Here is a 72,089-nt window from a genome sequence, read left to right as displayed (position 1 = left end):
ATAAACCCAGTATCTGAGTCTTGAGTGCTGGCAGTGAGAATATTTTAGTGTCAGGCTTAAAGAACCCTCAGATGGAGTGGGAACAGCAGTGGGAATTAGATGGTTTTTCTGGTTTGTAATTCAATGGTCTCTAGCGATCCTTTTGAATGGCCCATTGAAGAAGGAATTGTCAGTATAAATTGGGGAAAGAGGAAAAAAAAAGGTACAACCATCCTTTTTATTTTAAAAGAAGTTTGAGGTCTTCCACAAGTTCATAGGAATAAGAAGTCATGTTAGCTGGCACACTGGATTCCTAAGAGGAAGGTACAGGTTTAATTCTAGATTAAGAATTAGGAGTCCATGAGGAATGTCCTAGTTTCATGCTGTGGGAGTACATAATATGAAGCTATATGGACGTTTCCATTTTGGGGTTAAGCCCCCTGCTGTATTTGATTTCCAATCTTTTAAATAAACCATATCTCCCAGGTTTATATGGGGTGAGCTGCTTATAACTGTCAGATAGGTTTAGGAAGGATATGGTTTTTTGTATTATTTTAGAGACTTATGAAATAACCCAGCCTCAAGTGAATAATTTAATAAAATAATATATGCCCTCTGTATTGGTAGGTCCACAGCTTTTCATATACAATTATTGGGGTAATCAATCCCATTTTCCAATTGTTCAAATAATCATATGCACATGGGGTCTGATTATTATCCCTATAGAATAATAAGCAAGAAAATTGTCTGTACATGAGCTATTTTTCTGAAGTTTGCCTCAAGTTTTCTAGTGTCAGGACTTTTAGAAAAAAATGCAGTTTTAGTTTTTAACAACCTTAAGTTAAGAGAATGGAAGAAAACTGGAAACCTTAGTTGGAGAGCCACAGACAAATATGTGAGGAAACCAGAAGAATTTAGGATCTACTCTACAATAAGCAGTATTAAAATTTAATGCATCTACAAAGATGTGTTATTGAAACATAATTTATCTCTATAATTACCCTCTTTGCCAGAGATAGCAAAATCAATACTATTGCATTTGTAAAACAAGTCAAATTTTAACAAATTTGGTATAATTATTTACATAAGTTCAGCAAAAATAGCGATTGGCCATACAGATCTTTTAAATTTGCTTTGCCAGAATTGGAACTTTTTATAAGGAATCTCTAGACTGAACTTTTAGTAGCCTTCCCAGGCCAGAAGGCTAGTCAAATACTTGCCATCAGACATTCGGCATACCTGCAGGTTTGGGCAAATTCCTTTTCTCAAGGTCCCCAAAACATCCTGAAGTTCCTGCACGTGCCAGGAAGTGACATTTTTTACTTGCTAGGTAAAGCTGGTAGGACCTCTGTAAGCAAGGATCAGGCCAACAGTTCCAAGGGACTTTATTGGCTCCATGTGACATAAGGCCAACTTTAGTTCCTTAAAGATGTATGGTCATAAATGAGTCTGTGCATGTCTCTCAAATATAATATTCCAGTCAAAGCCTTGGTAGAACAACCAATGCTTCCAATGGTGTCCTGTTATAAGAAGAACAGATTTTTATTGAACTTATGCAAGTAATTATGATTGCCACGAAAGAAAGAATATTCAGTGACAGTTTCTGAATTTCAGAGGGTTCAGGTGAGAGAAAAGTTAAATGTTTTAATTTCTTCACAAAGGAATATTCCACCATTATTTCTATATATCATGTTCTCTTAAGAGACAGTTTCCTTAATCTGGAAGAGCAAACATTAGAGAATCAGCAATGTTTCAAAGAACGATCACAGAAATTACAATCATCTTCCTTAATTTATTTAGTCACATGTCACTAATTTTTATTCAGTTGGATGAATGCAGCCTTTTAATTAGTTCTGGAAATTCTTACCCATTTTAGTTTTATGATTTTAAAGATACTAAAAAGCTTTATTTTTTAAAATAAAGTCATTTTTCTTAATCATCCTGATGATTGATGTGGGAAACAAAGGCAGGAGAAAAAATATTAAATTTCCTTACTACATACAGCCCATTGACAAGTCCTTGAAACAGGCAGAGGGACATTCCTCTAGGGACTCAGCTGCCTTGATGTTGATACTTTGCCAAGGGCAAAAGGCAATCTTAGCTCAACCCCCAGGATCCCCAAGGTCTACTTTAACATATAAAAATTTCTTTGGAAACTTCCTTTATCACTATCCCCCAAGGTACATGTTGACAATCATTCCCCAAGTGTATGACCCACCAATAGACATCTGAAGGCTCTCATTGAGTAAAGTTTTATTAAACAGTAATGAATGACCTTTTCCTAACAAGAGCTAGTTCCTTAAGGTCCTGGAAATCTTGTTTCCAAAATTCCTTAGAGACATACTATCCCTTAACCCCCTTCCTGTGTGAAAGTATATAATGGGCCACTCCTCCCAACCCTAGTACAGCTCTTTCTGCCCATGGATCCTGTCCTCATGCTTTAATAAAATCACCTATTTGCACTGAAGACATCCCAAGAATTCTTTCTTGGCTCTCAGCTCCGGTCCTCACCAACATCCCGAAACTACATCATTTGACAACCATGAAGGAACCCCTCTGACTCCAGAGATCTTTCTTTCACTTCTCACCTTCACTTAATAAACTCTCACTTCACCCTTCTGTGTCATTGAGATTCATTCTTGGACTCTAGGACATAAGAACCCTGCAACAAGATGAAACACGTTTCACAAGTGAACAACAACAAAACTACAAACGACAACAGACCCAAAAGTGGACATGGTTAAAGATCTGGTGAGGCCTCATTATAATGTAGCTTGATGAGGAAATCTAGTTATTTCTGTGACACATAACATGGATAACTAGAGTTTCAAGTGATGACCTTATACCAAAATATATTAGATTTTCAGGAATTTCATATATCTTTAGAACAGTTGTAGCATTTACCCAAATATAGCCTAAGACTTATCATTATTTGTTTGAAAGTACTTTCCAAGTAAGTTATTATACTAAATAAATCTAGTTGGTTAAAAAGACTTCATTTACAATTTAAATCTTGAGAAAGTTTGCTAAAAAACCTTAGGAATTTTTTAAAGCACATGCCTAAACAGGATTACAGATCATAATAAAATTTAAAACATAATTATTTATTTAGCCAAGGTGACAGTAAGAGATTTCAAAGGCAAATATGTAGGATTATATAATTGCTAGCAAAACTTAGCCTCTTTAATATTGAGAAGTTTTGACTAAGTAATCAAAAACCTGGTAAAGACAAAACATAGAAACTGTTTTTACTGGGCAAAGAAAAGAGAAAATAACTTTGTTTATGTTTTCTTACCAAGAGCTGACCAACAATTTAAGAAAACTTCTTTTGAGGGGGGGCAAGGGACAGAGAGAAGACCAGAATTTCAATCTTCAAAACCAGTGTACTTTTAAAATCCATTCATTTCAACTTTAGTCCATCCCGATGGCATATAAAATTCCTTTCCAAAGGTTTCCCTTCACAAAGCGTCTACAACTTTCTTTTGCATTCAGAGTCTGTCCCACGCCATTTCTCTCCAAACACCCAGTCTCCTTTTAGGACAAAATTACTTTCCTTTTCCTTCAACAAAAATGTGTCCCCATTCCTTGTATCTTTCTTACATATCTCCTGCTTTTCAATATACAGAGTCACCTCCATTATTTCCATCTCTCTTAATTACATTCAGCAGAAGTTTGCGCTCTGAGAAACCTTAGTCTCCAGTGGAAACTAAGTAGTAACCGATTGTGAACTGTCACACCAGAATTCTTTTGATGGCAAATTTATGAGTCAATTAAGCACAAAGCATGTTTACCAACAAACTGAAATATTCTTAGTTTCTCTGCATTAAGAAGCCAAAAACACAATCCTATGCTCAGTAATCAAAGCATTAGCACTCCATTCTATTTGGAAAGACCTAGATATCCAATGAATTCAATCCCAATTTATCATCCAAGCAAAACTTTAAAGTTTTAGATTACCAAGGACTATCTTAATAATTACCCATGAATACTTTGAGACAGACAAAATTAACCATTAGTTCAAGTCATCTTTTTGCTGACAAATTGCAAGAGATCATGAGTGTATTTAACCTTCAGTAAAGCTAGGTAGAATAAAAAGTTTCAATTAGTTTAAACACTGAATTATGTTCCACCAGGGTCCACGTAAAAGTCAATTATTTGTTCCCCATTGTCAATTTTTACCTGGGGCACTGGTGGGGGAAATTCAAAGTGGGAGGTATTAAGTCTAAGGAGATACTCTACACTCCCGGACAGAGCCAATGCTGCCAGAGGCACAATGGATGGTTTAGGAACCAGTTATGCAGGTTGCACTCAAGGTGATGCAGACACAGAAGGAGGGGGAGGGGAAGGCAGAAGAGGTGAGGCACCACCTGGAAGGCTGGAGGTGGATAAAAGTCCACAAGGCAGGGAAGGAGTCTCCCAGTCTTGGAGGCTGTCAGCTTGGAAAGGTAAGCAGATGCAGGTTTGTTTGTTTTTTTCCACCAAGTGAAATTAGGCAGCTTATGTCAGACAGGAGAAGACAGAGAACCTCCCTGAAATGAAAATTTTAAAGTCCCCATCCTGAGATAGACTAACCAGAGACAGTTAGTTCCAATTATCATACATGTTAACTGAGGTAATGAATGAGCCCCGCTAAAGTAACCTGATTTTTTTAGGAGGAACAGTGAGAGAGAATGTGTCCCTTGCATTAGGGAGGGTCTGTGTTTTCTCCAGCAACCTGGGTTCTATCAGGAGGAGATCCATTTAGATAATTATCATCCAATATGTCAGGAGGAAATTTACTGACCTGGTTGGTGGCCAGACACATTCTAGGCCTTTAGGTTAGGGTCCTGATTGAGATCCAAGAAGGCCTGGACCTGGGGTACCACCAAGCATTTGCCATGCTTCTTGCAGAGGAGATCTAACTGATAGATCCTACAGAAGCCATACAGTGTTACAGGAGATCAGTCACTTTTTTGCAATCTGAATTGTTTCCAGTGGGTTAAGAGGAATTCCAAGGGACAGTCCCTGGCAACTGAAGAAGAGAGATGGTCCATTACAAAGGAAGCCCTCTCTCCCTCCACTGACTCCCAGATGGCATCCCATGTGCAGGATATATCAGAGGTTCCTGGTGTGAAAGCAACACAAGGCATCCCTGGACAAAATCACTATGATCACCACCCTGCCATTAAAGGCCCTGGAGGAGGGATGCTAGCATCCCCTCCACTTATCCCCCCCAACTTCCCTATTGCATTCTAGGCAAGGACATAGATACCCTGCCTTCAAAACCATGCCATGGAGGTCACGCTTTATTTATGTTGTCTTGAAGAACCCACCATTTTTAACCCATGAAAAACACTAAAAACATTTTGTTTTGCTTTTCTTAAAGATTTTATTTATTTATGTGACAGAGAGAGAGAAAGAGAGGGCATGAGCAGAGGGGAGGAACAAGGGGAGAGGAACAAGGTGTGAGGTGCCTTTCAGCAGGGAGCCCAAGTGAGGCTTGATTCTAGGATCCCAGGATCATGACCTGAGCTGAAGGCAGATACTTAACCAAATGAGCCACCCAGGTGCCCCAACCCTAGAAAAGATTTACAAGGAGAAATTACCCAATTTTGTAACTTAAGTAGTTGGTAGAGGACATTAACAGAAAACAGAACATTGACAGTAAAGATAGAAATGCATCATGGCCTAAGTGACATTCCAACGTATGTAGTCTTTTATAGCCAACTTCTCTAGGAAATAGTTCCCAGTTGAGTTTTAATTCAGTCAGGTACTGGTTTGGGCAGGCTCCAAGTAGAGGTCTCATGGCCATAAGTGGCTGGACCAGAGATGTGGAAGGGAGCACATTAGACCAATAAGGAAACCTCACACAGGACTCTTAAGACTGGCAGCCTTCCTGGTGACTTAGGTGGCTGTGCCGTGCCCAAGACAGACTACTTTGTATAAGGACAGGAGTAAAGAGAGGGCACCAAGTTTCTGGGCCTTATTACCACTTCCAGCCAAAAGACGGGCTTTCTCCTCCCTACAGAGTAGCCACAGGCTAGATGACCGTTGCGTAAGCAATGGACATGAAAGTGTTCCAGGAAGACTAGACTCCTTGGAAAGCCCCTGAAGTGAAAGTAAAAGGAGAGGAGAGGAAGTACTCATCAAGTTTGCACAAGGCTCAGAGTCCAGATGAAAAGACTCAAAGCCCCATGTAACATCACCAAAATGATGTGGTTTGAAGTAGTGGGGTTCAGAGCCGATGGCTAAGAAAGAATTCTTGAGACATCTTTGGTGCAAAGGAGTGGTTTTATTAAAGCACAGGCACAGGACCCATGGGCAAACCCCAGGCTGCCCTGGGGTTGTGAGGAATGACTGATTATGTAAGATATTTTATGCTATGGAGGCGAAGGTGATGTTAGGGCTCCAGGAAACTGAGTCTACAGGTTCTGGAGATCGCTTTTTTTCTTGTAATTTATTAAGACCGTTACAAACTGATGGAGACTCCTGTCCTCCAAGACTGTTATCTGTTAACCATTTGTTTTTCCCTTCCTTTGTTCTAGGGCAGCCAAGAGTGCCTGAGGAATGTCACACATACCCTATACAGGGCTGGGGATGGGAAGGGGCACTGTGGGGTTTAGCTGATGCTTTCCCCTCAGCTTGCCTTTTGCTCCCTCCCACAAGTACTACTGTACCCCTGCAGATCTCCAACTTCTTCCCCTGCAATTAGGTGAATAAATCAGTTCAGCTGAATAAGTAACAAGTGGGCTATTTAGTTCTTGGGCCCAAATGTGGTCTTTAATCCAGAGGGGAAAATAACACTAAATTTCCACCTAGATTCTTAATTTATCATTTGATTCAGAATTTGGAAGGTTATTAATTAGATTTCCTTTAAACGTTGAAACTCTTGGTAATATAAATTGTCTATTTTCCTTCTTTGATTAAAAGAGATGGAAAAGGAGCTAGGGATGCAGGAGGCCAAATTCTGGAAACTTATGAGAATTCTCAATGAATTTTTGTAAACTCCTGAATTGTAGGACATTGATTTTCAGTTGAGAATGTATCCTCTTCCATGAAAAATAGTGTACGGGTGGGAAGTACCTCTCAAAGTTCATTTTTTCTCCCACTTTGGGATCAGCTCTCCCTCTAATAATTAAACTAAGGGACTATAAAGCAAGAAATTCAAGATACCCTCAAGGAGTTGTAAGTATAGAGCTTGTTGGTTACTCATATAGACATGAGACATTATTATCAAAACACTGATATGGCACACTGAGACATTGCCAGTTCTCTGCTTCCTAAGATAGAGTTATAATTATGTAAATTATGTGTATTAAGTAAAAGAGTGGCAATGTATGTAGGTGTCAAAGGGAGATAACATTAGATGATTGGAATTGGTAAAATTAACCTGAAAAAAATCTTGTAAGAGACAAGTTTGGCCCAGGCATTTTAGGAGAGAGCAGATGTAACTGCTGGAGGAATGGGCTAGAAATTCTGATTAAAAGAAAAGTTCTGAAAAAGAAGAACATGTTCAGTTCTTATTGGGAGAAAAATAAAGGTTAAAATACAAGGAGCTTATATTAAGCCTATACAAAGGTTTGTTGAAGAGCAGTGTTAATCTTCTCTGTCTTCTAGAGCCTCCAGAATAAACAGTTTAAAATGACTAAGATAAATCTAGAATCAAAATAATTAAAATGGTAGATGTTACATCCATGAACATGTGTAATGCTTTCTAAGGTACTAAAGAGAGGTCTAAAATCCAACATTCAGAAGGAGATATCTGCCCCCTAAGAAATGTATTTTCAAATGAGAATGGATAAATGTCTAAGCAACACATCAAAAGCATTTATCTGAAAACAGGTTCTGGTTGATGGTTTCAACTGAGGGAGAAGGGTATGACTTTATAGCACCACATCTATACTCTGAACAGTGATAAATCAAATTTCTCAAAGACCCATGAAACATTGATGTCATCGGCAAGAATAAAGGCAGTTCTGAGAACCCCCTGAGTGTCTTGGCATTTCTTCCCACCCCATTTCATGCTGAGGTTTGGTTCCCGCCGCTCGGACTTCCTGCTCATTGGTCTGAGTTTCTCTTATTCCAGAAAGTGTTTTGAGAGCATTTGCTATGGTGACATTCCACTGACTGTTTTGACAAAATGAGTAATATCTTGGGATCCAATGAAGTGTATCAAACAGTTCTCAGTGGACCTTTAATTCAGCCACCACTGTGAATTATGTCAAAACTTTTCTCTACACATTGAGGACTATTAATGCTGCTAGAATCAGAAACTGAACTTTCAAAATGGAGTTAGAGATTCTAAATCTCCTTGAAAATAACTATGTCTTCCTCATTTTCCTTGGATCAGTTGCTAAGACAGACATGTCAAGGAATCATTGTGAATTTTTTTTAACTTTTAAACATTTAATTTCCTTCTTTGGTTAAATCTGAATAAATACTTCATGATTAGGAGGGACAGCTGGATATTTGAACAGGTGGTTGCAAAAGATTATGGAATAGCTTCTCAGGAAAACATTCCTAACTAGATACACAGCCATCTGTCAGATATTGTTTAAAAATTCTTATGTGTGGGGAAAAATTATGAAATGAGCTCTTAATGGCCTACATATTGACATTTTCAATAATAAAACTATGGGTCAAGTAAAAAGAAGGAAGTGTTAAACAGCCCAAACTACTTTTAATAAAGACAATGTTCTAAGAATTGCCCAAAGTTAGCTCCATAAATTCTAAAATTAGGATCTTAATACATGTTATTAATTAAAGGGAACTTTAACAAATACTGCTGAGAAATTCTTGGTTAAACAAAGTTAAAGAAGTTTTATTTTTGTTTATTTGTTGTTTATGTTATGTTAGAAAACTTCAGAGCCTTTAGGAGATTAATGTCTAACGTGACTTAGTAAGTAAGAAGTAAATTCTGGAGAACATTGATCATTTGAACTGGACAGGTAGATCTAACCAGAATCAGAGTAAGAAGCATCAGCTTCACACCATTTCCCAAATTATTTCAGAAGTCAAAGACTAAGGAGGATGGGACACAGACCTACAGGATAATAGGCCACTGTGGTCTATTCCTCTGTGAGATGTGATCCTTTATGTGACATCTTATTACCACTGTATTTTAGAGATAAGATTTGAACAGAAATAACCAAAAGAGAAACAAATGTCTATATTCTGGACATTGCAGTCCCCATATATACAGAATTCTAGACTAGCAACAGAGAAAGGGAATCACATAGCTGAGCCTACATAAAATCATAGTTTGAGAAGAGTTCTATCAGATCAAAAACATATGGGGGTTTTTGTCCTCTCAGTAGGGCCCAGAGTACACTGGGTACCAGCCCAGTAAAACAGATGAATGGGACTGGGAGTTGTGCAGATTAGCCTAATTAAATTAACATTGGAGACAGTTAAAGCAAAACCTGTGTTGAAAAACATTTGATCAGTGACACAGAGACAGACTTGTTTTGTGTATTTTGCTATTGTTACTGACTATAAAGATTCTTTCCGGTAAATTTTCTTCTTGAAGTAAAATACTCTAACATATATCAGTTAAATAAACTTACTGTTCTTAAACAAGTCAGCTGACTTTGAACTATTTTTTAATTTTATGTTAGTATTGACATTCATTCATTTTGTAACACTTTTTTCTTTTCCTTTTTGCTGTGATTTTTTTATTCCTTTACTTTCATCTTTGTGTTATAAGTCATTATAAGAATATTTTTTGTAAAAGCAATGTAGCCAGTTACTTCATATTTTAGGAAAATGGTGAAAGTAAACTTGATAGTACTTGCATTTTGATAGTAGTATTTACAAATTTGTCCACTAAAATAATAACTAAATAATAGCTGATAATTTTTACTTTTTATTCTGGCCAACTTATTTTTTTCCCCTTTTTCTCTGTACTCACACTGCTGTTATCTCTGTCCCCTGCTTCTTCCTCCCTCTCTCTCTCTTCCCACCCCCACACCTTGGTCCTAGTGTGAACATAGGATAATGACTTTAGCATAAATCATTATCAAATAATTTTTGTAATGATTGTAAGCATTTAGGGAAAGAAAATGCTTGTTATATTTAAGAGCTCAAGATGATGGGTTGGTGGAGGGCTTACTGTACCAACAGGCTGCTGTAAACATGATGTCTGGATTTAGCAATTTGAATGTATTTTTTTAAATATCCTTTTATATTGAAAGTTAGATGGTTAAAAGTGAACTAAATGAAAGTATGATTCAGTGCATTTCTAATTTATTAAATGGTTCTATCCAAGATTGATGACTAATGAAGGGATACAAACCTAGAGTAAGATATGCAATGGTTGGTTTTTTACATCATTTTGATATCTCATCCTAATGCCCATGTGAGTGGAAATCATATCAAATTATCAAAGAGCATGATGCTTGAAAGAAGGGAAATAGATGGGAGTTTTACATTAAAAAAAATTCAGAAACAGACTGAAATGTTAGACTGAATTCAATAAGATGAAATTTCGTTATTGTTTTTAAAGTATCCTCCTTTGGTTTATTAATCAACTATTCCATTTTGTGGGTTGAAAATATAGCTTAATGGCACATATAAGAAGATTTAAGTGTTGAGATTAAGCTGGATTTGAATTAATAGTGAATGTCACAGCTAATATATCCAAATTCTCCTTAGGCTGCTGTCAAAATGGAAAGTTAAAAATGAAAAAGATATAATCTCCCTTTACTTTTTGTTTGTTAGACTACATGGGGGGATTCTGTATTCAGTTCAGTGTTCAGCCCCTTTCGAGAGGGCCCTTAACAAATAAAAATGTAACCACAATGGTGAACATTGTAAAGGGATATGTAGATTTATCAGAGATACTAGGATTAAGTATGGACAAGATAATCATTTGGTGGTGCTGTTATTTCACTCAACAAACTTTCACTGATTACCTAAGCTGGACTATCTTATAAGACTATAAAAAACCAATGTACTGGGTCTTTTCCAGTCATAGACACATAAATGACAGTGGCATGATATATAATAACAATGTTCATTAGATATATTCATATCTGTATTTGTGCAACCAAGAAAATCTAAATAAATGTATTTCCTTAAATTCTTTGGTATTGAATTTATAACAAGTGGAATAAATACCACCATGAAAATTTTTTCAACTTTTTATACTTTTTAAGAAATTATTGCTTTTCAACCTATGTTTCATTATCATGCCCCTACGGAGAAAAATCCATTTTAATTTAATTAATTTAAATTGAATTTAATATCTACCTAATAAAGAAATAATCAACAAAGAAAATCTTGCTAAATATGGATGAGCATTAAAGGACCTCAAACCATTGAAACTCTTAAGATTTTGGCCTATTTTTTCCGACCTCTTAGCTAAACAAACTTCGTCATTTTGAGGATGACAATGAGTTTCCTCATTGAGAATGAGTTTCCTCATTGAGAATGCATGCTTTACACAAGCCATTCTTTTTATAGTCACTCACTATTATTAATTCCCATCTCCCAAGTTTTATTCATTTTTTTTTCACTGAGCATTACATTTTTTCCCTTTTTAAATTTATATAGAACGTATCTACACCAGGGACAAACTTTTAAACCCCTTTCCTTGTGTTTATTTATGATAGTACAGATTTTAAATAAATTTAATTTTTAAAAATTTTATTTAAATGTATTTTATGTGTGGGACGCCTGGGTGGCTCAGTTGGTTGAGCAGCTGCCTTGGGCTCAGGTCGTGATCCCAGCGTCCTGGGATCAAGTCCCACATCAGGCTCCTTGCTTGGTGGGGAGCCTGCTTCTCCCTCTGCCTCTGCCTACCATTCTGTCTGCCTGTGCTCGCTCTCTCTCCCTCTCTCTCTCTGATAAATGAATAAAATCTTTTAAAAAAATGCATTTTATGTGTTTATTTTGTGAAATGTATTTAATTTTAAATATTTGTTTCATTGTGAAGATCAAATGACACTATGTGTGTTAAGCACATACCAAGTGGACACATAATAGCAAAGCAAAATTTATACCATTTGCTTTTATATTATCTCTTTATAATTTTTACTATACTACACATATATGCTATAAAACTATATTCTAATTAGTACCACAGATTGGGTTTTAAAACTAAAATCCAATAGTTGCTGTAAATGCAACAAAGTGTTTTATTATGTTAAAGTCATATAATTTTATATTAATTAATTTCTGTACCGTAGTCATTTCACAAAGTATATCAATAATCCTATAGTTTCTGACTCTGGCCATTTCATTCTGAAACTTCCTTCCTATTGTCTTCTCTTTAGAAACTTGATCTACAGATATCAAATCATTGTAATAGTAGTTTAGAAGTTTAGAAGTATACAAGATGAAAAGGACAGATTATGATCAATTCTAGGTGACAGTGGTAGTTTTTAAAAAATCCAAAATCAAAACCAAGCAGAGAGTCCAGTGGTTCTACAGAAGATTGCAGGAGATATGCACTTCGGGAATATAAAGGATGAGAGAAGGCATTTTTCTAAATAGGAAATGGCAACTATTACTGCTCAGATTTAGAACAGGCTCCGTGGCTGTGTGACAGCTTGATTGTACACCTGTGACTTTTTCTCCCTCTGGTATTATGCATCTCTATCAGATAACTGATATTGAAGTCGCTCTGGCTTTTCAAGGTCTAGTTTTAGCTGATCTTTATATATGCTGCATTTGCTTTTGTACCTATTGATATCCTATTTTTATCTATTACAACTGGGCTGACAAAAGGATTTTCCAAGCTTTAATCCAAGATTGCATAAAAGAGAAATCTTGTTACAGGTATTATCTGTGTGATTAGTGTATTCATACTGTGCATAAAAGTTACATATTCAGAAATGCTTTAAATGAAATCATTAGCTTTAAAGAGTGAAATTAAGAAAACGATATAGCAACTTCTTTACAAAAGTATTTTATTCCTATGAAATTCATGCTATACTACATAAAACTTCTCTAAAAAGCGTAGGTATTCATCAGACTGATTAGCTAAAATTAGAGACACCCTCTTTGACCATGTCATCCAGTTGTATTGGTGTCAAGGACACAATTGTGGGTAACTAAAGTTATTATCAACTATAACATTTATGTGAAAGAACTGATATTCATTCTTTCAACTGACTTAACTGGGTTACTTGTACTATGATTTAATAAGCAACCATGAAAATATGTGATAAACAATTCTACTAAAGGCAAAGTGCAGACGTGATATACTTAACATAAGAAAGGAAAAGAGTTAGTAACTCCTGGGTTTCCAGACTCGCAAAGCAACTATCTAATTGAGCTGTACATTGGATCTCACAGATATTGTATTTTCTTCCATGACTCAAATGTTTTATTTTTTCAAGATGTTTTAAAACACAGAGATCCATGTTTGTTGCCTAGAAAACACTGAGAAATGTACTCTGTCCTTCACTCTGAGTTGGAATTTAGAGTATAAAGTGGGAACACATTGGACAGGGCTGTCAGTTGTGCAGGTAAGTTTCTTTGTTTTCCCCAAAAGGATTTATCCCAACACACTTCCTCATTGGGAACCAGTTAGTTGTCTTTGAAAATATGGAAAGGCAGAGAGAACAGAAACCATTCCAAAGCTGCCTATGCACAGAGCTATAGCATTTCGGGAAGTTACTTCCTGTCTGCACACCTCTCTCACCGTCCACCATCTTTTCTTCATCTCTCTTCAACACCAATATTAAACACAGTTTTTGTCATCACCAATCTCTCACTACTTTAAGTTCTAATTATAAACTCATCCAGTTCACCCGTTTAAGACATACATCTGTAAATTAAGCTCATTAGAGAACAGAGCAAGCAGCAGTTTTATTTAAATTAGTCAACAGAGAGCTGTAGTTTAAGGCTGGTATTTATGAGGACATAATTATCCTGGACTAGGCAAAGTTGCAAATCTCCAATCCCTTGGCAAACACCCTACACAAGTCTTCACAAACCAGGTAAATCTATGTTAACCTCTCGGTCATGCCTTAGCCTGCATTAGACACTATAGGGCATAAAAATACAAGGCATAGCCCCATTCTCAAGTAACTTATATTCCAGGTAAGGAGCAAGGACATAAAGGGTCATAGTGAACAATTAGTGGGGAAAGAACACTACATAATGAAAAATTAAGATGACTTTACAAAGTAGGCAGGTAAGCAGATGAGAGACACACAGATTTGTGATTGGTTTAATCCATTTATCAAATGAGGCATAATTGGCCTTTAAACTTAAAAATAGTAAGTACTATAATGCCAAAAAGAAAAAAAAAAAACAGTTAAAAGGGTGAGAAGGCAATGTATAGGTAAATAAAGGAAAGAAGAAAGAAAGGAAAGAAATCAGAGCATGCACTTATGGCAACTCCTTCCCCTGCACTGAGCATAATTCTTATCTTCTTGACTTTCTCTTCAGTTCTAGTACCTTTTAAGATATGGTGCTAACCTGATAGGTCTTGTGTTTTATTATGCAGCAGATGGAGGTATAAAGTTGGTGGGAAAGCTGGAGAGATTTATATTTGAAAGCAGATTACTTGCTGGAGACAGGAATAAATATTCAAGAAAAGAAGGGAGGGAGAGATTAGAGAGAGAAAAAGTGAGCTCTTTGGAGAGGTAGTTTGGACAATTTGAAAGGGGAGAGGAGAGTCTTTGAGATAGTTGGATCTCTATTAAAGTATTAAGAGAAAGAGGAATAAAAAATAATTTAAAGAAATTTGGATGTATTTCTTATAAAAATATACTTTTTTTCTGTGTTTTCAAAATACTTTTTGTGTGTGTGTTTTAAAACTATTTCTATGAGATTTTCTTCCAGATTTTCTTCAAGGGTATTGTATGGAATACCTAAGTATATTATACCTTGGCACATTCAATCTCATCCTATGTCCCCATGTGCCTTGAGTAACTTTTAAGTCATACTAGAATGGCTTTAGAAAAAGGGATGGGTGGGACGCCTGGGTGGCTCAGTTGGTTAAGCGGCTGCCTTCGGCTCAGGTCATGATCCCAGCATCCTGGGATTGAGTCCCACATCGGGCTCCTTGCTCATCAGGGAGTCTGCTTCTCCCTCTGCCTCTGCCTGCCATTCTGTCTGCCTGTGCTTGCTCTCTCTCCCTCTCTCTCTCTCTGACAAATAAATTAAAAAAAAAGAAAGAAAAAGGGATGGGTGAATTACTCAAACACCTGGGTCTTAGATTTGGGTAATATTCAAACAACTAGGTCCCAGTAAACACTTGATTACTACTACTAATCTCAGCATTTTTCACGACCATTTACTAGAAACAGTGGTTTCCCCATAATTACACACCAAATAATATCAAATCTAAGTAGAATCAAATCTCCTACTAGCTCTCCCTTACCTGAGTAAGTTTTTTTTGTTTGTTTGTTTTTGGTTCTTGAAGAATGTCTTAGAACAAAATGCAGTCTTACATGAGGGATAGCTTTGTGAGAACTGAAGGGCAGAAAGAAAACTGACAAGAATCATAAAATGATTACAAATTAGGATTTTCATCTAGAATTTTCTTTTGCAGTTCCAGTTTTCTCCACACTTTTTCTCATGAGATAGCTGATTAAGCATCTATTATCACCCCAGCTCATTGTTCAAGTCTCCAATAGCACTTAGAAGGGTGTTAAATTTTTCAACTTTTACCCCTAGCCTAAGAGAAGAAGAAGACAGAGACAAAGGAGGGAGAAAATAGGAATGGCAGTCAGCTAAAGATAGACAGATAAGTGGGGAGTCGTAATACCCTCCTCACACACTAGCTTGTGAGAAAAATCTAGCAACTCCTTTAACTTAATCGTTTGCCTTTACTCAGAATAGAGTACTGCCTTTAGCAACCTATCATGGCTTCAAAACTGAAAAATTTAAGGCACCAGGAGAAGTGAATTATACAAGGGAAAATACTGTCCTTTAAAAAACAGCCTATGTAAGGAATTTTGGAAGACAATGCATGATTGAAAATGTTAATACCAGTCCTTTCACTAATTATGGAAACAGACAGGATTTATGAAAAGTAAAAACAAAAGGAGTTAGATTGTACTGGTCTCTCTGCCCCTTCCATCCGGGCCGCGTAATAATGATATTACTCATCAAAGATCACTCATCTGTCTGAATTTCACCACTGTCTTTTCAGGTTTTCATCAGTGCCTGGGGATTTCTGTGATGCTGTTCACCTCCCTTTGCCATCTCTAGCACATTGAGTGATACTCAGTGCGTAAGCGACAATACACTGATGCGAATCTCACCTTCAGATTTGACCTCTCACAGGGCACGGGGTGAAGATGACTGCCAGCTTTCATAATAAGTACTGTAAAAGTTTTGGTGAGCTTAGCCTTCAGCATTTCAGATTCGTTATAGAAACATCCAGTAATTTGGAAAGCCATTCACTGAATTTCCGGGAGAACAAAAGTGATCTAATTTCTTCATGCTTTTTATTATTCAAGGGGAAAGGGAAAGAAGAAAGACAATTAATGGAGTACCTGTTGCAGGTGTCACACTTTACTACTTCATTTCACCTCTGTCTGCTGTTTTCAAAAACAAAGGACCTACCACTGAAAACATCTGGCCAAATGTATACCCATTCTCATCAGAGCATCTCGCAGGTGTGATATAGAAAAACAGAAGAAGGAAAGAAGGAAAACATAATGAGAGATTTCATTTTGTCACTAATGGTTCTTTGAAGTTGCTCATTAATCTTTTAGACCATTTTGGCATGTTAATGTCCAACTCTATAATATTAATATGGCTAAGTTAAAAAAAAGTGAAGTTATTGCCTTTAAAGTTCCTTCTGTAACCCAGCTCTGTGATAATTCTTCTTATTTGAATCATATTTTAATTGACTATGACTTCGAGCTTGTTATTCTAGCAAGTGTGGCACTACTTTATTTTATACTACCTGGATTTTTCAAGAAGAAGATGGGAGCAAGAGATAATCTTGAAAATTGTTTAAATCCTAAACTATCAGGACAGTTTTCACAGAGAGTGCCAGATGGCTTTGGGTGAATGAATACCTTTCCATGAGACCAAATGCCAGGCATGGAAGAGGTACTTAGAAAGTAGCAATCACATGCCTACACGCAACATAGGGCTAGTCTTCTGTTCATCTAAAAACAGTTTCCTTTAGTAACTGATCTTGTAAAGTTAATACTTTTCTGGAGAGCAGCTGCAACTCCCATTTTGTTTTATTTTTTAATGAAGGTGACTGATTATCATATTAAATAAATGTCCAGGATAAAGAGTAAAGATTTAATCAGAGCATTATTTTATTGCTTTATTAGTTTCCTATCATTGCTGTTACAAATTGCCCAAAACTTATTGGTTGAAAACAACATAGATGTACTATCTTACAGTGCTGCAGATCAGAGGTCCGAGAATCAAGATGTTGACTAGGCTACGTAACTTTGGGTGCTCTTTCGCATTTTTCAGTTTCTGTGGGCTACCAGCATGCTTTGGTTTGTGTCTGCTCTCTACCCTCTGCATCCTTTGTCACGTGTCACAGCACCTTCTCTGAATCTGCTTCTCATACCTCCCTTTATAAGGACCATTGTGATTACAGTTACTCTCCAGGTAATCCAAGACAATCTTGCCATCTCTAGGTCCCCATCAATTTGATCACATTTGCAAAATTCCTTTTGCCAGATAAGGTAACATATTAATAGGTTCTGGGAATTAAGGAACCTTTTGGTCCATACACTTGCAACCACACAAACATTAACATTCTATTCACTTTTGTCTCTCCTCTCAAATATCTCAAACAAAGCAGGTAATGTAAAGATGTAAAAGCATCTATTTACATGGTATACCAGTTAGTCCGAGGGTAGCAGAAAGAGGCAGAAAGATGCATTTCAGAAGGCTGTTCCTTCCTCCTCCAGGCTCAAAGGTTTCCTTTTCACAGTGATTTCTTGCACATGCTAATACATCTTTATAATTAATATAAAAACGTTAAAACCAAGTATTATCAGCAGCAGCAACAACAGCATCATTACAGCACAGAAGAGGATTATCAATTGGTCCAGAAACACAAGAACAAAAATAAAACAAAAAAAAAAAGCCTTGAGCAGAGAACACTTAGATGTGGTTCGAGTCTTTATCCATTCTCCAGTAAGGTGGAAATGTGCTCAGCACATCAACAGACTTTTTAAAACTTTCATTTCAATTCAAATGTAGGACCAGTCATGCCCAGAAAGCTGTGTGTGTGTGTGTGTGTGCGTGTGTGTGTGTGTATTTTTATAGAACCTTAAGCAAGAGATTCCCTTATATAGTCAGATGGGTCCAACATATAATTACCATTGTATGCTGAGTGTGCAGAGCAGGCAAACTGAGTCAGAATTACCCCTTAGAGTGTGGGGCCTTAGCAAGATACATTCCTAGCTGACATTTTCATCCACTAAAAAGTAATTTGTGTCACTTCACTATATATATTTTTTATCTTTAAGCAGATCCAGGATTCATGTCACCTATAATTCCCACTTCATATAATGGTAGATTAACAAGGAGCTTCTAATTTTGTTTTAAATCCTGATTTTTTTTTTTTTACTATAGTACTAAACTACTAACTAATGAGTAAAAATAGGTTACTGTTAATATTTTTATTTTTTTAAATCTACAATAATCAATAAAAATATGCATTGTAGTTATCACTATTAATGGTTATATTTTTTAAAGTGAAGCTAATTAACTGTTATTTTTAAAATATTCATTCTAACGTTCCATAATTGAATAATTTTTTTTAAATGCATGTTTCACTCAAATCTTTCTAACATCTCACCTGGGAAATCCTGACACTAAAAACCTCCTGTAAAATGTACAGGTGAGATGAATTTCTCAAGCTCAGAGTTCATGCTTTATTCTTACTTATATTCCTAATATCTTCGAGAATATGTGTCACTTTGTAAATGCCCCCAAAATAATCACTGAATTCAGCTTTATTGTTTACAAGAAAGAGCACTTAGAACTTCACGGGAATAAAAGGAGTCTTTTAAGCGGTTGACAACTAGAGGAGACATTCACATTTAAACATGTGCCTCCATATTCTAGTGGATCAATGAAGTGGGACTTTTCATATATTTGGAACAATGTTCTACAAATTCTCTCTTTTTAAGAGCTCAATTCTTACCGTACTTATTAAGATCATAGACCTTTTCAAAAGTAACACTGTTAACTCTAGCACCCTGGCCAACCACTAATTATTAATATGCATTCTGTGGGTCTTACGATTCTCTCATCAGCTCCCACTAAGTGGGAATTCTTTACCAGTTGTACAACGTTCCTGTACTCTGTTCATCACTTTCACCCAAGAGATGTCTGCATCCCAGAAGAAAGCAATGGCATTGCTATAATATGTATATTGTAAATTAGTTGTCAAAGTTTTTCAAGATGCCTTGAGACCCTTCTGTTTGCAAGGTGATTTCCAAACACAGCATTATTATAATAAGATATTTCGGGAGTCGCCATCAGCAGCAGGATATGTTGTACTTGATGGGAGCTATTGACCCACTGTTCAGAGAAAGAAATCAGATGCCAGGGAAAGAACACCAGTCCCATTCAGTGTAAAATGTAAGATTCTTTCTACTGTTGCTTCCCAGCTATGAAGACATCAGGTCATACAATGAGGCGCTTTGTCTTTTCAGTAAGTGTTGGATGAAGTGCCAGGATTCCCTGAGCTACAATGTGTATGCCTAATTAAAACTCTGTCACTTTTTCACAGGTGCTTAAGGATTTGCTTCTAAGTTTCTTTTGTTTCATTCCGTGGATGATGTTTTTAATTGTCTAGTTCTTGTTGTGGAAATACAGTAATAACTGCTATTAAAATTCTCAGATCTATAGTGAATATGCAACATCTGCAAAGCCAGATGAGGTGTCAAATTTGATGACCAATTTAAGAGAAAAGAATGAAGTTAACTTTTTTTTAACTGAGGGAAAAAATGTGGAAAGCCTGAGTTCACTGCTGTGTTGTTTGTGTTGTTAAAAACAGTAAAACTTTAATAAATAAAAAGGGACAGCAGTCGGAACATGAAAATATTAATTATAGATCATTTAAGTTCAGTTCTACAACATTCTAGGATTACGAAAATTATTTTTAAAATTGTAAAAACTTCAGCCAGTGTTTGGTTCTTTTAAATGGCTGAGCAGCTCATCTTGTATTAATAAATATATCCTATTTAAAATCAGTGCATCTGTTCACCCACAAAAATATCAATAAGCCATGGTGATTAAAATAGCTAAATTTATTATCTGGTATAGCTGTTGGGGTTGCAAAACAATTTCTTATGAGTCTCTCACATGTCTCCAAATCCTGTGTGTTAGGCTTTATGTAGATTTGTCCTGGACTCTCTTCTCCAAGATGTTTGTATGGTCAACTGCAATAGAAGGTAGAGACAGTACTTCCCTCGGGAGCCAAGGGTAGGCGTGTTTACTGCCCATTGGAAAAGATTCGGGCTCGCTAAGCCACCAGATCACCCCTTGTCACTCAGACCCCCACAAGTGCGGCTATCACTTTATCCTCTCAGTGTGACCTGGAGGGAACCGTGGATGGGAGAACAATCCCCAAAATGCTAATACGCTGGCCACTGCGGTTGCCAGGCATAATGAATGGTAGCCTCTGACCTAGGCTATGCTTCCAAAATCTTAATTCCATGAGTTACTTTTTGACCACCAGCTTCTGTTTCTCCAGTAAACTCCTTCTGGTATTCCATCAACACCTCAACTCGATATTGGGGTGAACTAGCTCACCTGTCTGTGGTTTTGCCATCTCCATCCGTGTACTACACAGCCTCCAGAGTAATTATTTTGCCAATATAATTGGATAACTTTCTGTGTCCTTCCCCAGTGTCACAGTTCCCATGCACGCCTGCTTTAAATTTTTCATTTTTTCTGCCAGGGCTTAAAAGATAAAGTTAAACCCCCTTACCATAGTCATTTTTTTTTTTTTTTTAAGATTTTATCTGTCTATTTGACAGACAGGGATCACAAGTAGGCAGAGAGGCAGGCAGAAAGAGAGGGAGGAAGCAGGCTCCCCGCCGAGCAGAGAGCACGATGCGGGGCTTGATCCCAGGACCCTGGGATCACTACCTGAGCCAAAGGCAGAGGCTTCAATCCATGAGTCACCCAGGCATCCCCATAGTCATTTAAACCCTATTTCACATGTCCTAAATATCTCTCCAAACTGCACTCTTGACACTATCCTCACTGTACAACATTCTGGATTTTTTACCTGTTAGCAAGAACTCAGCAGTCTTGCTTTATGCTGCCCCTGGGCTATCACATCATTTTTCCCCCTAATATTGCACAATCTTTTGCATATTTTAGAGACACTGATGCTCCCTCATCCTTAGGGAAGTCACCACAACACCTTCCCTGTTCACCTCCTAATACCCCAATAGTAGAGTTAATTACCCTTCTGTGCTGCCCCACCAGGCTTCTCTTTTCTCTTAATCACTAGGTTACAATATATTAAACTCTACTTTATATTTTTTTCTATTGGCTTATCTGGATCAGCTACTTCACTATAAACTCTAGAGAGTGAGGAATTCATTCCTTTTTAGTCTTTGTCCCCAGCACATAATAGAAGGAAAAAACTGGAAGAGAATGGGTTTTGGAGACAAAACAGAACTAGGCTTAAATCACAAACACTGGACTTATGTAAAACTAATCGACTGCTCATTTCTCAGTTTCTAAGTCCACAAATTGGAATCATGAAATCTGTGCCACAGAGCTGATATGATGATAAAGTGAAAATGAGGTAAAATACTTAAGGCAAACATTGCCTGGTGAATAGTAACCACGATATACATTTCCAGTGTATGTGATAGGGAACGAATTTGTTGAATCCTCCCAAGTGTTTGAGCCAGAGGTACTTTAGAGAATATATGTGTGTAATCAGTTATCAGTGTTATATATAAACTGATATTTGCATAGTGTGCTTATCTCAATTTTAAAGCTCCAAAGGGAAAAGAATATACTCTATGTATTATCCTTTCACCAAAAATATTTATCATAGATTATATTAAAAAGTCTGTATTAAAATTACAATTATTATAAAATATTAACAATTTGGATATTTCCTGTGGCAAGTATTTATTACTGACTGCGAAAATGTAACAAAATATTTTTGAGTATTTCCATTTCTGTTAAAAATGATCAATCCTTATAATTTTTCAAACTCAAAAATTGTAACATCCTATCAGTAGTCAAACCCTGACTTCTCTACTTCTTTTTTTTTTTATTTCAGAGGAAAATAAAAATTTATAATCTTAAAAATCAATTTAACAGTAATTGTTCAATGTCATTTATCTCCAGTAATTTATTCTGGGTTTCTCAGATTTTTTTTAAATGTGTGCTTTGCCAGTATAATGATGATTTATAAAGTAAGTCTATTTTGCATGAAAATTAGCTAAAAGACGTTTCTCCATAGGGCATTTATTCAGAAATTTATTGTCATTCCTCAATAATTTAATTTAAGGCTCAAACTCTGGGGAAAGAGGAAAATAAATCTGGATGTTCAAATGATTTTGAAGCTTCTTTAAATAGAGATTTGGTAATAAAAATATTGAGAAGGGTTGCTATGTTGAAAATTCCATTCATTGGAACGTCTGGGTGGTTCAGTGGGTCGAGCGACTGCCTTCGGCTCAGCGGCTCAGGTCATGATTCCAGGGTTCTGGAATCAAGGCAGCTTCAGGCTCCTTGCTCAGCGGGGAGCTGGCTTCTCCCTATGCCTGCCTCTTCCCTTGCCTGTGCCTGTGCTCTCTCTCTGACAAATAAATAAATAAAATCTTTAAGGAAAAAAAAGAAAGAAAATCCCATTCCTCATGAGTATTAAATCTCTTCATTATTAACTTGAATTGGAGGTGAACCAATAATATAAATCAAAATGCCCCTTATTACATGCTTAGTTAAGTGAATTTTTACGTCTTCATAATTATGAGAGAATAAGCAGAATTTTCTTAGTTTTTTAAGCACTTGTTGGTATATCCAACAATTCATGGCTAGTGACAATGTCCCCACATCCATTTTGCCTCAATATTTAAAATTCACTTTGTATACAGCTATGAAAAATAACCCATAATTAGTCATTATTCTCAAAAAATCATATCTACCCATGAAGGAATATGTCAACTAGAAATGAAAAACCTAAAGCATAAATTTATTTTATTTTGTTTTGTTTTTCAATAAGTTATACTGAGTATAGCAAATACCTTCCATGTGTAAAGAAGGGGTTTTCTGCAACACAATAATAAAAGCACATTTTTGGAATAAAATTCTTCACAGTCTGACAACAATTATCATTTGCAAGAGGTCCTGGTTGTAAAAAAAAAAAAAAAAAGAATAAAGAAAATACAAGAGAGACCTACTAAGAGGGTATAATATGTAATATTACTGAAGATGCCCTTCCCTGACTACTTCATTATTGTTCCCTAATATACACCAATATATTTCAGCTAATCACATAATAAATGTTTCTGAAAAAGAATTTTTAAAGCCCATGATTCTGCCAATAGTCTCACTGAAAATTTGGCGCTATCAGTGATGCTATCAGAGTAATTAGGGAATAGAAATAACTAGGGTTATCATGAAAATCTGTTTTGGCTTTAAGTTTGAAGTTCAAATGGCTAATATTGTTCATTATAGGTAACTTCAGGGTGTTTATGTTTAAACTTAGCATGAGACAAGGAATCATTTAATGTGTATTGTTAGAAATTTTTGTTCTACCAACATTTATCTTGAATAGTGCAATAAGTATCACTTAATCTTATACTTTTGTCCAAAAAAAAAAAAAAAAAAAAGAATTGGGCTCTTCTTTCCATGAGCAATCCTGATTTTTTGGATGTGGTATTTTATTTTAAAACATCAGTAATATGAAAATGAGATCAGAAATGAACAAGATAGGGTGCCTGGTGGCTCAGTGGGTTAAGCCTCTGCCTTCAGCTCAGGTCATGATCTCAGGGTCTTGGAATCGAGTCCCGTATCGGGCTCTCTGCTCAGCAGGGAGCCTGCTTCCCTTCCTCTCTCTGCCTGCCTCTCTGCCTACTTGTGATCTCTCTCTATCAAATAAATAAATAAAAATTTTTAAAAAAAGAAATGAACAAGATTAAATTAACATAAAAATGAGATCAGAAATTAACATGATATCTTCTAAAAGATAAAACTATAATGATATCCTGAATTTACAGTAGTTGTATTTATTTTCACTGGTTCAGGAAATTCATGATGGAGAAGACCCTAATGGTGCTTTCTTTTTCTACTTATGCCATCTATTAGATTCTCCCATTTTGCTGCCTTGATATTTTGAGACATCTATAGAAGCTTGGCAGCTTTGTAATTTTTTTTGGATAATTGACATGCAATAAACTTCACATATTTAACTTGTACCATTTGTAAAATTTTGCATTAATGTGTCATTATCACAATCAAAATATTGAACATACCCATTACCATAAATGTTCCCTCATCCTCTTCCGCAACCGCCCCTACCCACCTCTCCTCCCACCCCAAGCCCCAGACAACCACTGAATTGCCTTGAGTCATTATAAATTAGTTTACATCTTCTAACATTTTATAAAAATAGAATCATGCAGTGTGTACCTCTTTGTGTGACTTCTTTTGTGCAGCACAAATATTTTGAAATTTTTCCTGTATTTTGAGTGTAATAACTGTTCATTGATTTTTATTGCTGATTAATATTTCATGGTTTGGATATATCACAAATTGGTTATCCATTTACTTGCTGATGGACATTTACATTGCATCCAGTTTGAGCCATTACAAGTAAAGACTCGTAAACATTCATGTATAAATCTTTGTATGGACCTAAGTTTGCATTTCTCTTGGAGAAATATTGCTTGGGTAAAGTCACTTGTAAGAACAAGATCGATATACAAAATCAATTGTATTTCTACATAATAGCAATGAGAAATCAGAAAAGGAGAGCTTAAAAATGTCATTTATAATAAAATATTTAGGGTTAAATCTGACAAAAGATGAGCAAGACATACTGTACACTTACAAAATGTTGTTGAGAAAAATTAAGGAAGATAAACAAAGAGATACATTGGCTTATGTAATTCTCCCATTAAATCTACCAGCTTCTTCTTTATGTATTTTGAGGCTTTATTATTATATACGCATTTATTTTTGTTATGTCTTGCTAATATAGTGTTCATTTTCTTATTATAGAAATTTTTTTTGTTTAGTAAAATCCTTTGTCTTTAAGTCTATTTCATCTGATATTACAATAGTTACTCCAGCCTTCCTATATTTAGTTTTCATGATATTGACTTTTTAATCCACTTACATTCAATCTGTAAACTTTATATTTATATTATTTTTATATTTAAAATGAATTCCTTACAAGCAACATCTAGTAGGCCAACCTAAAAATATCTGTCTTTTAATTGGGTGTTTAGGCCCTCAATATTTAATGTAATTATTCATATGATTAGATTTAGCCAATATATATCTCTCTAGCATTTTCTATTCAAAGTCAACTTGAGGACAACTTCCCTGGGTGTCCTTTTCAAACCAAGTTTTATACTTCCTAAATTCAAGAAATGACTACTTCTCCCTCTAAAAGAAAACAATATTTCTTTCTTCTTTTAAGTTAATAATTGCTGTTTCTTTAAATATTTCTTTTTGAGGATTTTGTGTCTTTTCTTCATCCTACTGACATATAAGTATATTACAGTTTGTATATATTATCTCTAAAGTAAAGTCCTCAAAACTGAATTACCAGGGTTTCAATTTCTCTGTATTCTCACCAACACTTTTCTCTCTCTCTCTTTTTTAATAATAGCCATCCTGAGAGATATGAGGTGATACCTTATTGAATTTTTGATGTGTATTTCCCTGATGGTTAAATAAATTGAGCATATTTTCATATATCTTTTGGACATTTGTATGTCTTCTTTAAAGAAATTTATAATCAAGTCTTTAGCTCATTTTTTAAAAAAGCAGGTCATTAGCTTTTTGTCGTTGTTTGCGTGTTTGTTTGTTTTTATTATTGTATTATTGTAGGCGTTCCTTATATATTTGGGAAATCAATCCCTTACCTGATATATGGCTTGCAAATATTTTCTTCCATTCTGTGAGTTACCTTTCACTCTGTTAATTGTTCCTTTTGCTGTGTAGAATTGTTTTAGTTTGATGGAGTCCCACTTGTCTATTTTTGTGGAAGAGAATATCCTTTTCCCAATTTGTATTCTTAACACTCTTGTTGAAGATCAATTGATCATATGTGTGTGAATTTATTTCTAGGCTCTCTATTCTGTTCCAATAGTCAATATGTCTGTCTTTATGCCAGTATTATACTGTTTTAATTACTGTATCTTTGTAAAATATTTTGAAGTCAGAAGTGTGATGCCTCATGCTTTCTAGAAACCAGAACCCTGGCACACTGTTGGTGGGAATGCAAAATGGTATACCACCATGAAAAACATATTGTGCAGCTGGTATAGAAAGTCCTCAAAAAGTCAAAGTAAAACTGCCATAAATCCATTAACTCCACTTCTAGTATTTAATCAAAAGAAATGAAATTATGTTCTCAAAGAGATATTAGCACTCCCTTGTTTATTGTGGCCTTATTCACAGGAGCCAAAGTGTGGAAACAAACTAAATGTCCACAAGGATGAGTGGATAAAGAAAATGTGGTGCATACACACAAAAGAACATCAGTTAGCCTTTAAAAAGAAAGAAACCTGCGATATGGAACAACAATCAAACTTGAAAACACTATTGTAAGTAAAATGTCAGTCATAGAAGGTCAAATACTTCATGATTCCTTTTATATGAGGTACCTAAAATAGTCAAATTTAAAGAGATAAAGAGTAGAATGGTAGTTGTCAGTGTCTGAGGGGGGAGGAGTAATGGAGATTTGCTAATCAATGGGCATAAAGTTTCAGTTAAGCAAGATACAAAACTTCTAGAGATTTGCTGTACAGAATTATACCTATGCTTAACAACAGTGTTTTACACACTTAAAAATTTAAGAGGGTAGATTTCACGTTAAGTGGTCTTATCACAAAAAAGCAATGTAATTAACTGAGATTTAATTAATGCAACCCAAGGCATTATAACATTTTCTCGTTCTCAGTATTATAACTGTGTTAATGCAGACCAAATTACATTAGCTTTGTGGGGATTACATCATGCTATTTTCTCACAGTTAATATTCTGAACACTCAAACCTATAGTGGCCAACAGGTAACAACATCTCTGATGTAGGCATTTGACAGAGGTGAAACAAATCCAAAATTCAGGCCATAGAGGTTTTTTTACCTTTCTATTCTGTCATCTTTAGTTTCGGGGTTTCGTTTTCATAGTTCATAGTCACAGTTAGCTCCTATATCTCTGATCATGGCATCTAAATCCAGGAGAAAGAAAACAGATATGTCAAAATGTTCTCCTTGTCAACATATGCCCCACTGATTTCATCCTTCATCTCACTGAATGTACCTGCAAGCACTTCAAGCAGTAGTATTTTTTACTACATGCAGTGTCTCCCACTGTGCCCTCATGCTCCTCAACTGATAGTTGGTGGGGAGGGAGTGACTTCCAATTTACGGCTGCCTGCAGCGTTCTGACACACTCGTTCCAACCTGAAGAATGCTCTTCCGTCTGTCTGGGTGCTTACAGAACTTCCTTTCATGATTCTATTCTATAATCCAGGCTGTGTTTTTGGAATTCCTTTTTCAGAAAGAAGAACATTTTTTCAGCCCTGATCTGACGTAAACTTTCCTATCTTTTAGTTTCTTCAAGGATTATCATTACTACTTTTAAGTAATTAGGGTAAAAAGTCATTTGTTATATGGAGATAAATATCTATGTTATGAAATACCTCATTGCTTTGAAACCAGTTATATTTCAGTAGTTTAAATCTCAACTTTTATTCTCTAGCCTGTTTTCTTCTGGAAGCAAGGAGAAATGAAACTCATATTTATTGTTTGGCTATGAAGATAAGTAATATGCTAGACACTTAGGGGGAAAAAAAAAGTATTCGGGGCACCTGGGTGCCTCAGTCATTAAGTGTCTGCCTTTAGATCTGGTCATGATCCCAGGATCCTGGGATCAAGCACTGCATTGGGCTCCCTGCTCGGTGGAAAGCCTGTTTCTCCCTCTCCTACTCCCCCTGCTTGTGTTCCCTCTCTCACTGTGTCTCTCTCTGTCAAATAAATAAATAAAATCTTTTAAAAAAAAGTATTCAATAGCAAGATTGATTTGCACTGAAATTTAAAATTAGAGTTAATACAAGGGATGAAGAGAAAAATGGTTATCAACCTAGTGTTTTATTTATGATTGCATTTTTAGCTATGCCATCTTATGGTTCATCTGTATATCATCATGCATAAGAGGTATTATGGCAATATCTGTGAGTAAATGGTTAGTGTGTCTGAGAAAATAATATCCAACTTCCCCAAAATTAATATATTCATGGGGATAAATGGAAGATACAGAAAGATGACCCAAAGTCTAACAGGGAAAGAACTCATGTTTTTTTCTGTATTTGTAGCAATACAGTAGTTATGCTAATGAAATAATAGGATGAATCACAAAGCAATAGCATAATGACCTGCCTGAGAAGGTCACAAAACTATTAAGGATTCCTATTAATAAAGAGTCCAGAATAATGTTATTTCTCCTAAAATTTGAAAAGAGCGAGTAAACACTGGTTTTGAACAGAAAGCTTAAAGGTTGAAATCAAGTAAATACATTCTCTAAAAAATGGTTATGGGTGTGTTATTGCCTGATGATTTCATCGCGACTGTAAATTGCAAGATATTGACAACAAATATTTCTATGACCTTGTGACACTTGACATAAAATTCATTTTTCTTCTTTACTGATGGGCAGAATGATTCCATTTCTGAGACTCTAACAAGAGAAAACCTCTCCTTAACAAATGCAGAGAATGAATAGATACAATTATCCCCTCTGGTAATGTTACTGAGATTCCTCTTTCCATGCATTCATCAGGGCAAACACAATGGCACTTATTAAAAAACTTTACACTCTTGATGAGCAAATACTATGTATGTGCAAATATTGCTATGGCTGTGATTTCTCTTAGAGCTTTAGGCACAGTCTCCTTGGAAACATAATTAAAATTTGCACACGCTTATTGAATGAAACTATTTGAGGGCAGTCATTTGGTTGCTCTCAAAATAGAATTTTGTTTTCAGAAGTGGCTTATGAACTTTATTTAATGCATCCCCAAGGCTTCAAAAGGAAAATGTTAAGGGACCTCCTGCAGGAGCTCTGCCTAAAATTCCCATGTGTCAGCTTGGTTTTGCAAAGCGCACTTTAAAATGGAGGAACATTTTATAATTGGAAATCAAAGACCTTAGGCCAATACCAGAGGACCCAAGGGGATTTGAGTTGTATAAACGCCTGTGTGCGTATGTGTGTGTGTGTGTAAAACATATATTGGCTGAGCCAGCTACTTATAAGCTGAAGACAACTAAAAGCAAGATCAGTGACCTTAAATTGTCACCTTCCCACACACTTGGGGTTAGATTGTAGTGTAGTGCCGTACAACCTGTTAAAAATTGACTCTTGACTTAGGAGTCAAATAAATAAAACAAAAGGGTAAGTGAGCACAATGATAGGTAAACATACTACCAAGGTGGCTTCCAATTATAAATCTTTTTTTTTTTTTTTAATCTTTATCCAGAAAAAAATTGTTCAATGTAGCAAACTGGAGGGTTGTCACAGGTAACCTGGCCAGGAGAAAAGGTGCACTGATATAAAAGTAGTATAAATATGGTGTCCTCTTAGATTTAAAAAGAATGAAAAGGAATTATTTTATCTTTAGCTAAGAAAAACGTACCAAGTGAAAAGTTTCTCCCCAATGTATTCCCTTATTGTAGAATGGAAAAGTAGCACTACACATACAAAGGGAGAAGGAGCCTTGTCGTTGCTTCAAAAACCTTGTGAAAAGAAAGGAAATAGAAATCAATTTCTGCATAAGCACTCTCTGAGAGTTCCTGAGTTTCCCAAAGCAAGGTAGATGTGTACATTCAGCTCACTTGACAGTTTAGGCAAGAATGTAGCCATCATTACATTTGGAAAATGTTCCCTTGTTTTCTTGTTTTTTGTTTTTTTTTTTAGATTTATTTCTGTATTTGAGAGAAAGTGAGAAAGAGAGAGAGAAAGCTCACATGCAAGCAAGAAGAGGAAGGAGCGGACGGAGGGAAAAAATCTTAAGCAGGCTTCACACCCAGGGCAGAGCTGGAAGGGGGGATCGATCTCACCACCCTAAGATCATGTCCTGAGCCAAAATCAAGAGTGTGAGGCTTAACTGACTGAGCCACTCAAGCGCTCCAATGCTCTCTTGTTTTATTCTGTAATCTTCACATCTGTGTAATTTAACTAAAACCTGAAAGCAAAAGATATGGAAGAATCAATGAGGTAAAGAGCAGGTAAAACAGGAAAGGAAACCCTACAATTTAGAAAGCAGATGTAAAGGAACTAAGTTAATAAGGTATATAAAGATTTAAAATGTGGAAACTGATCCACAAGAGAATTAGACAACTTAATGAAAATGATCTTTCGCAATTAACGGCAATTCACCTATAAATAAACACAGGGTTTTTCCAACCTCATAATGTCTCCTATTGTTCAGTTCATAAAGTATTTTTGTGTGCTGTATTTTGAAAAAGCCTAAAAAGTGACTATGCAGTACAGATCCAGTTATGTAATGAGTCTTTCTGCCTTGTGAATACTTAAGAGTAGTAAGATAGAAGAGGAATCTGTACAACCCTGTCTGATTTTCCAATCAAATATTATAAAAGAGGTAAATATTGATTCACTGGTAAGGCTAGAACAATCAAAATTCCTTTAGCTTATGTAAGCTGGTGTCGTTCAATAAAACTATAACACAAGCAACATTTATAATCTAAATTTTTCTAGTAGCCACAGTGAAAATATAAAGAGATACATGAAATTCATTTAAATAATGTTTCATTAAATCAAATATGTTCAAAATGTCACCATCCTTTTTTAGAATAATTGATTTTGGTGTGAAGCAAAAGTATGTCAGTTTCCAACCTATGTCTGTCCGAGTAATTTCACCAACTCTTAACTCAACATATTAACATTAAATTCAAAAAGTGTGAGGAAGTTGTAAACCAATTCTAAATGTATTAATAGTTGTTATTCAAAAATTTGTTGTATTTACTGTCAATTTATAAAATATAAAATCTTTTATTAATTAATTAATTAATTTATTTATTTATTTATTCGTGTGGGGGGCACAAGTAGGCAGAGAGGCAGGCAGAGGCAGAGAGAGAAGCAGGCTTCCCGCTGAGCTGGGAGCCCGATGTGCGACTCAATCCCAGGACTCTGTGATCATGACCTGAGCCGAAGGCAGTGGCTTAACGAACTGAGCCACCCAGGTGCCCCTAAAATATAAAATCTTTATTATTGATTTGTATTATGAAAAATTTAAATTTTAGGGTGAAGTCTTGCACCTATCTAGCTAGGTTACAAATATGCTTTGCCTTTCCTGGCAGCTTTGCAAGTATCTTGTCCATGTATCATGTGATACCAATAAGAGAATATAAGTCATGCTGCCCTTTTCTTTGTATCTATAGTTACTGAATATTTGGAAACCATTTCTTTGTCCTAGGAAAATTTTGAAATGAAAATAACAGTGTAATAATTCATTATAAAACTTTTCCATGTTTCAATCAATAAACATTAGCAAAGAACAAGATCATTAACGTCATTGTTTTCTATTTTATTAACTGGTGTAGAGCCACAGCCTTCATATATTCTGAGCAATTTTTAACCACTGTAACCATGACACACAGAATCTTCCTCAGAAAACTGAATGCCAATATTAAGGTGTGTCAAATGGTGGCATGAAGCAGTGAAAGAAATCTCCATCTCTCGCTATAAAATTCCAATATATTGGGAGATGGAGAGGAGAAGTGAGCTGTGGGAAATTGGAGGGGAGACAAACCATGAGAGACTGTGGACTCTGAGAAACAAACTGAAGGTTCTGGAAGGGAGCAGGATTGGGGGGTGGGTGAGTCTGATGGTGGGTATTAAGGAGGGCACGTAGTGCATGGAGCACTGGGTGTGGTGCATACACAACGAATGCTGGAACACTGAAAAAAAATAAAATGAAATTTAAAAAATTCCAATACATCTGGATATTTTTAACTCAAAGTAGCTGAGACACTGCCTATCAAAATAGAACTATTTTTTAAATATATGGCTAGGTAAAATTGTCTATTGTTATGTTTTAACATAACAATATGTTATGTTTAACATATGTTTAATATGTCTATTGTTATGTTTTAGGCTGCAAATTTACATGTTGTCATACATTTGTAAGACCTCTAAGACAAAACACAACTAAAATATTAATTAAGTAGTCTCTCTTATATTGCATGATTCATCAAGTATTTGTAAGTTTTAGGGGCACCTGCGTGGCTCATGTGGGTGAGCGTCTGCCTTTGGCTCAGGTCAAGGTCCTAGAGTCCCAGGACTGAGCCCCACATCAGGCTTCTGCTCCACAGGGAGTCTGCTTCTCCCTCTGACCCTCCCCTCTTTAGTGCTCTCTCACTCTCTCTGTCTCTCAAATAAATAAATAAAATCTTTTTTTTTTTTTTAAGTACTTGTAAGTTTTTAAATTCTTTAGGTCAATTGATCTTTTATATGGTTAGAAAGGATTTTATATTCCACAAGCAAATGTTGGGTGGCTCAGTTGAAGATCTTTCACGTTTAATTTTTTTTAAGGTTTTATTTATTTATTCATTTGAGGGAGACAGAGAGAGCACGATTGGGTGGAGAGGGAGAGGGAGAAATGGATGCCCCACTAAGCGCAGAGCTGGATACGAGGCTCCATTACAGGACCCTGAGGTCACGACCTGAGCTAAAGTCAGGTTTAACTGACTTCTCAGTTTAACTCAGTTTAACCAACTGAGCCATCCTAAGATATGTCACTTTAAAAAAATCAATTTTAATATTTTCCTTATAACTTTGTGATAAAATCTTTAAAACTGAAGTAATAATTTGCCATCTTTCGATCAAAAGATGTGTGTGTCTGTGTGTATCTGTTTGTATGTGTGTCTTCTCATACAAGAATCTAAGCGATTATACAGCTGGTCGAAGTTGAAAGATTAATTATTCTATGAATAATTATATAAAATGTTTCCTGAGAAATTTAATTTTGATTTGATATGAATGAAATGATATGAATCATTTCATTAATTTTTTTGACTGTTGAGAGAAAACATCTTATCAAATTTATTATTTGATGAAAATAACTCCTATTGTCCACTTTTTTATCATTAAATATTTTTTACAGCACGGCTTTTTCATTTCGTCCTTTTGTAAATCATATTGCCATTCATCATGAGATTTGTGACATACTTTCTTCTCGTCTCTTTTTATTTTTACATTTCAGTTTTTTAAAACTACACAAAATTAAAAAATATGTTTTTCAGTTTTACTGGTCACATTTCAAATGCTTAAGAGCCATAAATGGCTGGAGGCTACTATATTGGACAGTACAGACATAGAGGCTTAGCAGAGTATTGAAAATAGAAATATAATTTCCAGAGCTTTAAATAACATAAAATAATACAGATTATTTTAAAATATTGAACAAGTGTTGTATAATAAACATCATGTTTTGTTTTAGTCAATAATACCCTCTTTTGGGAGAAAATAATTGGGAAGTTGACTTTTGCATAGCTAATCTAAAAAAGTTTTATGATATTATTATTACAGATATTGGTTAACATTTTCTTGAAATGATTAATCTATCCTTAATTGTATTTCCATCACCATAAAACTATTCTTGTGTTCTCAAAGAATGATGTTGATGTATACGCACCTCTGTTAATTTGTCGTGCACCTCTCTGGGAAGCCAGGAGTTTATGCCATTTTAAATAACGCAACTTCATCACCATTCGCTATTCATTCTACCTGGAAGACCCATCTTTACCTCTTTATTTTCATGTCCATTTCATTGTTCTCTTTTATTTGTTAATGACCTGCTCAAATCTTACTTTTTCCCAAGTAAATTTAATGTACTTTAAAGTACATAGGCTCTGATGTCAGACAATAGAAAGCTTAGCTCCACATCTACCTGTGTGACCTTAGAAAAACTGCATACCGTCCTTCAATTGTACTTTCTTATCTCTCAAATAGAGATCATAAGAAAAAACAGCACATTAGCTTATTTGTGATGATTAAACTAATGTGCATGAAGTGCATAAGGTGGTAGCCTGAACGTACATGCTCGCAAATGCTTGTATTCTCATCATCTCATCCCATTGTCGACACGCCTCTTCCCGTTCTATGGCAAAATCACCTGGTCACTTCTCTAGAACACTGTTGCAAATTGGCTGAGATCGTGACACAATACTCGAGGATGAGATGATTGTGTTCATAGCCATTTCCAACTCCACCCGCCACATGATAAGGACAAGTTTTTCACAATCCTGCCAAAACTCAACTCTCTTATCCAAAGCATAATGTGTTGGAGGAGGTAATCAAGAGGACGTGACCACCAGCTGACCTGTGAGCCGTGAGCTGGACACTTTCTTTGGTCTCTTCCCGCCTTCTGTGTCTTGGGGCTAGTTTCAGACTTAACCTGGGGAACTCCAGAGGTTGCAAACCAACATAATGATAATTATGAGAAATTAAATGAGAAAATATATAGAAGTCTTTTTTGGGGTAGAATATCTTACATATAGATAATTCAAAATAGAGTCAATATTAATTTTCTAATTTTCAATGCTAACATTTTCTGCTAAGTTTACATAAATATCATGTAAGTTAAAATAGTAGTTTAGCTTTATTCTGTGAATGACAAAGATCTCAAACTAACCAGTAGATGCAATTTTTATCTTGAATAAAAGAGCATTTTATGAAGGAGTTATTTAAGATAGTGGACTAGAATATGTTATTCACATAAATTATGTTTCTAGAATATTAGTGTAGGAGCACTAGATGGCTCAGTCGGTTAAGCATGGATCTCTGGGTTTCGGCTCAGGTCATGATCTCATGAGTAATGGAATGGAGCCCCAAGTCAGACCCCCTGCTCAGTGGGAGTCTGCTTGAAGAGTCTATCTTCTTCTGCCCCTGCCCCACTCATGCCTGTGAGCAAGCACTCTCTCCTCTTTCTTAAATAAATAAATCGTAAAAAAATTAGCATCAAAATAAACTTATTTACAATATACTACATGAAAGTCAGTTTGTAGTTTTGGGGGGACATAAAATTAAGTAATAAATGTTTCTGCTCTTCTGGGTTCTGAACTTTGGGATATCAAATACATGTTCATAAAGGTTAGAAATGATATGGATCGAAATTAAATCTATAGTGTAGAGTATTACCTTAAGAAGTTGTTCCCAAATTCAGGAAAAAAGGAGAATGATATCTAGCATGAAACCCATATTAGACCTTTAGGTCACAATATCTTTCACCAAATGTCTTCTGGAATGGTTTAAACAATTTCAATCCCTCCTAGATGTGTAGGAATAATACATTTATTAAACCCCTAACAACACTGATATTTTTAAATCTTTTCAAAACTAATAAAATGCAATATCTCCATTATGAAGTGTTTTCTTTCTATGAAAAATGTGAAATCGTTTATATTCTTTTACTATTTATATATTTGGGTCTTTTTCTATTACCTTGATTATTTATATTATCTTATTTACTGTGTTTTATGTATAATTTTCTATTTTTTATTTTGTCTTATCTTTATTGTATTAAATTAAGAGATATTTTGTCTAGTAACAAAAAGTTCTTTGAAAATTTACCTATGTTTTTCTATCAAAATGCCATATTATTTCATTAAAGCTATATAGAATAAAAGAAATGAACACATATGATTTACTATTCAGTCGCCTTAAATAACCATGTAATTTTGTAAAAAATCACAATGATAATTATATTTGCATATTTGTCTGTAAACACTTCAAGGAAAAGAGCAAACTGCTCATAGAAAGCATCTATAGACAAAAGCAATCTCAAACTTACTTAAGGAAAAACCAAAGAGCTAAGAAGATGAGGAAAGGTGGGCTTTATTAGCTGAAATAACTGAAAATTTCAATGACTTCATCAGTGCATAGTTTTCTTTCTTCTTTTAATTCTCAAGCCCTATGTGTTGGCTCCACACAAGAAAGGAATAACGTTGATTAGCTTAGTCTAGGTTGAATGCTTACTCTCCCAACATATAAAATTAGAAGTGGGAAGTTATAAGCTTCTATAGGAAAGTCATTGAGTTGTTTCCCACCACCCCCCAAAAAAGAGGAATGGCCACTGGACAGAAAATCAACCAAACAATGTGTATCCTACAGTGACATATATTTAAAAGAATTATTTTCCTTTATGTATTATTCTAAATATTTAAAATGTGCACAAACTTTAAATCGAAAAGGGTGTAAATGAAAAAACATTATTAGTAATTATATTGCAAGTTCTTTTACACATGTTGTGAAAAGGAGAAAGACCCTGTGAAAAAATTAGGTATGTATGTGTACTAGGCAAGGATCACTGTTTCCCAGATTCTCTTCCTCTGATAGTCATCTGTTTCACTGGATTCAATATAATAACATATAATTTATCATTCACATTGCTGAATCATGTGCATGATTTTTTACTATACTTTAGAGATATTATAAATTAGACTAAGTAGGAAATTGGTCATCAAAGTATCTTAGCTTTTTTATGAATGTAGAAAATCTACATGGGATGTGCATAGTCTCCTATTTTGCTTGGATATGCCTAAAGTGTTTCTGCCATGATAATATCTGGTGTCGTTTATTTCTAAATAGCATCAACTTTCTCCAGATTTATAGTCAAAATATACCTAAAGAAAATAACATTGACATTGATTTCAGAGAAAGTTACATAAATTCAAAAAATTCAATGGAATAATTATTCACTATTTTGTGCCTATTACTCTGTTCAAAATCTCTGGGAGAATTAAAGTATTTCTCAAAAGTTGATAATCTGAAGAAAATGAAAAATAGAAAAAACAAACAAAACAAAACATGCTCTCTTCGCCATCTAGAGTAGAGGTCTGATTTGGATCATAAATATTACTAGAACACAGGTATGCCCATTTGTTTATGCGTCGTCTCTATAGAGTTGAATAGTTGTCACAGAGACCACGTGGTCAACAAAACCCATACTATTTTGTCTCTGGAGTTAAAAGCTTGCTAATACCTGGTCTAGAGTGTTCTCCTATTTTCATACTACCAGTGGAATGGATATCATTGATATTCTAAGATAATTAAATTGTAAATTATATTTATCCTAGATACCCTTAAGTAAATAGAAATAAAATCAGATAAGCAGTAAGGAAAACATGAGTGACTGGAATCTAGTAGCTTTGGTGAATATAAGTTTGCTTTATATAAGCAGTATTTAACCAGTGATCAAAAGATGTATTTCCTGTGTTTGTTCTTGACTTCCTTCAATGCAAGGCATATGAGGTTTGTTGGATATGTTCTCTCTGAAACATTTATTTATCTACAAAACAGAAATAACAATACCACCGTTCCTTTTTTTAAAATGGATATTGTCAGAATCATATCAAATATATTGCAATGTCTAAAGCACTATACAAATATGTAGCACCTGCTGTCTCTTTCTAAGTGAAAGCAATGTAAACATATTATATCTTTTGTGTAGAAACTTACCCACTGTAAGATAGATTAAATCTATTTAAGAAGGATCAGTGACCTATTTTAAATTCAAAGTCTCATGTAAGGCCATTCAGGACCATTAGGCTTATTAACTCTTACTGAGCTAGAGATCTGATATAATTGTTGAAACAATATGGCCACCCATCCTTGTACCTCCTCTGTTTGACTATACCCAGCATAGAGACTGCCTCACTCAGTATTGGCACACATTAGCCAAGTGAGTTACCAATAGCCAGAAGGAAGTGGCTCCTAAAATAATAGAAATTATCCAATCTGATTATACCTCTAACAAAATGTTTTACCTATATTGAATATAAAATTTTATTTTAATCTTCGCTTTGCAAACCTCTATTGTCTCATTCCCAGTATGAAAGTTTTGTTCATGCCAAGACTCTGCTTTTATCCTCTTTTAGATGAAGGGAGTTAAAGTTGGCTTGCTGATTTTAACCGCCTATCCTCTATCTTCATGTCTGATTAGATACCCCCTTCTTGGGACAGGCTCTCTATACGCAAACATTCACAACCTCTCACATTATTGTCCTCCATGGTAATGATCTTAGATACAGACATAGGCACTGACATATGGATTGAGCTATAGATGGAGACATAGTTTATAGGTCTCTCCATCAGCTGGTTCTAGCTATAGGTTCTGCTGGTCTTGCTCTTCCTTTACTTGCTGCTTCTGATATCACATGCAACCTTCCACAGACACTGAATCAAAATTCTCATGATGTGATTACTGCAATGTACCTTGAAATGAATTAAATTAAATTGATTCAATTTTAGCCTATCCCAAATGAGAACTTTAAAATGTACTTTTCTGTAAGTCCATTGTAGGGGTGCATGGAGAGAGAGAGAAAGAGTACAAGTAGGGGGAGGAACAGAGGGAGAGGGAGAGAGAGAATCTTAAACAGGCTCCACGCCAGCACAGAGCCGCATGTAGGGCTTGATCTCACACCCCTGATGTCCTGCCCTGAGCTGAAATCAAGAGTCAGGCATTTCACCAACTGAGCCATGCAGGCACCCCTCTATAAGTCCATTTTTAAAGGGTTGAATTTGATCTTATTTTCTCATCCATGAATAGGTCTATTTTTGTAATAATTGGTAACCTAAGATTTATCAAAGATAAGAAAGTAGATAGATCTTTGGATGATTTCATGTTCCTATTCTGCAGCAGTAAACCTTGTCCACAGGGCCTCCTACAATATTAAGGTGGCATAAGTTAAGGCTGCAGGTAACCTCAGAAATCAAAATGTAAGTATAAAAAAAGTTAATGTTCTGGAAAGCAGCGTGATGCCATACGGAGACCTTCTATAGAAAGTTGGCTGCTCAAGAAAGCATTAGATTAAAACTGAAGGGCCATTTCCTGAAAGTTTTCCTTTGTATCTGCTCCAACTAAAGAAATCATGTTGATGTTTCTAAATAGGAAGCAAACGTCACTAATGTAATTAGGTAATTAGGATCCCGATCGTGATTCTAGAGTGAGAGACAATTGTCTATAGACCAGGTAAAGTAAGACTCTATTTAGGCAGTGGAAACCATCATTAAAATTCAAGTGCCCTGGAGAAGATGGAAAGCACTGAAGAGTGGTGTGCAGGCTTGTCTCCTTTGAAGAGACACATGTGCTTTGGTGGTGAAACATCTCTTAACAATGATTCCCTGTCAAACCAATAAAATGGCGAATATTTTTTTACCTTAGAGAGAAGCTCCAATATAATCTCTCTGCTGAATTGAGGGGAGAAAAAGCATAGGAGTATAGCCTTAATTAATTAACTCGGTAATAACTGGCCCTAATCTATAAACTGAGTTTTATTATACTTTTTTAAATTTTTTATAAGATTTTATTTATTTATCTGACAGAGATCACAACGAGGCAGAGAGGCAGGCAGAGAGAGGGGAGGAAGCAGGCTCCCCACTGAGCAGAGAGCCCGATGTGGGGCTCAATCCCAGGATCCAGAGATCATGACCTGAGCCATAGGCAGAGGCTTTAACCCACTGAGCCACCCAGGTGCCCTGAACTTTATTATATTTATTGCCTTTCTTAAGATAATTAAATGGTGGAGTATCAATACTTCTTCCCAAATAACATGAAAAAATATTTCTCAAAAGATTTTCATTGTATATTTTATTTCTACTGAAGTGATTATGGTAATGTTTTTGATAAATCAATTTCTATTTTCTGTTAGTGAAGTATAATAGAAGTGGCATATACATTAAAAGTATGCCTTGAAAATAAAATATGGACAGTGAAATTGTGAAAATTCACGTAACTTTCTGATTCATGTAATTGGTGACAAATGATACTGTATGTAACTCATTATTTTAGAGAACTGTAAAAGGACTTCACAAAGCTGCATATTACCTCACAAAGAATAAGTTCCAATCTCATTTATCTATCCCATAAATAATTAAAATTCTTCTTCTTCAAATTGGATTACTTCGATACAAATACTTACTATTTTCATTACTGTACACATTACCTAAATATTATGCTCAATCAAAATATGTTAGTTGTCTTAAATGGCTTTTATAAACAGTACTATGAGCTAGCATGGAGTTTTTAAAAGGAAAGCAATATTTCTGTTCTCTGGGTAGCTTTCTCCTATGGAATCATAGCTAATAAAGTTTTTTTAGGAAAAAATATGGGGGGAAAAAGAGTTTTCAGAAGTTAGTGAGCTATGTATACTTTTCAACCCCTGAATGTCTAAACTATGCGTTTATTTTCTCCTATGTAATTCTGGGTCAAATTCCTTGTGTACAGACATAAAAAGATATAAGGGAAGTGGAAAGGAAGGAATGACAAGATATCCATGCATTCACGAGGTCTGAAAAAGTAAACTGTGTCATTTCAGTGATTCTGCATGTGTGTTAAATGCTCTTAGTATCCTTTAAAATAAGCATTGTGTAATATAAAGCTTAACAGTAAAATTCATGCTGATAATTCAAATGTTTAATTTTTCTTTATTTAGAATGACATCGTATTTAAAAGATTAGATTAAATTAAATTAAAGCAAATTTTAAAAAACAGACAAGTTGAGAGATTGTTTAAAAAAAGTAAAAGCGGGGCGCCTGGGTGGCTCAGTGGGTTAAGCCTCTGCCTTCGGCTCGGGTCATGATCTCAGGGTCCTGGGATCGAGTCCCACATCGGGCTCTCTGCTCAGCGGGGAGCCTGCTTCCCCCTCTCTCTCTGCCTGCTTGTGATCTCTCTCTCTGTCAAATAAATAAATAAAATCTTTAAAAAAAAAAAAAGTAAAAGCTTTATATTTTAGTACCTTTAATGGCTCTTTTAAAAAAAAAGGGGGGGTCCACATTTTCACTTTACACTGGGTGCCACGGAATACGTAACCGGTCCCGCTGTTGCGATGAGCACCTGTGGGATAACGGGGAGAACGTGGGATGGGCAGAGGGAGGGCAGGGGAGGCCAGTACAGCTCCGGCCAAAGTCTCAGCCAACTGCGCAGGAGGCCCTCCATGGGTCACCGTCTTCCAGGGTGTCTCCGCTCCGTGAAAGGACTGGCCTTTGTATGCTGTTGGCGGGTCATCAAAGACAGGCTGTCTGGGGTAGGCAGCTCTCCTAGTCCAGGGCAATTCCTAGGGAGGAACCGTGATGCAAGCCCTGGGCTGGGGAACGCGTGCCTCGGTCCCGCACGGGAAGCCCTGGGCAGAGCAGCACGGTATCGGTTCTGTCAATAAGGGAGTTTGGTCCGTATGTCCGACGTTCTAATGCTGAATGATGCTGTCTAGCTAGTTTCCAATGGTCTTGTTTTAATTTTGTGTTATTAGTACGACAGCCCCTGCAGTACAATCTCCACGTTGCAGGAGAATAGCCTCAGAGAGAAATGGGGAGCATCAGCCACGTGGGAGCTTGATATCTCAAAGAGTAAGCCTCCTAACTCAAAGCTTCTAGATAGAGGAATCTGAAAATCTTTCAGACATGGAATCCTTGGAGTAGACTCGGGAGAAAAAGAGGCTGAAAATGAGCACTCGACTAGGAAAACAATCGTTCTGTGTTTGTCTGTTCTGTTTTGCCATGGGGGCTTTTATCCCAAGTTAAGGTAGAGACACGTCATCAAGACTTGAACGTCATCCCTCGCGCTCTGTGTCATTAGGGCTGGAGCTATGCTGATGCTGGGCCACCGATCTAATGCCGTGCAGGTGACTCACAGCTATGTCTGCATTTCAAAATTAAAAAGAAAAGGAACACGAAGGAGCGGTCTGCTGGACGCTCATGCTCACATGACTTTCTATTAGGATATAGGTGTCGGCCAGAGTCAATCTGCCCACTTTTAAATACGGGTTTTAAAATACTTCATTTTTTTCTAAAGAAGCAAAGAACACTTTTTAAGAACATATGCAGCCTACAAACAGCTATTCAAATACTTAACACTTCTTAGTTTGACACGTTAAGGCTGATTTACTTTCCATTGTTTTCCATCAGAACAGGGCTGTGATGGTATGATTTTTGCAAATAATGCGGGGATGTTGGTTAATGGCTGAGAAGCTCGGCAGTACTGAATGGCAGAAGTGGGAAGGAGGAACCCACAGATTCTGATGAGCTCTTGGCAGCGTGACGCCTCCTTCCCAGGGCCTTTGGCCAAACCCTGCATAAAGTCCCATACACGTGTGTCTACCTGGGTCTCTTCCTGTCCCGTCTTCAGGGCTGGCTTCACAGGTGTGCAACCTGCGTCATAACACAGGGCCTACAACGACAAGAGCCCCAGACACTGTGTAATACTTTGCTATCACCATCTTGAAACCCTATAATTTTTCAACAAGAGGCTTGGCACTCTCATTTTGCATAGGTCCACAAGTTGTGTGGTTTCTCCTACCCATTTTTCAAAATCTCTGATAAGGTCAGAGTTTTGAGAGGCCAATCTCAGACAAGTTTTGACATCTGGAGGCAAAATAGCAGCCTCCTAAAAATAACAAAACACGCTCTCCGTATAAAAGTGGAGCTGCTCTGGCAGGGAAAGAACAGAAACATACCCGTTTGGTCTTTGCTGCTATGAGCCCCTCAATTAAGAATCTGGGAAACACAGGTTGGAAACCATTGCCTTAGGAACTATCTTAACGACAACAGAAAAATAAACATCCAATTGGCAGTCCATTAATCTAGCAACAAACATTTCCCCATGCTTCTTTAAATAAACCATTTGTTTTGGGAGGTTTTTTTGGTTTGTTTGTTTTTCATTCTCTTAAATGTGGGTTTTTTGGTCTCCTCCCCCAAGAGATGGCAAACAAGATACTAGAAGTGCCTAGATGACTTACAAGAACCGTCAGTTGGTGGGTGTCTCCTTTTGCCATCCACCATGTTATTCTTCTTTTCTATAATGGAACCCTCAGACTGTTGAAGCCCCGAGAGGTGTCGTCCCCTGTTGTACAACCTGTCCCCTGTTGTACAACAATCTTGTTGTACAAGATTACACAGCTAAAAAGTGGTAAAGATGGGATTTTAACCCAAGATGATCTGATCCAAAATCCTTGAATTAAACATCAACAAAATATTGGAATGTATCATCCGTTTGAACATGCTTAAAACCTCCCTTTCTTTAGTGAACATCTGTAGTAAAACTAATGATGATAGGAAGACATCAATGCACTGAGTGAGTAGAGATGGGAGTCATTTAAAATGTGTAGGACTACGAAAGGAGCCATTAGAAAAGAAAAGTGAGTGTCACAGACGTAATTCTAAAATCTAACGCATATACTTGGGCTTTTGAAAGCATTCTTAGTCACTTGCGAGAGGGGAGAAAAACGTTAAGTAAATATCTTTAGAATTTTGGTCTGCGTCCAATGTTTGTTGGTTTGCATGAGCTGAGCAGAACAGAAAAAGAGATTAGAAAGAAATAAAAGGATATTGAAATGTCAGTGATGAAAATACATGAGGCAATTGCACAACTGGACTCTTTCTATAATGTGGAATAGGAAATTTGCATGTGAAAACTGACTTTTCAGAGATATATAAATATTTTCTTCTGAAAACTCCATCACCAAAAATAACTCTTCCTACTGAAATCATTATGCTTCTGGGAATTGGGCAAGTCACATCACTTAGAATTCATTTCCCTGGGTTCTTTCACAAGAAAGTAATCAATTCACTTCGAGAAAACAAACCTTCTTATGGTTGGCACCATCTGCATGATCAAATGAGTCACTGAAATTACCAATCGTGCCTCCTTTTTAAAATATATATGGATATTTATATTATACATATATATAAAAGAATTATGCAGTGGGTTTAAATGGACAAATTATATAAACAGACATTTTATAGAAGAAGAGAAAAGAAATAATGAATTACCACTTGTTTTACTAATGCAAATGAAAAAAAACAATATAACACAAATTTTTGCCAAACAAATTGGCTAAGCTTTTTTTTTTTTTGAAAATACCCAAAGATGAGAGCATGCAGTGAAAAATATATTTTCATACAGAATTTATAGAAGTAAAATTTAGTTCAATCTTTGATAAAAGCAATTTGCAATGAGTATTAAAATGCCCTAAACACCCTTAATTCCTTTGAATCAATATTTCTGTATCTGAGAATCTATCTTTAGAAAATAATAAGAAATAAAACATTAAGGAAAAATTTTAATGTGAAGATACTTGTGATGTTACCCTTTCTAGGGAAAATCTAGAGGAAAATCAAATTCTATTATTAGAGAATGTCTTTAGGAAATTATGATACATAAAAAACAGTTACATAGTCACCAAAAATTATTTCCACAAGGAGCTTTTAATTAACATGCAGAATTATCTTAAAATGTAAATGGTAAAAAAGTCATCAGTTATAGATATATTCTGATCTCAAATATATATTTATATATTCTCATATATATATGAGAAAATATAAACAGGTCTAAGTGTATAATTAATGTACAGAAGAATACACATATAAAACTTAGCATATTCGTAAATAGAATAGAGGAGTGAAAATGAATGACATATTGCCACAAATATTGCATCAATAAAATTGACCAAAAAAAGCACGTTTAGAAAGATAAAGTATAGTTTCATTTATATAAAGTTCAAAATGATGCAAAACCAAACAATCTTTGCTAAGATATATGTCCACATGTGTGACTGGGGGTGGGGCAGTGGAACTGCAAAGACATATTGCAATGAGATACATAGTATTTAGGACAGCATTATTTACATAGCAACAGAGGGACGTAGAATCTGGAAAGGCCTAGGATTTCAAAGTTCTTGGTGTAATTTTCTCTCTCTAAAATATAGTGGTGAATATTCACATATGTGGATTATTTTCATATACACATCTTTATCACACACACATTTACACATGCATAAAGTATCTTCAAAATTGAACCTAAAAGTTTTCTAAGAGCTAAAGGAAGTATGGCAAATGGCTTATCATCAATGTTCTCAAGTATTTTGATTAAGAATAATGTATTTTCTTCTCTAAAATTCATCCATAATCCAACTTTGTCATTGTATTTATGGTCAGGAAAACACCTGCAAATTGAATCCAGAAGTAATTAACCAAAAAATTTGGCGTTCAGAAACGGCCTGGTACTGGAATGTTTTCTCAAGGAGAAAATGTAATCTAGGTATTCCTAATAGTCTTCAAGTGTGTGAGTGAAACAAAACACATTGGAGAGTTTTATTTCTTCTTTTGCAAATCACAGTATTTATCACAAAAGATTACTGAAAGGACCAGACGAAGTGTACAGCACGTAAGCACATTTTTCAAGGGCACAGAGTGCGAAACAAATATTCGCTGTTGCCGTCACTCTTACTTGTTGTCCACTGATGAAGGTATTAGGAAGACTAAACTTAACATTATATAAAAAAAATTTAGGAAATCTTACCTAAGTATTGAGAGACCATGTAACAAGGAACAAAAGATAATACAATCTCTCTATAATCTCTTTCCCTTGAAAATGCCCTCTCAGTCACTTCAAACCTTACGATTTTATGCAGTGTAACTAACACAGGATAAATAATTACGTATATATACATACATATGCTTTTAGCAGCTTTTTACAGCAGTGTATGTCTGGATAGCGGAAGTCAGAGTGTGTACTTTTAGTGATACACAAGTTTGGAAAGATAATCACCCTTTTAAAATATTTATTTAGTAGCCCTTAGTCTTTCTCTTTGTAATTTCCCATTTTAGAACCCAGGTTTGGGAGGACTGGTCACTTTATCCTAGCTCTCTGCAAGGAACATCAGGACCCTCCAAACTTGTCAGTACCTAAGATTTGATTGGAGTAGAACTATGATAAAGGTATTTGACATAAGATAGAAATATTTCATTTACAGAATAGAAATTCTTGACAAAAAAGGCTGTAGTTAATATTGCATGTCTTAATATAGCAAAGAACTTTCTTTGACAATTGAATTTTCACCTATGTAATAGTCTTCATCAAATATAAAATCCAATTAAATTACTTTGAATGCATCAGCGATGTGCTTGGAGGATGAGTAGGACAAGTGTTTATATGATAAATCAACAAAATGTAATATTTTTGTTAATGTCTGAAAGTTGTTATTATAATCTAATTCTTGTGAGTTGTTATTTTGTACTTTTTTTTTAAGTCTTTGAAATCTTGAGCCATGACTAACTGCACTTTGGAGAAAAACAGGTGTACCTCACAGGAAATTGTGGCAGGATCCCAGTCTTTATTATCACATCATTATTGTTGCTGCCATTTTCCTGTAATAGACATGTTGTGATAATTTGTTTTAATATGCAAAAAGTTGGCTAGCAATAATCCTGGGAATTTTTCCTCCTTTTAGCTTTTTATTTGAATTCTTGTTTAGGGGAATTATATTTTCTCAAACATAAAATTTAAAGTCTAACATCACACTTCATAATAGGTTGATATTTGGCAATAGTTCAGATCAGAAAATATTAACCTTCTTTCTTTACATACAACCTGTAATTAAAAAAGAAAAAAAATAAATAAAAGCTAGGGCACTTCTGAAAATAGGGCCTACTGACTCCTCCAGGCTCCAACTTTAGACAAAAAGGTAATGCTGTATTTTCTCAAATCTTCCATTGTGGATGCCCATCCCAACCTTCCTTCTAGAAAACTGCTCTGTCCATGCACCGTTGAGGAACGCATTTATGTACGACGGGATTCTGCTTCCTCAGCCGTGATGAGATACACATTTGGCCCAAAATTAGACATTCCATGGTCTCATAGTGAATTCTCAGGTTCCTTCTCTCAAGATTCAGAATTAAAAGACACAGTCGATAGTGAGCCGTGTTAAGAGCTCATGATATAAAATAAAACTGGGACTGAGGTTGCCACACTTGGACACATGGAATACAAGTCACTCCAAGAAGCAGATACACAGAGCATAAAAGAGACAAGGTCAGAAGAGACCCAGATGTTTGAAAGATAGTGTAACTCCCGAGAGATGCTGGAGGAAGCAGCTTTGCTTCATGACCTTTCAGCTGGACTCCACGTCCTCCCCATGAATGTTTGTGTTTACCTCTTGCATCCTTTAATAAATCTCACACAACAGTTTAAATCGCAACCATAAAACCCAGATTCGTAGAAAATATATGACTTATTTCACAGAGAGTAATTTATCTGTCAATTCCTAATTTTATCACTTTTCAGTTTAATTTCTTACTCTGGAAATTGCACATTGTGCATTATTTTCATTTTTTTTTTATTTAAATTCAATTAGCCAACATATAGTATATCATTAGTTTCTGATGTAGAGTTCAGTACTTCATCAGTGTCTTATAGCACCAGTGCTCATCAATAACATGCCCTCCTTAATTGACCATGACCCAGTTACCCCATCCCCTTACCCACCCCCCTTCCAGAACCCTTAGTTTGTTTCCCAAAGCCAAGGGTCTCTCATGGTTTGTCTCCCTCTCTGATTTCTTCCCATTCAGTTTTCCCTCCCTTCCCTTATGATCCTCTGCACTGTTTCTTATTTTCCACATATGAATGAAACAATATGATAATTGTCTTTCTCCAGTTGACCTATTTTACTTGGCATAATCCCCTCCAGCTCCTCCACATCAATGTAAATGGTTAGCATTCGTCCCTCAGTGTGAATGGTAAGTATTCATCCTTTCTGATGGCTGAGTAATATTCCATTTTTTAAATATATATATATATATATAATATACCACATCTTCTATATCCATTTATCTGTTGAAGGTCATCTCAGCTCCTTCCACAATCTGGCTATTGTGGACATTGCTGCTATGAACATTGGGGTGCAGCTGTCCTTTTGTTTCACTATGCCACTATCCTTAGGGTAAATTCTTAGTCATTACTTTTACATTCTTATGTACATAACCACGTACTACATACAAAAACTTTGCTTTGATATTAAATTCAGCTGAAAGCCTGGTTAACAAAATTGTTCCTTTGATGAACCAAATCAAGTTTTAAAGTATATTTACAAATAATACAGAGTTTGTGATTTATAGAAACTGATGTAGGAATTGTTCTAGAGTTGCATTATAGGTGTATTTTCTCATGGATCAATTTTATTATTTGAAGCCATTTTGCTTGGAAAGGTTCAAATGCAGGAGAAGATGGCACACACAGCCCTTAATCGGTGCTTTAGGAGAGTGTTAAAAGGTGAACAGTGTTTTTAAGGACTGTTGTCACTATGTATGTCCCAGTTTATTGGGTTTGCTACTTCCCACTGGGTAGGAGGCAACTAATTTAGTTGTGTGCCCTTGTAGGTTACTTCATTTCTCTATGTCTCAGTTTCCTCATCAATAAAATGAGAATAATAATAGTAATAATAGCAATTCGCCAATATCACAGGGTTTTTAGGATTAAATGAGATTAACCCATGAGGCATTAAATAGGCCTACTGCATTTAGGACACTGGCTGGGACATGTAAGTGTTCCACATGTATTAATTATACCTTTCACTAGATTTTTTTAAAAGATTTTATTTATTTATTTGACAGAGAGAGCAGAAGCAGTGGGAGCAGCACACAGAGGGAGAAGCAGACTCCCCACTGAGCAGGGAGCCTGATGTGGGAATCGGTCCCAGGACCCTGAGATGATGACCTGAACTAAAGGCAGAGGCTTAACCTACTGAGCCACCCAAGTGCCCCACTTTTCACTAGATTAAATATTTTATGCAATGTGTCTGGAAAGAGTTTTTTTTTTTTTTTAACACCTTTTTGAGGTCTAATTCATATAACATACCCATTCAATGTGCACAAGTTAATGACTTTTAACATCGACACAGAATTGTGCAACCATCACCACAATCAATTTTAAGACATTTTCATCACCTCAGGAAACATTGTACACTTTAGTTATTACCCCCCAATCCTCCATTACGCCAACCCTAAACAAGCAAAATCAGTATTTTGTCTCTTTTATGGTTGCCTATTCTGAACGTAAGCCATGATGGCTAGACAAAAAATGTGCATAGAGAAAATTAAATTTTCACCCTGGTATAATATCTATCTCAGTGAATCTAGAAATAGTGAACCTTAAGGGATTTCTTAGAATTCTTAAATTAGAGCATATAGTAGTCTGTTGTTCTGTTTTGTTTTGTCTTTCCCTTAGAATCCTCCCCTTTCACATAAGGAGGGTAGTAAGCACCAGGGACTTGAGCAGCCCATGTGCTACGCACAGCCTGCAATTGCCTTGTTGACCCATGTCCCACACACAGCTGATAATGTGACCATTAGGTCCTTAGTTTGTTTAAGGCTAAGCTGACTCCTCTGTGCAGAGTGCAAAAAAGAAAAAAATAGTCAAGTAGAAAGACCCTTTTTAAGAAAAATGCTCAGGAAACCCAGTCCCTGAGATCAACTGCAAAAATGGATTTTATGAATGGTTTACAGGAAAACGTGTAAAAATGATAAAATCAGTTCAAATGTAACATTCGTATTGTTCCTATTCCAAGCCCATGCAGATGGGCAATTCACTATGTAAGTGATTTTCATAGCTAAGATAACAAACTACCATGTTTTCCTTGGACAAACTACCTTATGTAGTAACAGTCTTGATCGGTCATATTTCACAAAGTTTCTGGGGCAGCAATATTACAATACAGGGCAAAGAATTGAAAATTTGGAAATAATGTTCTGATTTTTCTACGACCGTTTGCTTGGCGTCTTACACCTCTCACATTCACAGACAGGATTACGACACCTTCCCACTCAGTGATTTCAAAACTGCATTTAGATAATTTTGTATATAAGTGATATTTAGGCAACAGGATTCTCTGCAACTATTTATTTCTTTAGATGTTTTCTTTTTTTTTTTTTTTAAGATTTTATTTATTTATTTGACAGACAGAGACCACAAGTAGGCAGAGAGGCAGAGAGAGAGGGGGAAGCAGACTCCCTGATGAGCAGAGAGCCCAATGCGGGGCTCGATCCCAGGACCCTGAGATCATGACCTGAGCCAAACGCAGAGGCTTTAACCCACTGAGCCACCCAGGCACCCCTATATGTTTTCTAACTTGATACTGAAGAACTAAACCTGACCTGTAAAGCCAAGCCACAGGGAGACTATCCTAACCATTCTGAAAGCAAAGAGCAGCTCAGGCTACAGAAATCAGGATTTTATAATGTGTTTTTTGCCAACCAATAGAATCTAAATTTCTAAATGACATAGGGTTTTTTGTTTTGTTTTGCTTTTCTGTTGCTTCATAATTTCTATAGTTAATCTATATGGCAATTCGCAGACTATTAAATCTGCCATTTGATTCAACAAATTTCTGTCCTTGTCCCCCAATTCCAACCAATTCTACCACTAGGTGTGTGGTTTTCAATTGTTACAACTGCAATGATAACTTCTACAATAAAGTAGAACAGAGTATTTTCCAAGACTTTGTACAGTTTGTACATTCATATAAAAAGTGAATCGTATGTTATGACAGAGAAGACATAGGAGGCTCTGTTTTGTTTCATGGGTCTTTCTTCATTATACGGTGAATTATCTATAAAATTCTCAGAAAGAAGTATTACACAGAATTTGTTCAACTACTATAATATATACATATTTAATGTCTCTATCAATTACTTAGGTTTGCTCTTGATACTGTTATGCAAAAATGTGTAAAGTAAATATAAAAATCATTCCTCACCATAGGATGCTCACTGTGCTTAACTGAGTCACAACTCTGTCTACACTTCTACTGATAGATGATAGCTAGATAGATGATAGATAGGTAGATAGACGATGGGTAGATGATAGATGGGTGGGTGGATAGTTTGGTTGTGGATTATTCACTTATTCTGTTAATTTCAAATACAAGATTCTACAGCTATTGTTTGTGTGATAAGTTGGGCACTGAGCATACTTAAAAAGCCAATGTGATTATATCCATTTTTCCTATTTATCTGTGGATCATTAAAGCACCCTGATTATGAAAGTATGATCAAAAAATAATATATTCATTTGTAATCATTACATTTCTCTATAATTTTAAAAGTGGCCTTTTCATTTGCACCAAGAATATAAACATGGCAAAAATCTCTATGGCTAACTGACGTTATGTCTTCTCTGAAAATAAAACTCTTTTTCTTTTCAACAACAGAATCTTGTGTTTAACTGCCTGAATAAATATGATGAGGTCAGCTCTTGCTACAACTGTCACTTCCTGGTAACAGAAAGTAAAACACTATCCACCTTAACCGTCTGTGATAGACAATCCTAAATTGTTAGCTTTGTCCAATTTTACCAATAAAGAATCCGAAGTGATAAGTTCTTGTCTCACCTTGCTCCTGTGAAAAGTAAGAAATTCTGGCTTTACTTTCTTGACAAGGAAACAGATACTGCCACCTTTGCTATCAATAAAATTTTGATGTGGAACTGTGGTGCTTTGGCTAGAAATGTCAAAATACATCGCAAGTAAATTCAAAATCCAATTGCAAAGTGTTCTGTATTCATAAGGTCTTATTGCTGCAACCACTTTGAATATATGTATCTACACATCTCTGTTGGGTCCGTATCAGGGTTTCTTAAACTCAGCACTATTACCATTCTGGCAAGATAAATCTTTGTTGTACTGTGTATTATAAGATATTTCACAGCAAATGTGGCCTCTCCTCCACTAGATGCCAATAGTTCTTTTAAATTGTACAATTTTTCCACATCCTTAGCAATCTTTAGTACTGTTAGTCTTTTTAAATGTTAGCCTGGTAGATCTGTAGCAGTATAGAATCTCCCTGATTATCTTTTTCCCTTACTCCATTTAATTTAGTATATATATCACATATTTTTTTATCTTTCCATGTTCCTTATACTTTATGTGTAATTATTGAATTAACATAAATTAACATTTAGTTTATAAATTAATGTTTATTGAATTGGTTTTGAATATTTTAAAATATGACAATACATAGTTATGCTATATTATACTATGTTATGATAATCTCTATTTTTATTTTGTTAGTTTAGTCCATTTACACTATTTATGATTTTCCACATCCTCTTAATTAATTACGAAATTACATAGACTTTGAGCACTGTGCTCCAACATTATTTTTCCAATAAGCCTTGTCATTTGTGTAGGCATGTGTGGATGTGTGAATCTACATTGGACTTTATTTAGATGGAATCATGGAGATGTACAGTTTTATATTGCGATAAAGATAATGAAATCTACTTTAACCATGCCCTGTCATTTTTCATAAAAATTTTCCAAAACATAAATTTTATCATCATTTTATTACAAAAATGCTTATACCTTACTCATAGACTCATTCAGATTGGAATGATACATCTTTCCTCCACGGATTTAGTTTTTCTGTGTGCTTGTATCTTAAAATATTCTCTTGCAAACAATTTGTAGCTGGATTTTAATTTTATACAATTAATATGACATATTCTACACATATTGAAGTTATTGATATAATTCTACCTACTTTATATTTTCTGTTTATCAGATATTTTCACTGCTTGCTTCTTTTCTTTCTATCACATTAAATAATAACATTTTGCATTGTGCCTCCATGTCCTTGTAACAGTTTGGATGTTACAAATGTATTTTTCTGTGGTCTCTCCCAAATTTTTAAAACCTGGAAAGGACATGTTTTTAAAACTGCACCCTTAGTTATAAATATTTATTTTTAAAACTCTTGAAGTTACTAATTTTTTGTAATGTCCTTTCTAAGACAATATGGATCTTAACAAGTTTAAACTATTACATAACTCCACACTTCCCCAGTCTTTTCATTGTTGCCTGAAGTTTCAGTTTTACTTATTTTTATACACAGGTTACGTTGTACCTCTTTATAATGAATCGCCAACTAAATTCATCATCATGTTATGCCCATTAATTCATCTTTTTGCTTCCTGTTTCTTACATCTTACTCTGGGTTTTTTTTTTCCCCCCTTAAAATATACCCTGTTTTGTGTCAATTACATCTCAGTTAAAAAAAAAAAAAAGAAAAAGAATTTGGTAAGATTCCCATCACCGTGGAACTTGTAAACAAATAAACAATTTTTTAAGCACCCACTTTCCCTCCTCTTTTATTTGTCCAACAGTGGTACTTGTCTTATCTAATATGTATGTGCATGTGTATAAATAGAAGTTTTGAAACTGAGTCATCATAAACACTCAGACCCACCTGAGTCTGCCCATTTTAAGCTATTTAGGAAGCATTATGTATGGTTAAAAAAAAAAAAAAAAGAAAGGGGTGCCTGGGTGGCTCAGTGGGTTAAGCCGCTGCCTTGGGCTCAGATCATGATCTCAGGGTCCTGGGATCCAGCGCTGCATCGGGCTTTCTGCTCAGCAGGGAGCCTGCTTCCCTCTCTCTCTCTCTCTGCCTGCCTCTCTGTCTACCTGTGATCTCTCTCTGTCAAATAAATAAATAAAATCTTAAAAAAAAAAAGAAAGAAAGAAAGAAAAAGAAAAAAGAATAAATGAAACAAGATGGGCTGGGAGGGAGACAAACCGTAAGTGACTCAATCTCACAAAACAAACTGAGGGTTGCTGGAGGGAGGGGGGTTGGGGGGGTGGGGTTATGGACATTGGGGAGGGTATGTGCTATGGTGAGTGCTGTGAAGTGTGTAAACCTGGCGATTCACAGACCTGTACCCCTGGGGATAAAAATATATTATATGTTTATAAAAAATAAAAAATTTAAAAAAAAGTAAAGGCATCAAATGGAATATGTCTCCCCAAGGAAACTCCCAGAACCCCTCCCTGCCTGCTACTTGCTAATGTTTCTAATTAAAAAAAGAAAAAGTACTTTAATAATTCTTTCAGTCGTGACCTGTGTGTGGTAAATTCTCTGAATCTTTGAGACATCTAAAATATTTCAACATTTTTTAATCTATTGAATGCTAATTTTTATAAGGACAATTTCTGTTTTCATCAGTACTTTGTAAATATATCTGCTGTTATCCAGCATATGTTTTTGCTGATAGGAGTCTGCCAGAATTCTATTTGTCATTCCTTAGTAGGAAATGACTGTGGTAGGTTTTGGTGTTAGCAGTTTTGTTGAAATGTAACAAAAATGGGTTTATTTATTTTCATGCTTGGTTGTGGGCCTGCACTTTCACCTAAAAACTCAGGTCCTCTTTCAATTCTGAAAAAATTTCAACGGCTACCTGTCTATCTTTAGCTGTAACTTCTCTGCTATTTTTTCTCTTTTCTTTCCTTGAAATTTTCATTCATCCTAGGTTGAGCTCTCAATCTTAGCCTCAATGCCACTTAATTTCTATGTGAATATACACACATTTACACACACATATATCTTTATACCTCGGAGAGGATGCCATCATGATTACCATCAAATTTATTAATTCTTGTATATCAACTGTTATAGCCTGTAAAAGTCTACGAGTTTCAACTGGCCAAATATATTTATGTTCAATGTTTTATTAACAAGTTTTTGTTTCATTTCTCAATTTTTGGCTCCACAAATTCATGGCATTTTTTTTTACAACTTACATTATTATTTCTAATATCATGTTGAGAATCGTAACTATACTTGCATTCAATTATTTTGCAAATTTTAACCTAAAGCCTTTGAAAATGGAGTGAAATCATTTTTATTATTGATTTTTTGCTCCCTGTCTTTCTTAACAGTATTTTTTTTTCATATGATTTGTACATTTGTACAAATTGCCCATTTTAAGCTTGAGTCATTTTCTGACGCCCAAGGCTGTGTCTCAGTGGACAGAAAACCCTTTGACCTGCCCCTTGAGAGAAGCTGACAAGCACAACACTAGTTCAGGCGTATTAGTTCTAGCCCCTTCTCTAATGAAGGCACTGGACGTTTTCCACAGCTGTGTTTGCCGTGGGCACTGAACAACTGGCTTTGGTCTGCGGTTTCTTCTTGCTCATTTTTTTATATTGCTGCTCAACTTCTGCTCCACGGTGAAGTTCATTCGTGTTGTCTTTTTTCTTCTAGGTATTAGTTTTCGGCTTTCCCTTATTTATTTATTTATTTATTTTTCTCATGTTTAGCCCTGACCAGAAAATGCGCTGCTTCTATTTTGTTAGCATCTTCTCTCCTTGGTTGGTTATCTGCCCTTCTCTGTCCCCATATTTCAAAAGACTGAATCTTACACAATCTGTTACCAAGACCCTTGGATTTGTTCAAGGCAGACACAAGAAGGAGATCAGGAAGCAAAACAGAAAGAACTCATGTCTTCCTTGCTCCCACTCTGCTCTGAACCGCACTTCTGTCAGAGGCTCTGCCCTCGCCGGCCAAGCGGCAGTCCACTCCTGTCCTGAGGCTCAAAGACTTCCATTTGCACGATTTCATCATTTCTTCCTCTCCTTCCTTTAGTGTTAGGGGTGATAATAACTTCCCCTGCCTAAGTTTCCATAAATAATTCCCTAACTTCAGTCTCTGTTGTGAATCTCTCTGAACTGGATTCTGCCTCCTGACAGGACTGACGGACAGAGGGTGTGACAACGCTCTCAAACAGTGTCACGTCTTGACAGGAAGCCCCTTGGTGTCACCCGTAGCCATTCCGAAGTGATTTAACACATGACTGTATTCGCTAGTTTAGTAAGACACATTTGCTCCATAAGCTCAGCAGCACTGTACCAGTGTGGCAGTATTTGAGAGCGTCAGCACGGACACAAACCTGTTTTGGTAACAACAGGGTCATTAGTTCTGAGAACCAAGTCAGCTTGGCGTGATTTGTTCTGTTTGATATACGCTCCATGTCAGATTTCAAATGCCGTCCCAGAGAGGAGCACTTGAATTGCTGTCAAGCTGCTTTTCTAATAATTACTGCTTTTTTTTTTTTTCCAGTTACGATGTTTGAAAATCTGAGCATAATCTAAATTAGCTTTACATGGAGTAGAGGATTAGAAAATTAAATGCCCAGCAGACTCCTGACAAGAATCTCACCTTCGGAGGTGTTCCAGGAGTTCCCGTAACAAAACTGAACAGTGTCAACATTTACCTCGTGAAACAAATGTTCCATTTCTTAAAGCATGCTGTATACTCTCTTGTTTGACACATTCATCAAATCCCATAAGGACACTGACAGCAAACAAAATCATGATGGCATCTCGTCATCTCACACCCATCGCAAAATCAGAAACTGGCAGTAGGACAGAAAGATCTTTCCTGGCGTGCGTGGGTGATAATCAGCCCATCTAAGGACACCCCAGTTCCGGAGAGGTGATTCCCTGCTTATACACATTCACATCCACAAGGCACATACGCATGTTCACGCATTGTGTTGACATCTAATTGTTCATCTTTGGTTCATTCTTATATGAAATTTTCTGTTTGGAAATGAGTCTACTTAAGATTTAGCATGGGAAAAAAAAATTACGAGGAAAACAAGGGAATAGTTTTTCACCAAAGGGGAATGGATATATTACCTGGGCGCAAAACAGTCTCTTTTCAGATGTAACAGCAGATGACAAGCAGGGAACGGGCTAAACAATGTGTTCTAGTACAGGTTTTGTTCAGAGCCAATCAATTTGCTTTGAGTCCATATCTCTGTCTACATACTGACCTCGGTCATAGCTATTCGAAGACAAGCAAATTCTAGTTGTAGCACTAGGCAGTTTATAAATTGATGTATAGACTTCAGACTCCTATAGGTTGTGCAATACTACTTGAGAATAAGAGGATGTAATTCATTTTAATTAGCGACTTCAAGTAAGATTCATGTAAAAACTGACAGTGGTGAGGGTCTTAAGGTATGAAATTTTCTCAGTAGTAGAAAATGTCAGACCGAATATTGGTCAATTGAATTCTAGAGACAGTAGAACTAGTTCTATTTCAATCTCTGCTGTGAATCTGTCGGAACTGGATTCTGCTTCCTGATAGGACTGACATACGGAGGGTGCGACGATGTCCTATGGTATAACTAAGAACATGGGGGCATAACAGGGCATCACGTGTCCTGGGAAGGAGGCATAAAAGCTACTTTGTACTTCAGGGCTCTACAGTGATTAAGTGAAGCCACACTGGATTCAGACAGCCGTGGGTACCGACATTGGTTCTTCTACTTACTGCAACGTAGTATAAATCCCACACCCTGGTTTCTGTATATGAAAGCGAGGAATAGAATACAATCCGACTTACAGGGTTATAATGAATATGGAATGGAATAGTGCATGTAATGGGGTCAGCACAAGACACAGCATACATATAAAATGGCACATTCGATGGTTTGGCTGGGTTTGAGTCATAAAGTTGGATAACAAGTTGCAAAGTTAAAGTGGAGTCCGACTGGGAAGCCTCAAAAGATCTCAGAAGGCTCATCTCCACATGCACCTAGGTAAATTCAGTACTCGAACACTATATTGAATATAACCCTATAAATAGTCAAAGATTTTATGCCTGGAGAATTCAATATCTTTTTTTTAAGATTTTATTAATTTATTTGACAGAGATCACAAGTAGGCAGAGAGGCAGGCAGAGGGAGAGGGGGAAGCAGGCTACCTGCTGAGCAGAGATCCCGATGCGGGGCTCGATCCCAGGACCCCGGGATCATGACCTGAGCTGAAGGCAGAGGCTTTAACCCACTGAGCCACTCAGGTGCCCCAAGAATTCAATATCTAAATAATCTCCTCTACATATCTTAAGCGTCAAGAGAGAATATTTGTTATCTATGTGTCACTGCATAAGTGGCTACTGCGATTCTGGAATAAGTAAATAAATTTCCAAAAAATGCCTTTCTAAATAAAGCCAGCACGTTAGGTATAGAAGAAGTAGAATAACAAGTATTCTTGTGCTTGGAAAGAGTAGTGGCTCAACTAATCAGCTGGCAGATCTTGAGAGATTCAAAAAATATTTGTAGCCACTTTTTCTATAATTACAAAAAAAGTTGCTTGCAGTAAAAGGAATGTGAAGGCTGAGGTTTAAGAGGGGAGGCTTTGTATTTGCTAATAGGAACACGCAGGCTGTGCAAGCCACATGATGCAGTAGAAGGGAGTCTGGAAGGGGAAAGACAAAGCACTTTCCTTCATGAGTTGTGTGAACGTGTGAGCTCACCACTTCATCTTTCTGGGTTTCAGCATCCCCTTGGGCAAAATGATCCCGTTGCCTTGAAAAGCTGACGTTTGATGATTTTCTGTCCCTCCTCCCTCCACAGATTCTCTTCTGCCAACAAGATCTTAGAGAATTCTGGGCCTCCCCAGTGCACGTGTTCTCTAGAAGGCCTTGCAGTCCGCGTTGACCCTGCTGCTGACAGGAGTGACTGGGGGGATAGGAGTAGCCTGTCCTTCTCCACCCTCTCTGGCGAGCACACGCCTGGTCTGAGGGAGCACCGCCGGCCGGCTTTGTTGTAACCACCGAGGGTTTTTTGCCGCGTGTTGCCGGCTCCTGTGAGGACACAGATGTCAGTTTCTCCTAAAGCATTAGGTGGGACTCACAAGGCGTGTGGTTCCAGGCCAAATGGTTGGTTCTTCGTCATCACTTAAAATAGAGCATTAAACATTTTCAAGTCTTGGGGCGCCTGGGTGGCTCAGTGGGTTAAGCCTCTGCCTTCAGCTCATGTCATGATCTCAGGGTCCTGGGATTGAGCCCCACATCGGGTTCTCTGCTCAGCAAGGAGTCTGTTTCCTCCTCTTTCTGCCTGCCTCTCTGCCTACTTGTAATCTCTCTGTCAAATAAATAAATAAAATCTTTAAAAAAATTTTTTTCAAGTCTTTAAAAAATTTCAAGTCTTGATCATTCAAAAAACTATACTGATAAATTTTTGCTATTCAAATAAAATCTTTGGTAGACCATTACACTATGGACAATTTATCTCTTCTTAAATAGTTGTCCTTACTTCTACTGGGATAATTAGTTTTATGTTGTTGCTCAGTTTGTTTTTATCAAAGGAAGTTAAAAAAGGCTTAACATGAGTGTGGTAAAGTTTACCAGAAGTTCCCTTCTTTCTGATGGAAATACCACTAACTTAAGTAACTTACGTTAGGTGGACTTCACAGATGATCTGGGTATAATTGAAAGTGAGCTGAAGATAGCGCAGGTAGAATAAAAGATACTTTATGCAAAGAAATAAAATTTTATTAAAATAAAAATTCTCCACTCTAAATGTTATTCTTATTCTCCTAATAAATTCCATATCTTAATTTTCCAAGCCTAATATGATATCTGTACTTACGAATGTGCTGGAAAATATGGCTTGGAGTTTAATTATATATAACGTAAATATTTTTGCTTTAACTTGATCACTCAATTAATTATTAATTCTTTGTTCTGGGGAATGCGTGCTCCTTGACCTTACAGGGGAATGTGACTCATTTTTCACGTTCTGTGACCCAGCTAGGTTAAAGCTAATTCCTGTATACATAAACTTTGTACAGGAAATGAATAATTTTTATTTCATCTTTGTATAGGGAATTAGTCAGATATTGGCAATGAAACATAGTATGTCATCAGTATTTAAACTGTACAAGATCTCTGAGCACAAAAAGCAAACTTCATATTAGAAGGTCAGATCAAAGCAAGCAAATTCCAGGTTAATACAATTTAATTACTATATACTTTTTATTGTAAAATATTAATCCATCAACAAATATTTATTAGGGGCACCTGGCTGACTCAGTCGGTAGAGCACGTGACTCTTGATCGCATGGTCATGAGTTCAAGCCCCATGTTGGGTGTAGAGTTTACTTAAAAATAATGTTTACTAGACTCTAACTGTATGTACAGCTCAAATTAGCCACTAGGCAGTATGGGATGCAGGTGTGAAGTAGAGAGTAAAATTACTGGTGTACTTCTCCTAAATTTTGAAATAATTTATTTCAGTTTAAAACTTCCCTAAGTGTAGAAATGGCATATTATATGGTGGTTAAGAGTATGTTATGCTCTTATTGCCTGGGGTTCTGGATAGATCACTAAACTCTATTTCTAGATTTCTTCATCTGTAAATTGAAGGGGATAATAACACCTACACCTTAGGTTTTTGGAAGAATTAAATGAGACAATCAGTGTAAAGCACTTAGAAAGTGCCAGATACATAGTAACCACTCAACAAATATTTGTTCTTACCTATTATACGTGTTTTTTCCAGCAACCAGACTACGGAAAGGCATATAACTCTATAAATGTATTTATTGTTCCATCAATAGTAAAGGAACAATCATAAGAAAAGAGACTAGGAGGAAAAGGAAAACAAAGACCAAGACGAAAAGGAGAGATATTAAAAGGTCTAAGCATCTTGGCCCTGCTGTCAAGTAGTTCATATCCTCACTAAGGTAACAATGATACCTTACTAGAATCAATTGAAATATACTCAAGTAATACATGACGGTACTCATTCTAAGTATAAATAATTTCAGAAAAAGGAAAGAACAAAACAAGCTGGGATTGTCAGAGAAGGCTTCTTGAAGAAGTTGACCCTGGTCCTATCATTTCTAGGTGTTGGTGGCTTAATAGTATTTGCTTCTCTAAATCTTCCATTTCTCCTAAAAATACAGAACCAAAATAAACTGAATTATATCCCACAATGATTTTAACTTGGTTAAGCTATCTAAAGATTTTTTTTTCTTATTTGTAAATTGAAGTATTCTATTTGTGAAGTGATTTCCCAGAGAAGGAAGAAGGTTCTTGTTTTCCCAGCATTTTGACAAATGATACTGTTGGATCTTTTGTGCATCTGCATGACAATAATTCTGCACAGAATTTTCAGTTTAAAAAAAGAATAATGACTTCAAATTGAGGGCAAGACACACCCGGACAAGCTCTTGGTGACAGCCAGACACGAACCTGCAGTTTTATTTTAGAATTTTAGTTTTCAACAAACATGTGTGTGTAGCTTTCTGCCACTCTTAACTGTTTTTTTTCTTTTTAAAATTTTATTACTGTAAACTAGTATTTTCTGCCTAGCCTTTCCTTGTTCTGGGAACTGCCCCCGCCTAAGCACATCCATTTGGTTATAGGAGTGACTCTTGGCAGTCTTTTGCCTACAGCATGATACTGCATCCTGGTCTCAGAGTGATGGCTGAGCTAATGATGTAAGGACAGGCATCCACCTCCTTCCGAGGAACTTGAAATTGGGACCCGATTTCTCTTTTGAGGTCTGTCACCTGTCCTGTAATTATTAACACCTTAGCTGTACTTGTCATGTTTTCACCCTGTGAACTTGAGACTCACAAGTTTGGGAAGAGGAAGGTCAAAGGAAAATCCCCTTGTCTTTGGTACAATTCATCTTAAGGCTTTCACCCTCCGTTGCCTTTGCTCTGGTGAGATGCCCCAAGCCTTTATACTAAAGGACTAAAGGAATTGTTTTTCTTGTTTATGCTACTTTGAATTAGTTTTTTTTTGTTTTGTTTTTTTTTGCTTGCAACCAAAACACAAAGCAAAAAACAAATGTGCATATGTAATATAACACTTGAGATTTTCTGCTTTTATATTCTGGTTTAGTTCTGGTTTGAACAATATATTCTAGTAAAATTCTCTTTGGCAAAGTACAGTGAACAGAAAACAATAGAGCAGAGCTTCTCGGATCATCTAGAAGGGATGAGGGAATTAAGGGATACCTGGTGTAACAGAAACTAAGCTTAGACCTATTTAATAAAAGAAGATTGAATCTAAGCTCTAAGTACAGTGACCAACCCCTCCTGATTTGCCTGGAATTTTTCCAGTTTCAGCATTTAATGTCCCATGTCCAGGAACTCCCTGAATCCTGGGTAAATTGGGATAGTGGTCACCCTACTTCTAAGATTTGGCTAAAACCACATTATTTCCTTAAAAACAATTGTTTTGGGGAAAAAATGATAATTTATATCTCTTCTCTTCAGCCTCGTGCATTCGTTGAATTTAGAAGCTCCCTTATTTTTTACTGGCAGAAACGAGGACTGAGGGTGCCTTGTCTGAGATTAGGAAAGAACGAAATTCATTGGACTCCCCAGTGGTTTTTTTTTTTTTTTTCTAACATGTTGTTTGATAAAGATAGCTCTCAAATAACTTGAATCACTTTATTCAGAACATTTTAAATCTGTTAAGGGTGGGAGCATGAGTGAGCAAATTCGCTCAGCCCCCACAAGTGTCGAGAGCGGGGGCTCCGACAGCACAAATCCTGCGACCTAGTCTGGGCTCCACTGTCGCTGTAGACCTGGAAAAGTTGCTTACACTCTCCTACGGTCTCTTTCGTTACCCGTAAAGTGAGATAAGCGTAATACATACCTCATAGGGCTGTTCAGAGGTTTAAGAGTGATCAGGCATGTAAAGAAATACCGCAGTACCTGGCCCCTGTTAGACACCTGGCCCCTAGTGCGCATTACTTCATTCAGTCTGATGTTTGCCGCCACCCGGGGACAGGGGAGATGCTCGACACCGCAACACTGTTGTGCAGCTGAGAAATTGAGAGTTAGACAGATGGAGGGAACTGAGAGAATTTACCAAGGAGGTGACAGCCTGTCGTTGACATCCAGCTGCTCTGACTCGGGGCCCGGACTCGTCCCTCCACGCGAGTTCCCCTGTGTGTAAAAGCGTAGAAGCCCTAAATGTTCTGTTGGTTTTTGTTTTTGAGGGAAATGTAAGTTTAGTAATGGCCTTGTCCAAATAATGCCAAATAAACAAAGCAAAACACAAAAGAGAAGTTCACCTACTTTTTTTTTTAATTAGATGAAAAGAGTCATAAGATTGAATTTTTCACTTTTTAATCTCTGTTGGCAATTACGAGGAAACAAAATGACAATTGTCACTTCAGTTGCCAGGAATTATTCAAAATGAGACACCATCTGGTCATAAAACATTATCTGGGAACCAAAGAACATGTTATTAAGAACAAAGTAAGTGGTGATACTACTTATTAAAAATGTATCTATTGAATTTATTTAATATAAAACCGTGACTTTCATGTGAATAAAACTTATACAAATAGTGTTTTGAGGAGATGACTGATGTAGGTATTGATTTTTCATTATCTGAATTGCTCCCCCTGCAAAAAAAAAAAAAAAAAAAAAAGCATGTTTCAAAAATCATTGAGAAAAATACAGAGAAAGGGGTACTTGGGTAGATCATATGGTTAAGTGTCTGCCTTTGGCTCAGGTCATGATCCTAGGGTCCTGGGATCGAGTCCCGACTGGGCTCTTGATCAGCAGGGAGCCTGCTTCTCCCTCTGCCCTTCCCCGGCTTGTACTCTCACTCACTCTCTCTGGCTCAAATAAATTTAAAAAATCTTAAAAAAAAAAAAAAAAGAGAGAGAAAAACAAAACAAATTATGCGATGGGCATTCACATGTGTCTTTGGTTCTGTATTTTGACTGAGCGTATGGAGGAAAATCTGATTTATGAATTTACAAGACCTAATCAATAGAATTTATGCTGTCAGTAAATTTGTTTGCAACAGTTTTAATTGAGTGCTTTTTATGCTCTGTATAGCTTATACCATCTATAGAAACACTGATATAAATCTTTTCAGCAAACAAGCAAGATAGAAGTGTGCCAATATACAGGACATAGAAAAGCAAACTTCCCCCCCTCCCTATACAGAAAATAGTTTGCAATCATTTACACACAAAAAATAGATTATTTAGTTATGAAATTAGAGTGGTCATAATTCCTTATAAATAGAATGTTAGGAAAAATCGTTATTTTTATTTTGGAATAAATTTTTTGATATGCCATAGCTCTTGTATGCTATTTTTTTTTATTTCCCTAATCATCATCTGTTTTACCACCAAATTTACAGTCTGCATTTGCACCAAGAAAGCATGCAAGTCCTTAGTCATTATACAAGGGCATGGCATTGCATCCTTCAATCATTTTCTTAATTTGATAAAAATTATTTTGGGTTAAATGATTTTATTTTCATTTGATAAATGTTGTGATATATATATATATATATGTATATATATACATATAAACTGCTTAGGTTCAAAAGTTTGTTTGCTTGTTTCTAATAACTCTTATGTAAATAGTGTTCTGCTGGGCATTGATAAGAGCTATTCAATCATTGTGAGATGGCACAGCAAGGTAGGCTAGAAGGCCATGTCTACACATTGAATACTATTCCCAGATCTCCTTAATTTACTATTAGGAAGGGATCAAAATGGTTTCATTTGCTGTGGATTTCTGTTTATCCATACATGATGTTAGCATGCCATTTTCTTTCACTTTAACCTTTACCAATTTGGTAAGCAAAAACAAGTACCACATTGATGCTTTTTAGAAAATTCCACCGTCAATTTTGTTTTGCTTTGCTTTTGTGCTTTATCGAGGTATAATTGACAAATAAAATTGCATATATTATTTTCTTTGAAGATTTATTTATTTGAGAGGGAGAGAGAGAGAGAGCAGGGGGAATGGCAGAGGGAGAGAGAGGGAGGGAAGGAATCTCTAATCAGACTCCCCGCTGACCTTGGAGCTCGATGGGGGCTCCCTCTCAAGATCATGCGATCATCACCAAGCCCAAATCAAGCTCTGGGTGCTGAACTGAGCTGCTTGGGTACCTCTAAAATAGCATATATTTAAAGTATATAGATGATGACTTGATATTTTTATATATTGTGAAATTATTGCAACAAACTAACACACCATAACCTCACATAGTGAACAATTTTTTGCGTATGGCAAGAAAACTTAAAATTTACTCTCTTAGCATTTCAAGTAAAAAATACAGTATAATTAACTATAATCACTCTGCTCTACCTTAGATTCACAGAAATGACTAATCTAAAACTGAAAGTTTATACCTTTGACCAACATCACCCCATTTCTCCACCACTCAGTCCCTGGCAACCACTGTTCTACTTTATAATTTGATTTTTTTTAATTTATATAAAAGTTAATTTTATTATTCATGTAAAGTGGTAATATTAGTTATTAATGTCTTCATGTGTTATTATTAACGAATAAGATTTTCTTAATTTGAATGATACTATTAGTTTAATAGATTATTTTCCTAATTTCCCTTTGCCTTTTAAATTTAATTATAGTCCTTTGACATAGCCTAACATTTAGAAAGACATAAAATTTACACAGTTTAATTTTTTTGTTATTTAATCAATAAAAAAGTAGCTAACAATAATCAAGCACTAACTGCTCCCAAACATTGTGATAGTATTTTATATATTTTATCTTAATTTCACAACAACCTTACCAAGTAGATGCTATTATTATCTCTAAAACTAAATTAAAGCTTTTTAAAGAAGGTCAATTAACTTCCCCAAGCACACTCAACTAGTACAATTAACCCAAACAGTCATGTTATACATAAACTTTTATATTTTCTCTGCCTTGAGTCTCATGTTTAGAAAGCATATATCTATTTCAAGGTCATTATATTCTTCTTTATTTTCTTTGTGTTCTCTTTTTTTTAAACATTTACATTACCTGAAATAATTTCAATATTTACATTGCCTGAAATGTATTAATATATCTGTAATTCTTTTTTTTTGTATTTTACTTTATTTTTTTAACTTTATGTTTTCAGTGTTCCAAGATTCATTGTTTATGCAGCACACCCAGTACTCAATGCAATACATGCCCTCCTTAATACCCACCACCAAGCTCACCCAACCCCCAACCTCCCAAAACCCTCAGTTTCTTTCTCAGAGTCCACAGTCTCTCGTTTTGTCTCCCCCTCCAATTTCCCCCAACTCACTTCTCTCCATCTCCCAATATCCTCCGTGTTATTCCTTATGCTCCACGAGTAAGTGAAGCCATATGATAATTGACTCTCTCTGCTTGACTTATTTCACTCAGCATAATCACCTCCAGTCCCGTCCATGCTGCTACAAAAGTTAGGTATTCATCCTTTCTGATGGAGGCATAATACTCCATAGTGTATATGGACCACATCTTCCTTATCCATTCGTCCGTTGAAGGACATCTTGGTTCTTTCCACAGTTTGGTGACTGTGGTCATTGCTGCTATGAAAATTGGAGTACAGATGGCCCTTCTTTTCACTACATCTGTATCTTTGGGCAAATACCCAGTAGTGCAATTGCGGGGTCATAGGGAAGCTCTATTTTTAATTTCTTAAGGAATCAGCACACTGTTTTCCAAAGTGGCTGCACCAACTTGCATTCCCACCAACAGTGTAAGAGGATTCCCCTCTCTCCACATCCTCTCTAACATCTGTGTCCTGTTGATTTCGGCAATCCTAACTGGCGTAAGGTGCTATCTCAATGTGGTTTTGATTTGAATCTTCCTAATGGCTAATGATGATGAACATTTTTCATGTGTCTGTTAGCCATCTGTATGTCTTCTTTGGAGAAGTGTCTGTTCATGTCTTCTGCCCATTTTTTTGCAATGATTATCTGTTTTTTGAGTGTTGAGTTTAAGGAGTTCTTTATAGATCTTGGATATCAGCCCTTTGTCTGTAGTGTCATTTGCAAATATCTTCTCCCATTCTGTGGGTTGCCTCTTTGTTGTGTTGACTGTTTCCTTTGCTGTGCAGAAGCTTTTGATCTTGATGAAATCCCAAAAGTTCATTTTCACTTTTGTTTCCTTTGACTTTGGAAACATGCTTTGAAAGAGGTTGCTGTGGCCAATTTCAAAGAGGTTACTGCTTATGTTTTCATCTAGGATTTTGGTAGATTCCTGCCTCGTGTTGAGGTTTTTTATCCATTTGAGTTTATCTTTGTGCATGATGTAGAGAATGGTCAAGATTCATTCTTCTATACATAGCTGTCCAATTTTCTCAGCATGATTTATTGAAGAGACTGTCTTTTTTTCCACTGGGTATTTTTTTCCTGCTTTGTAGAAGATTATTTGACCATAGAGTTGTGAGTTCATATCTGGGCTCTCTACTCTGTTCCACTAGTATGTGTCTGTTTTTATGCCAGTACCATGCTGTCTTGGTGATCACAGCTTAAAGTAAAGCTTGAAATCAGTCAACATGATGACCCCAATTTTGTTTTTCTTTTTCAACATTTCCTTAGCAATAAACCCAACCAAAGAGGTAAAAGATCTGTACTTGAGAAACTACAGAACTCTCATGAAAGAAATTGAAGAAGACACAAAAAGATGGAAAAGCATTCCATGCTCAAGGATCAGAAAAATAAACATTGGGGCGCCTGGGTGGCTCAGTGGGTTAAGGCCACTGCCTTCGGCTCGGGTCATGATCCCAGGATCCTGGGATCGAGCCCCACATCGGGCTCTCTGCTCAGCGGGGAGCCTGCTTCCCTTCCTCTCTCTCTCTGCCTGCCTCTCTGCCTGCTTGTGATCTCTGTCTGTCAAATAAATAAATAAAATCTTTAAAAAAAAAAAAGAAAAATAAACATTGTTAAAATGTCTATACTGCCTAGAGCAATCTATACTTTCAATACCATCCTGATCGAAATTCCACCACCATTTTTCAAAGTGCTAGAAGAAACAATCCTAAAACTTGTATGGAACCAGAAGAGACCTCTGTAATTCTTTTTGATTCATAGTGGAAGGCAGATATTAAATATTAGCTCTACCTGCCCGCCTCCAAAATTAGCCTTCCCTTCTGTTAAAGAGAGAAGTATTCTTGCTCCTGCCAAAGGTCAAATCCTATTTCTGCTCTAAATTCCTATCTTTATTTCCTCCAATGGTCTCTTCTTATAGTTTGTCTTCCTCTCCTATCAGCGATTTCTCCTTATTAGATCATACTCATTAGTATAAAAACATACATAGTGCCTCATTTTTGAATCAACAATTTTGCCTGCTCAATTAAGTCATGATTATTTATATCAAACTGGATCTTGTAGTACCCAAACAAAAACAAAACCCAAAAAAACCCTCTTTACCTTGCTATTGCACTCCACCTAATTCTCCATTTTAGTGCTACCTTTCACACTGAAACTTCTCAAAAAAGTTTATTTATATTATCCAGCTCATTATCCTCAATTGCTGTTCATTCTTAAATATAAAAATTAAGATTTTCCCCCTCATTGCATGAAAATATGCTTGTAAAAATCACAAATGATTTCCCAGATATTGAGTATAAATTTCATTATACTTAACTTACTTCAACTCTCAGCAATACCTGCACATTTTTCATATGTTGGTTTTTTAAATGTTTTTCCTCCATATTTTATGATGCCACACTCTTCTGATTCAACATAAGTGGCTACTCCTTCCAGACCTCTTCTATATTATTTCTAAGTATTGGAGCATTCTAAGGCTCTCTTTCTTTCTCTCTCCTTCTCTTTTTCTCTCTACCTCTCTTTTTTTCTACTTCAGTCCCATGAGTTTTAAGTTGTCTTTCTATGTAATAACTGCCAACTTCATATCTCACCTTAACTTGTTCACTCACCTCCAGACTTAAATAAAACTATTTATGGGATATCATTCCTTGAATATCAGAAAGGCATCTCCAACTTAACATGTCTAAGGTTGAAATCTTGAAATTTCCTCACATTTCTTTTGTCCCTCAAGTCTTCCTCATTTCAATTAAAATATCTAGGAGATATCTAGTTACTCAGATCAAATCTTAGGAACACCTTTAATTTATTCCCATATTCATTCCCATAACCAAGCCATCAGCTAGTATGTCCAGCCTCCAAAATATGTCACAAGTGGATCATACTGCAATCATCTCTTTTTAGGACTAACTAATAACTTTATTTTCATTCTTTCCATCTACCTTTCACTTTCTGTATAGCAACTAAAGTGATCCTTTAAAATGTCAGTGAAGTAAAATTGCTCCTTACTTAAAATACTTCTTAGCTTGACTTTCTTTATTGAAATGTTAAAGATGACTTAATTCTCTGAACTTATCTAGCATCATTATGCTCACTCTCACTACACTATGATTATATATATATTTTTTTCTTCCACAAAGTAGCTTCATTAAAGTTTCCCCAAGCAAACAACTCTGGTCTTTGTACTTTAATCATTCCAAAAAAGACCCTTTGAACACCTGCTTCTGATAATAGCATGGTTTGTACCAGAATAATTATTCTACAATTAACAATTTTAAATTCTGGAACAATATTTTTAAAAACATATTTGAGGGAAATAGAGAGTAGCCAAGAGGAGACAGAAACTGGAGGGAGTCAGCGCTTTATGGGAAATGCTTTGGATGGGAATTGTATTATGTAGCTTTTCACCAGATGGCACTCTCCCATAGATGCTACAATAGGTGGAGAAGTTCAATCAGAAAGCCAAGATCTTACTAGCTTGAGAAGTCAGTGGATAAATTTTGTGGTTACCAGAGTGTTCAAAAAAAAAAAAAAAAAGTATGTTTTAGAAAACAAAGAGATATATTTCATGAACCTCCAAATTTTGTATTTAAATCCTGACCTGAGCCTGGATTGACACCTGAACCTTATATCCAAGGTAGATTTGAGGTTTCAATGGAAAGCAATTGGAAAGAACAAAGTACGGATTCCAGCCTCTGTTCCTGAAGGGACATCATTTAGAATTTGTTTCCAGACAGTCTAATTCCTTCTAGAACAAAAATTAACAATTTTCAGAAGATAACAAAATCTAGATTCTACCAATATGCATCTCAATGTCTACAGTACAATCTAAAAATACTAGCAAAAATGTGACTATGATTAAGAAGAAAACAGCAACACTGAAATGACTTAAATATTGGAATTATCTATAAAGATTTTATAGTTTTGAAAAAAATTTCAAAAATAATTTTTAGAAAATGGGGCCCTAATGAATGAACAAATGGTGAATCTTAACAATCACATGGTAACATAATACAAATAAATACAGTAAAAATTATAGAAATAAAAAGTACCATGCCTGAAATAAAACCTTTACTAGACGCGCTTAACCAAAGAGCGAAGATAATGAAAGTATGTAAGACTGAACTTAAAATTAGATCCACAGAAATGATCCAAGAGGAAGAGCGGGGGGGGGGGGGAACAAAGCCAAACAAGGTGTTGGTGACCTGTGTGACAATATCGGAACATATAAAATATGTGTATTTGGAGTCTGAAGGAAATTAAAGAAATAAAATTATTTCTGTGGAAGACTGCATAATCGTCCATGTAGAAAATCCCAATGAATCTAAAACTTTTAAAAAGAGAGAAAGAGAGAGAGAATCCAGGCTTAATCTCACACCTTACACACAAAATTCACTCTAAGTGCATCATAGGTATAAATAGAAAATACAAAACTATAAAGCTTTTGGGAAATGTAGCTATAAATAGCATGAGGGATTTTTCAAGGGAGATACAAGAGTTTCGTCTCTAATTGTGGCAGTTACACACATCTCTTCATATGTTAAAACTCATATGACTCTACACCAAAAAAGTCCATTTTAAAGTATGGCAATTTAAAAATAAAATTTTAAAAAGGGAAGTACCAGGTCTCATCTCCTGGGAATATGTATTTTTTTAATGGTCATGTTATTAGAAAAAATCCACCTCACCCAATTCTTGCAAAGTTATAAAATGGGTCTCAATATAATATCTAAAAATGTGATCTAAACAATGATGGATATTGGATTATCTAACATTCCCTTGTTTCCATAAATAGACTTTTTTATTTTGCTTCAAACCATATCTTAAACAAACCTCCTAATAATAATTGTCTATTTCCTCAGTAAGGCTGAAACCACAACATATGAACATTTTCTTAAATCATGTAAGCCCCTCAGTTTACTTTGCCAGAATTTCATAGTGCAGACAGACCATTTTGATCCTGGTTATATTAGCTGGCATTGTACAAAGTCCTAGGCAAGTTTTACTAATATTCGATTGTTGACTAAACAAAACAAAACAAAACAAAACAAAAAAACCACTTCCTTGATGGCTTAACAAAATACAGATTCAGTTACAAAGCCAACGGAAGATCCTCGGGAATTTTAAATGAGGACGTGCCTATTTCATAAAATGAGGCTGATTCTCTGAATAATATTATTAAAGGTCAGTGCCACAGCTGTGCATTTGATGAGCAGCTGTGTGAGCTCCCCAGAACAATGAACTATCTGATTGGCACTGGACCTGGCCGTGCCAGCAGTTAGGGTGGAAGGGTTTTGAACGGATTTAGAACAAGTGGCTACTGGGCCCTGCTGTGGACACCCTTACTACTGGAGAGTTTAAAGCAAGTGGGATAATTTTTGATAATAATACAGACATCCTTTGGAGACTAGGGTTGGATTGGGGAAAAGAGCAGAGAGTGTTTCTAGAAACAACATATACAATATCTCCAAAAACATTAACTGAATTTAAATCTTTTAGGTTTAAGAACATCAAAGTAGAATGTTTTTGACAGCGTTTATTGAAACGGTGGAAAAATTCACACAATCCCACTTTCTACTGGCAAGGTGACACTTAAATCCTATCTACTAAGATCTAGAATTTATCTCAGGTTTTTATGAGCCTGGGGTAACATGGCAAAATTTCTCCTGAGGGGTATGATCGGAAAATAAAGGAACATAAGATGTGCTGTTCAAGTAAAACAAGTGAGTCAGCAGCCTACAAAAGCATGTGTGTGCTTCTTATTTACAAAAGCTATTTTTCATTTCATTATTATTTGCAAGACCACTGTGTGTGTGCATGTGTGTATGTGTAATAATTCTAGCATTGCTCTTTAAATATATTAATACTAAATACGGGGGAAAAAACACCTCTCACTAACATATTCTTAGTTTTTAATGCCGAAACTAAGGGCTTACTATTTCTTCTTGCCTTGATTAGAGTTTTTCTGTTCTACAGTTGTTTCTCTCAATTTTATCGCCACCATCTTTTTGCCTTTTTTTTTAATCGTTTATGCTTCTCATTATCCACAACAAACCACCTTTGCACTTGAACTGCAGCATTAGTTCTTTCTGCTCACTGATCCTACAGATTTTTGATGTGCCAGCCCTTATAATCATGTAAGCCAATTCTTTAAAAATAAATCTGTCTCTTAGTCTCTCTCCTTGTACACACACACACACACACACACACACACACACACACACCCTATTGGTCCCATTTCTCTGGAGAACACAGACTAAAACAGTTACCGTTCTGCACAAAGGAGATTTGATTGTTAATGTGGAAAAATGATCAACAAAATTAGTCGGCCATGTGCCACCAAGTTTGTTTTTAAAACCGTTAAATTTATGGACAATGTGATAGAACATCTAACACCTTGAGTTTAACTCTAAGCACCTACCAGTCATATAAGAACCTTCAACGGAATAGTCTTTGTGCAAATTTTCTTCAATAAGTTTGAATTAAAATGATGAGGGGCGCCTGGGTGGTTCAG

Source organism: Enhydra lutris, unplaced genomic scaffold (assembly GCF_002288905.1).
Source record: "Enhydra lutris kenyoni isolate GAN:26980312 unplaced genomic scaffold, ASM228890v2 scaffoldscaffold1, whole genome shotgun sequence".
Taxonomy (NCBI): domain Eukaryota; kingdom Metazoa; phylum Chordata; class Mammalia; order Carnivora; family Mustelidae; genus Enhydra; species Enhydra lutris.
This window is presented reverse-complemented; position numbering follows the sequence as displayed.